At 34.6% G+C, this 72089-nt stretch overlaps 2 protein-coding genes across 2 annotated transcripts; both read right to left on the bottom strand.

Moving 5' to 3' along the window:
* Positions 1-31216: 31216 nt before the first annotated feature.
* Positions 31217-33853, bottom strand: LOC127251230 (putative late blight resistance protein homolog R1A-10). Its single transcript, XM_051274841.1, has one exon. It carries the CDS (start codon positions 33851-33853, stop codon positions 31217-31219), a length of 2637 nt encoding a protein of 878 aa, XP_051130798.1.
* A 27251-nt stretch (positions 33854-61104) lies between these two features.
* On the bottom strand, positions 61105-61971 carry LOC127251229 (uncharacterized). The gene has a single exon (XM_051274840.1). It carries the CDS (start codon positions 61969-61971, stop codon positions 61105-61107), a length of 867 nt encoding a protein of 288 aa, XP_051130797.1.
* Positions 61972-72089: the final 10118 nt, after the last annotated feature.

Genomic DNA, 72089 nt, shown 5'->3' with positions numbered 1-72089 from the left:
GCTATTTTAAAAAGCTAATTTACCAAATACCTAAATTAATTTTTTGACTGGTGAAACAGCTCACAGAGTTAAAAACTCTTGAAAAAGTTAGATAAAAAAGATATAAATATATATATATATATATAGATCGAATTGGGCCGCATAAATTTCAATCTCACTTATAAAACAAATATTAATTACGGGTGAAAATTGATTAGATAGGCTCGGTTGCTTGTTAGGACAACAATATTGGTTAAAATTTGTTAGATGAGATGTGTTGCTGGATTTAAAAATGTTATCGGGTTGCAGAGCGGGTCCTACGGCCGGGGGACAGGGGCGCCCGCCCAAGGCCCACCGGTAATATAGGCTCATTTTATCTATATTTGTAGTAAATATGTACATATATTGATATATGATTTTTATACATAGGAGCTATTTTAAATTTATAAAAGAAGTTTATGTTATAATTTATGCAGTAATTAAATATGTTGATGTATTTTTTCAACAATAAAAAAGTAAAATCCGAAAATAGAAAATTATCTTCGGATTTGATATATTTAGTGCCTGATATTAGAAATCTCTAAACACTGTAGGATACATAAATAAAATAGAAAAAATAAAATTACAGACTGAAAAAATAAAGTGGTGATCCCCAAAGGAAATTCTTTTGAATTTGATGTCGATTGAAGATGATTGAAGATAAAAAAATCCACACCCTTAAATAGTCCTTCAAGAAAACGTTTCAAAACCGTCGCCTAGTTGGTTACAGCAACCGCCCAACTAATTCCTCCTTTATTGACACGTGTCTTTAACCGTCTCGTCAAACGCTGCCACAAGTTCCAGAATTCAACTGGCTCGACCAACCTTTCCAGAGACTAACTGGTCGCTAGACCAAACAATTTATTGGTCGCCCCATCAAGCGACCAACATTTGATCTCTCCAGACAATTTAATGGTCGCCCCAACCAAGTGACTGAACTACTGTTCACTTAATTAGGCGACTAATTAACAGACTTTTGCTTGGTCCAAACTCCGTATTGGCCGACTCAACCGATGGCGGACTAACCGACTGCGAACCAACCGACTGAAAACCATCCCATTCGACTGCAGACCTTCCGACATGCCTATCCGACCGAGGACCAACCGACCTGCTTATCCGACTGCGGACCAACCGACTAGACCAACTGACCTGCTTATCCGACTGCGGACCAACCGACCGTGGACCAACCGACCTGAGTGCATATTTTTCTCCTTTTCCACCCAACTTCGTGTCTAACTTCTTTTAAGATCCTGCTATCCTTATTATTATTATTATTATTATTTGTGCGTAACAACTTTCCTCATCCGCAAAACTCCTAAACGTCATTTCTCATGATGTTTAGGAGTTAGCAGGTCGTCATCCAAGGCCACATCAGCCTCAGATCCGACCTCCATTTTTTGAGGCTATGCTGGACCCGACCTCCATTTATCGCGGAGTATTGCTGGCCTCCACGTTGGTTGATCTTGCACTACCATTTCTTCAGCATCTCCCCCTTGACAGAAGTCGTGGTCGTTTTCTCTAAAAAAAGATTCTAACCTCCCTGCCTTGGATGCTAAACTGGCCAGATCTTGAACGTCGTGGGCCGTTAAAGCCTCCCATAGTTGTGTATGCATATTTCGGACCACCAAATTGGTCATCTCGCTCTCCTCAATGATTGTCGGGCAACGTCCCTTCATTAATCGCATCCGCTCTATGAATCGGTAGGTGGTCTCCTCCGGCATTTGCCTGATCTCCAGAAGGTCTGTGAGTGAGACTGTTGGAAGAGGATTAAAGAACCTTGCATGAAAGGCCGCTTCCAAACTTTCCCAGGTTTGTATTTGTCCAGGTGGTAGATCAACAAACCACGAAAAAGTTGTTCTGGTAAGAGACAAACCAAATAGTTGCAGTTTATAAAAAGGGTTATTACCGACCTCTCCTAACTGTGCTGTGAACCGACCCACATGCTCTATAGTGAGGGATCCGTCTTCTCCGGAGAAAACATGAAAGTCTGGCGGTCGATAATTCCTCGGGAGAGGATAGTCATTGATGATTCTCTCTGGAAATGGCCTTTGATACGCCGGTCGGTTCACCGTTTGCGGGTTCATTCCGAAATGCACCCACAAAACTTGAGCGATATCCTCCGGATCTATCCTGGGTGGAATAGAATCTTCCCTAAAGAAGGCTGGCTCGGCTGGGATGGAATTATGAATCTGATCTCCCAATCTTTCTTCTCTAGGGATGGTTGGCTCGTCTGGGATGGGATTATGAGCCTGTCCCCCCAACCTCTCATTCGGCTGGGTATGATCAACCCTCGGTCCCAAAGGAACATTATCTGGAAAGTTAGAGGAGTCTTCCCCATATCTGTTCGGTTCTTGGAAATGTACTGTCAACGTATGTTGGCCCTGCAAACGTTGATCCTGGAAAAGTTGCCTGAAAGCGAGAAGGTGACAAGGCTGGAGGCCTGTTTGAATGTAGGGTGAATATGGAGAACGCCTGATCCAACATTATCTGCATTAGATTTTGTTGTTCACGCAACATGTTCTGCATAACCAAAGTTTGCTGATTGTTCAATTGTTGAACATAAGATAACCAATCTGTAGGTGGTTGGCGAATCTCCCCTGGATTTAGCATGACAAGTGGTGAAATATTTTCTCCCACCGATGCTGATGATGATTGAGGTTGTGAGCCTGCCATATTGATTTTTCTGATGATTCGGCCAGACCTCAGTCGTATGAAATTCTCTGTTTATGTAGGATCAACAATCTTGCATTTCTCCCACTGTGGTTGCCAATTTGTTGATGTATTTTTTCAACAATAAAAAATTAAAACCCGAAAATAGAAAATTATCTTCGAATTTGATATATTTAGTGCCTGAGATTAGGAATCTCTAAACACTGTAGGATACATAAATAAAATAGAAAAAATAAAATTACAGATTGGAAAAATAAAGTGGTGATCCTCAAAGGCCATTCTTTTGAATTTGATGTCGATTGAAGATGATTGAAGATAAAAAATCCACACCCTTAAATATTCCTTCAAGAAAACGTTTCAGAACTGTCGCCTAGTTGGTTACAGCAACCGCCCACAAATTCCTCCTTTATTGACACGTGTCTTTAACCGTCTCGCCAAACGCTGCCACCAGTTCCAGAACTCAACTGGCCCGACCGACCATTCCAGAAACTAACTGGTCGCTAGACCAAACAATTTATTGGTCGCCTCATCAAGCGACCAGCATCTGATCTCTCCAGACAATTTAATGGTCGCCCCAACCAAGCGACTGAACTACTGTTCACTTAATTAGGCGACTAATTAACAGACCTTTGCTTGGTCCAAACTCCGTATTGGCCGACTCAACCGATGGCAGACCAACCGACTGTGAACCAACCGACTGCAAACCATCCCATCCGACTGCAGACCTTCCGACCTGCCTATCTGACCGCGGACCTTTCGACTTGCCTATCCGACCGAGGATCAACCGACCTGTTTATCCGACTGCGGACCAACCGACCGTAGACCAACCGACCTGCTTATCCGACTGCGGACCAACCGACCGTAGACCAACCGACCTACTTATCCGACTGCGGACCAACCGACCGGACCAACCGACCGTGGACCAACCGACTTGAGTGCATATTTTTCTCGTTTTCCACCCGACTTCGTGTCTAACTTCCTTTAAGATCCTGCTATCCTTATTTTTATTATTATTATTATTTTTTGTGCGTAACAAAATAATTATTATTTATGAAACATAATTTTCAGGGGATGGTTAGGTCAGCATCATGCTGATATTCCAACTCAGCATAATGTACAAACAACACACATTATTATTACATACAACATATGTTGTATATAATAAAGATATGTGTTGTTTTTCTATAATAACAAGTGTGTTGTATAAGAGTATGTCATATGCTAAAATCAACTGTTGTGTGTGCGCTATATGAAACTATAATTTGTATTGTTAGTTCATGTGTTTTATTTGTATTATATTAACATATATAATATGTTGTATGTAATAATATTGTGTGTTGTCAGACAGCATGTGTTGTTGAGCTATAGTATGTGTTCTTTGTTCATGTGATATATTTGTATTATATTAATATATACAGTATTTTGTATGTAATAATAGTGCTGAATTTTTCAGCACTGTAGCCACTGCCTAATTTCCAATATTAACTATTAAAATTGTCAATTTTTAAGACTAATTATGGAAAGAAAGAGTAAAAAATAAGCCACTCGTGTCTATCAAATTTGCAATTGTTTTTTTTCAAAACAAAATATTTTAAACTATAATCAATTTACTTTTCCTTCAAAATTATTTTAGGATTTAATGGTTCGATCCCAAAAAATAGTATTCCAAATTCATAAATTATGGTAATACTTTATCTTTCCTTTTTATGTTATTCAATTTTTTTCTATTTGTTTTGTGCCAGACTGTCGTCGGCCCGCCTGGTAGGGACTCTTATTTTTGCTCTGCCTCCGGCCAGTCGAAAGTTAGAACTGTGACATTTAAGTTTGGATCTTAATATTAATGTCCTATAATTAATAAAAAATCATCCTAGAAAAACCGTGAAACTAACCAATTATGGATTGTATGGAAGCATTGAAAGAATATTTGTAGTTTGCTTAAGATATATGGTTATGCTTGCAAAAATATTTTAAATCACTTTAAAAATACTATTTTATAATTTTTGTTATATATATATACACACATATATAGGCTGCATTGGTGAATATATATTACTCATACTTGATTTCATCATAGATGACAAAAAGGCAAAATGGTTAATTTATTTGGAAGTATTGGATAAACTGATTCTAATAGATCACCAACTCCTCCGAGTGTATGCGAACGGAAATAAGTGAAACCACAGAAGGTTAGAACTGGAACAAAACTGTGGTTGTTCCGTGGTTATGACACAGGTGTGATTGTGATAAATACCCACATCTTGTGCGATTCTAATCCAGGAAATGTTCACTACAATGTAACGCCGGATTTACAAGGACTTTGAAACACCAAACGTTTACAGTTAACTAACCTCTCCAACCATTTTCCTTACATCTTGTTGGTGGACTCCTAATTGTAGCTAAATAAATAAACGATGTGTATCCTAAAAATTTAAGCTTTTAGGTGAGACAGTTATTTATATCATCCAACATTGTATCGAAGCCTTAATTAGATCTCAAGTTCAAGATCCACCGTCCTCCATTTATCATTATCTACGTTCCAAGCTCCATGAATGCTCAAGAACATCTTCATAACATGGAGAACAAGAGAGACTCACCATTGAGAGAGAACACAGACTTTCTCTCACTACCAATCAAAACAATCTCTCTCTCACAAACTCTATTACTGGTTTGTTTTTTTTTTTTTTGCCAAGTTTGGGGACAAGAATCAGACAATTAATGCACTTACAACATACTAACAAATATTTAACCATCAGAAACAAACAACCCGCAAAAGACAGTCGTTTTCATTTTAGTATTGCAGGTAAGTTTTGACTGACAGCAAAAGTTGACATTTGTATCTTATGTCAAAATAGAAAACAAGGTTGTATATTCTACCTAAAATAAATTGATAAAACTTGTTTTCTATTCAATCATTTTTGTAGTTACGTCACCAAGAACTAACATTTATTATATCTTTTGACTCAAGGTTATTAATGAATATGTAAATATTATATAAAACCATAGAGATATATACGAGAAAATTGCAAAAAGAAATATTCTCATATTGTCACTTTTATCTAGTATTTATCTCTTTATCAAAATATATTATACATATTCACAAAAATAGCTATCTATGTCAGTTGGCCGCATGCACGTGACGTTCACCCACGCGCGGTCACACGCGATCACGCGCAGCACAACCGCATGCGCGTGACGTTCACCCACGCGCGGTGACATACAACACGACTAAATGATAGAAATAGCGAATTTTACAAATATGTGAGATATTTTTTGCCAACATGCGAAATATTTTTTACAAATTTTTCTAGATATATATTATTATTAATAAAAAAGTATATATATATACTTTAATAAATACTGTTATATTATCCTTAATATTTTTACTACAGTCATATCTCTACTTTCATTAATTAATTAAATTATTTATACTTTTGATATTTTTATAATATATATAAAAATATGTTTTTTTTTTTCTTTTACACAGTTTTAAAGAGTAATAACATTTAATATATAAAAGTAGTTATATTTAATGAAACAGCATAAATACTTTTATGATCTATATTTTTTAAATAAAAATTATATTACTGTAATAGGGAAATATATTAAATTGTAAAATATTATTTGAGATATGAAATAAATATAGATATATATATATATATAAAAGCTGACAACCAAATATTACATTTCTCCTAAATACAGGAAGTAGCTAATTATTGAGTAGAGGAGATTAACGGCATGTTTGGCAATTAGTTGTTAGCTAATTCAATTAGCTAGTTTGACTAACTGATTCAATTTGTTGTTTGCATTAAAATGTTTGGCAAAACAACAGTTTGATATTAGTTGTTTACAGGTAAAATGATAATTAAGGACATTTTTATTTTTATTTTTTCTAATATATACAATTGTGTTATTTTGAGTTTAGAATGTTTAAAATTTTTTGTTATTAGTTTTTGAAAATTGTAAACGCGTTATAAAATACTATTTATTTTTATTATAGTTAGATTTAAAAATAATATATTTTTATTGAAAAATAAAAATAGTTTTTTCTATTGAAAATGATGTAAAATATAAAATAATAAATTTTTCGTATATATTTAATATGTTAATTATCAATTAATTCATTATATTTATAATTTTCAATAAATTTAATTTATTTTTAGTATAAAATTTATATAATGTAATTTTAATATAAAAATAAATTATTAATATTTATATTTTCTATTTTTTGTTTATTTTAATAAATTTATATTCATATATAAAAATTAATTATTATAAATTTATAAAAGTAAACCTATAGTATAATAAAACATTCTAATATAATTAATAAATAATCAAAATATATTTATTTGTGTAAAATACATAATTAATTTTTAAGGGCAAATAAGGAATAAAAAAATTTAAATTGAAAAAACTATTTCAAAACACTAGGTAGTTTAATTTTTCAGAAATTAGTTTTTTTTTTTTTTTTTCAAAAAAGCTATTCCAAAAATCTAATTTACCAAATATCTAAATTAGTTGTTTTACTGGCTAAAACCTATTCAAAAAGTTCTTTGCTAAACACCCTCTGAGTCAATGCACAAAATATAAATTGTAATCACGTTGCATTATTATTTGGATAAAAAGAAAAATATATATATATACATGGAATATGAAACTGAACTTCCTATATATTTATATTTACCTATATATAGTCTAAATAAGTCAAGAATTTTACAAATTTTTAAATAACTACAACAAAAATAGGGAGAGGATCGGGTGCTTAATGAAAAAATTCAGCACCCATGGATGTGTTTTTCATTCAGCACTCAATCCCTCCCCATAAAAATACTATGGATGTGTTTGACAATTAGTTGATACTGTTAGTTGTTAGCTGCTTCGACTTGCAGTTAGCTGTTAGGCTGGTTTGACTAGCTGATGAGATTAGCTGTTTGTATTAAAGTATTTGGTAAAATAACAGTTTGATTTTAGATGTTTATATGTAAAATGACAATTAAGGATATTTTATATTTTATTTTCAAAATATTTAGTTGAGTTTTTTCGGTGGGTAAACTTTTTAGAATTTTATTATTAATTTTAAAAATTAGAAATTTTTTATTATGATATTTATTTTTATTATTTTTAATATATTTTGTAAAGAATAAATCAAACTTATTGAAAAATATATATATTCTTAGAATAGTATGAATATAAAAGAACAAAAATCATTAGCATATGTATTTTTATTAGATTAATTTTTAATTAATATTTACATTAAATTTATAATTTTAAATAAATATATTTATTTTTAATAAAAATATTATATGTAATAAAAAAAATATTATATAAATGAATCAATAATATTTTTATATTATCTTTATTCTAAAAATTAGAAAAAAAATTATAAATAAGATAATTGACATATAAAAAAATAATTATTTTAAATTTATAAATATAAATTTATAAGTTATTAGAAAAAAAATATATCCAAATAATTAATAAATAGTGTAATAAAAAAAATTATACACTTTATGGGCAAATAAAGAATAAGAAAAATTAAAATAAAAAAGCTAATATATGGTGCTGGTATATATACAACTTTTTCAAAATTAGTTTTTTTGGATTCAATAAGCTAATTGAAAAACTAATTTACCAAACATGTTTACTGGTCAAACACCTAAAAACTCTTCGATAAATTAAAAGATCTTGAAAAATGTGTTTACCAAACACCCTCTATATATTTTCTAATATACTTTACTACCCATCTTCAAATTGAAGATACCGCATACATTAACGTAAGTTTGTGTGAACGGAATCTGAATCGAAAGTAGATATAATCGAAATCGAATATATTGAAGGTAAAACTTTATCTAAGGTCAAAATTAGACACAACAGACAAAGTTGGAATACTATAGATAGTAGACAAATAACAACAAATACAGGCAGAATGCCGAGACAAATAGCAGAAAAATACAAACAAAATGCAGAGTCAAAAACAAAAGGAATCGAGATAGAAATCAGACATATGACGAATTATTTTTTATTTTTATTTTTTTCAAAATGAATGTTGTGCTTAATAAACAAATTCAGCATGATTGAATTTAATCACCACCCTTAATCATTAAATTGTTTATTTGTCGAGTTGGTGTGGTGCTTGGCTGGCGACTGGCTGTGTATATATACAATAAGAAAAGGTAAAAGAGTATTCCTAAAAAAAATTGATTGTTCATCTCTTTATTACGAGTACCGATCGATATTAGTGATTTTATCGTGCGCATAATATTTCTTATAACATACGGACAGTGCAATGCTGATAAGAAAGTTGTCCGTAAGGAAAATCACTTCTTGATCACATCGTTATATAAGAAACAAGAACACTTAGGGTACTGAAGAAATGTCGAGAAGAAATTGTTTAGTATTCAACAAAACCTTGACATTTATCTTGAACGAAACGTTTTCCATGTAGTGCTCATAGCCTGCTTCGGCTGGCAACACTGCAACAAGATTCCAACTTCAGTTTGACAAGAAACGAGAGATTTATTAGCCATTTGACGATACATTCATTGCTAGCATAGCTATCACAATAGCAATGATTTGCCATAAAGAAATATGTTAAAAATTAGTGCAATCTTTGGGTTGGAATTTATTATTTATTCTTCTTAATTTTTTTCTTTTTTTTTTATTTTTTTATATAGAGTGTTGTTTATATAAATTAATATTTTTATTATTTAACTTTAGTTTGCTGATTAAATTTGGTTAGAGTCAGTTATTTTTTAGTTGCTATCAGTTATGAATATGTAATCGTTGTTTTATTTTCTTCCTGCATACGAGCAATACATAGTTTTTATTGCAAAAAGATTCTCTGCATCGTCTGCGCTATTTGTTTCAAAATATCATTTAAACTCACAGTAAGATCCAGAATGATCGGGCAGGATAATGATGAGCAGCTGAAGGTATCTTCCTGCGGCATTCATCCTTTGAAGCTGTGCATTCGATTCATGATGAATGTCAGCAGGGCTTTCTCGATCTTCCCCGGATCAGCTGAACGAGTAAGGACTAGAGGATTTGGATTGAAAACAAACAAACACAATACATTCGTTGAATTACAACTATCAAAGAGGAAAAATTAATCGATTTGACGAACAAACACCGCACAACACCATGCGCTTACTACAGCACATTCTGATTAGCTCATGGCAGAAACGTTTCACATCCAAATTCGAACGAGTAAATGATATACATGCGCAGATATCAACTCTAGCACCATTAACCATGTAAATACTGCCAATACAAGAATCGATTCGAAGAAATAAAAATTTACCTTATCGATCATATTCCACTGGCCAACACCCAGCTCCACCACCAGCGCTTGCTTCCCGGTTTCATGATATTTAATCTGCAAATCCACGATCCAGGTCAGGTGATGAGCAAAGAAATATATAAATGAATATTAGGTGAAAACTTTACCCTTGGGGGCGGCAAAACCCGAGCCTCTATAGTGGCGGGCTTGGTCTTTACTTCAATTCCGAATTGACTAGCAAGACTGTCAGCGGCATAATTGTTCTTCGTCACCATCTGCATATCAAACATAAAAGCATGGAAAAGAAGTTCAGAAAATTTTCAAGGAAAGAGTAATCAGTTTCATAAATCCTTGCCTCTTCAATAGTGGCCAGTCTTTCATTTGGCCGCTTACAAGTAGCCTTGAGCAATGCAGACACTTGCCTCATTCAACTTTTTAGAGTATCGTTGGCCCCCGACAATTTTGCAAATTTGTGCATCAACAATTCAGGTGGCAAAACCCGAGCCTCTATAGTGGTAAGCTCGGTCTTTACTTCAAGTCCCAGCAAGTAGGGGGCAGCAACCCTCCGGTTGTGGTGGTGGCCATGGATGGGGAGCGGGCAGTTTTGCCGTACATGATGATTCCTTTATCATGCAAACATATCTAATTATCATATCAATCTTTGTGTTTCGACTCAATTCTGAGCTCCGATTGACTGGTGAATTTATTGTGCTTATGATGCATATATTGAATCACATGTTTTCATAAGAGTATAATAATACATTCATGGATAATCAATACAAATTCCGAGAACCATAATACTTTCAAATTAAGAAATAAATTTCAATTTTGTAGAAATTTGTAGTTTGCATAGAATATGCTATATTGGCAACAATTTAAGTCTAAAATTATATTTCTTAAAAAGATATTGAACAACTTATATTTGTCATCACGTTTCATCCAAGAAAAAGAGATTATGCACGGTCACGGGTTCAAACTCTTGCTAAAACATTTTCGGAATGACATGGTAGCATTTGATGCAAAATGTAACGGAAGAGAAGATTACGATTCTTATCTTTTGTTCATATCTCAATTAGGGACCACACACATATAATTTAACTGTGTGTTTGTTTTGGGAATTGGATTTTAAATATATTATTCATTTTTTTTTTCTTCAAAAACATCAAATCAAACACCTATTTTTCAATTTTTATATTATATTAGAAATCAATTTTACATTCAAAATATCTCATCAATGTCTATTTATATCATATCATACAATTATTCAAATTCAAAATTTTTACTATTCAAATCCCAACTAAAAATTCAAACCCCAAACAAACACATTGCTAATCAAACTCATCACTAATTAGTCATTACTCCGAATTATAGTTTCTAATTACGTCTCCGCTAATTAGTTTTTATAAGAAATTACTAATTAGAATTAATTAATAATGAAATCCTTTACTAATTAGCCTTGATTGCTAATTATAATATAATTACTAATTAGCCTTAATTGCTAATTTACTAATTAGTCTTGATTGTTAATTATAATGTAATTATTAATTAGCTTAAATTACTAATTAAATCCCAATTAATTATTAATTAATTTACGGGAATTCTACACATATATTATAAAAAATTGTCACACTTACTTTACATAATTACGACTCCTAAAACAAACTTTTTTATCATGATAATTCAGTCCTCAATTAATATTACAACAATTATTTCAATCAATTTGCAAGTCCACATGTCTAAATGCATGTAAACACAAGACTTGAAAGTCCAAATCTTGACAATCTCCCACTTGAACAACTAAGTCAAGTGTTTACATAGTTTTAATGATTGTCAATATTTTTGTAAGAAGCAAATATGTGTACGCTAAAATATATTATCTAATCAAATCCAGTTCAGTAGTTTTCTCTTTATAGGGATAAAAGGAGTCGTCGCCGCATATAAAGCAACTAAGCTCACATCTATCACATGTATCAACATAACTAAACAAAATTGATTTAGTTTGAATGTGTAGCATGGAATTCACATTCTAAATATGATCTGTACATGTAATCCAACTGGTCTAAAATAAACTGGAGCTTAAAATTAATCAATGTGTAATAAAAGTACCAACATAATGATTTATTTGACAGAAATTATTTCATGATACAATATATAGGCGCACCACTTGTCTTTACAAATTTATGACATAAGAAAATCAATATCACCCATGTTATAAACATGTTCTTGAAAAGTTGATGGGGCCAATGCCTTAGCAAGTGGAACTGCAAGCATAGTTTTAGTACCTATTTGCTCAATACTCACCATCAAATTTTGAACACTTTCCTTAACAACAAGAAACTTTATGCCAATGTGCTTAGATTTAGAAGAGCTCATGTTGTTAGGATATAAAAATGTTGCTCTATTGTCACAAAATAACTTTAATGGTCTCTCTATGCCATTAACAATGCCCATTCCAACAACAAAATTTCGTAACCAAACTGCATGATTAGTTGCTTCATAACAAGCAACAAATTCAGCTTCCATAGTAGAAGAAGCAATTAAAGATTGCTAGGTACTCTTCCAAGAAATTGCCCCTCTAGCCAACATAAAAACATATCCGGATGTTGATTTACGACTGTCTTGGCATCCAGAAAAAAAATCTGAATTTGAATATACAATAATTTCTATTTTATCAAATTTGTTGTATGTGAGCATCAAATCTTTCGTTTTTTGCAAATATCATAAAACTTTTTTACTGCAATCCAATGATTTCTTCCTAGATTGCTTTGGTATATGCCCAACATTCCAACTATAAAAGCAAGATTAGGACGTGCACATACTTGTGCATACATCAAGCTCCCTACAACCGAAGCATAAGGGATGTTCTTCATAAGCTTGGAATCTATGTCTGCTTGAGGACATTGTTAGAGACTGATTTTTTCTTCTTTAGATACAGGTGTGTCATGTGACCTGCAATTTTGCATGCCAAATCGCTGCAACACTTTCTCAATCTATCATTTTTGTGGTATTCCAAGAGTTCCTTGTGAACGATCACGAAGAATTTGAATTCCTAACACAAAAGATGTTTCTCCAAAATCTTTCATCTCATAAGATTCTGAATGTAATTTATTGGTCTCTTTAAGAAGTTGTAAATAACTGCTGGCGAGTAAAATATCATCAACATGAAGTATAAGGAATATGAATCTTCTCCCACTGAATTTATGGTACTACAATCTTCAGTAGCATTTACCTCAAATCCAAATGAGATAATTACTTTATTAAACTTTATGTACCATTGACGAGAAGCTTGTTTTAGGCCATAAATGGATTTTTTTAGTTTGCAAACTATTTGATCATCATTTTCATGAGTTAAACTCATTGGCTGCACCATATAGGTATTCTCGTCTAAATCTCTATTAAGAAAAGCAGTTTTTTTTCATCCATTTGATGTAACTCAAGGTAGAAATGTGCTACAAGTGACATAATCGCTCTAAAAGAGTCCTTCAATAAAATCGGAGAGAAAGTCTCTTTATAGTCGATTCCTTCCTTATGAGTGAATCCTTTAGCGAAAAGTCAGACCTTATATCTCTCATTACTGCATTGTGAATCTCTTTTGGTTTGAAAAACCGATTTGCAACCAATTGGTTTCACATCTTTAGTTAATTGAACAAGGTCCCAAAAATTGTTATCTTTCATTGATTGATTTTCTTTACCCATTGTTTCAATCCATTTTTGAGAATTTTTGCTTGCAATTGCTTCCTGAAAAGTGATTGGGTCACATTCTAATGAATCAATATGATATTCATGTTATTGAAAGTAAACCATATAATCACTTGAAATCGCACTCTTATTTTCTCTCTTGGATCTTCTTACAAGCAATAACACTTGATCCACTTGAGGGTATGAGTTTCTTCAACTTGTTGATCAGGTATGTATTGATATATGCCATGATGATCAAGTGTTTGATGATCTATTTGGGTGGAAGATCCAGATGTATTATATTCATCACTCTGAATGAATTGTTGTCGAAAAAATATATATGGAATGACTACTTGACGAGGCCATCTCAAGTAAGGCAATGCAAATACCTCAACTACCCCTGGGACCAATAACTCGGAGCAAAGCACGAAAATTTCAAGATCAAGTTTCAGTCTTGGTAACTCAATTGGACGAAGAATAAATTCAAAACACAGGCATGTAGGCCTTTTTCACCCTTGCTGATTTTAATCCATCCGAGTCGAGATCAAGGCGGACTTCCGGAAGGTGTATTTTTGTTGGCCCCCATTAGAGGATTCCAATCAATCATTTATTTAATGCTACTTGAATTTCCTATGTGACTGGTGGAAATTTCAAGAATAATTAAATATTGTTAAATTTTCAAGAAAACATAAATGGTGGTGGATTTCAAAGACGGAATAAATAAGGGTGGATTTTTTAGGTGACATCAATTGGAGAAGATTCCCAAGATGACATCAATGAGAGTGGATTTTCAAGATGACAGAAATGAGAGTGTAGTTCCAAGATGTGAATGCATTGAATCTAGCATATTTCCTAGGTTGATTGCATTAATTTGTTTCACCTATTTCCTAGATTGAATGCAATAGTTTTTAACTTTTGCATTTATTTTCCCTTCTCTATAAAAGGGAAAATTTTTATCTGATTTGGGATCATCTTTCTTTTGAATATACTTGAAAATTAGTTTTTTTTGTTAAACTAAGTGTTTGAGAGTGATTCCTTGCACTTTGGTTTATCCATCAAATTGGATCTTTGGTTAAGTCCACAGGTTCGTTGATTCCAAATTTTGTAGGAGTTTAGTTTATTTATTTAAGTTGTCTTTGTTTCGACTTAGTGTGTCTAAGACAAGTTACTTAGGTTCCTAAGCAAGCAAGATACTTCGATATTGCGCTTCTCTATCAAGTCTTTGAGTAGGTGTTTGTTATTTTTCTGTGTAAGTCCCTTTATTTGTAATCCTTTTCCTTCTCAAAAATTAAAAACCCCAAAAATATATCTATATTTTCCTTTAATCGAATATCCATTTCGGCTGGGTATAAAAACATGAAACACCCATCGGTTCTACGTCATGTGGTATCACAAATATATTATGCAAGTTTCTTAACTTGAATCTTTATTTGTTTGCAAAAAAAATATTATTGAATTTCAAAAGTTGGTACCAATCAAATGACAATACTAAGTCATCCGGGTAGAAACGAGTTAACCTTTCTTTCCATCCCCTATTTTTCTATTTCAAGAACTCTCTTTCCCTGTTTTCGACCTTCTTTAAATACATCTTTACTCCTTGTGAAATCTGGTTGCGACACTGTGGATTAATACTAACGCGTTTGATTTGGCTAAAGTGTAAGACGGAGAGGTTTGTTACAAGTGGAGTGATACATGAGGGTCGTGAACGATTTTTGTTTTTTAAACAAGATATACATATATCTACTATAATTTTTTATAGCAAGTGCAGACAACAGCCCTCGCGGATTTGATCCTAAGTTTCTGATGCACACCTTGCTAAGGGAGATGTGCAATATGCACCATGCATCTCTTGAGACGATCAACAATCGGCTGGATCAAATTGAACTTAGCCAAAACCAGTGAGGCACTCCTACTCATGTAGGAGAACATGATCCCAAAGTACTACCGGCAAGGAACAATCACCTACCACGGAGGAATGGTAGCCATTTACCACCTCATGAGGATGAATGTTAGGATGAAGAAGAGTACGAGGATGACCATCCTAGAAATTGGAATTTTCGGGAGCAGCGGAGACAAGAGGATGATACCTTGTGATCTATCAAATTCCAAATTCCTCCATTCTATAGGAAATCTGATCCGAAGGCATTTATGGAATGGGAACGAAAGATTGAACTTGTCTTTGATGACCGTTGTCCGAGTTGTGTAAACTACGGCTTGCGGTAATGGAGTTTTCAAACTATGCACCAACATGGTGGGACCAACTGAGCCAATCCAGAAAACGAAATAGAGAGCCAGCCGTACACACATGGACTGAATTGAAGAGGTTCATGCTCAAACGATTTGTGCCATTATATTATCATCGAGATCTATTGTGTAGGCTTCAAAGCCTTACTCAAGGATCTCGGACTGTGGAAGATTATCACAAATAGATGGAAATGCTCTTAATGCAGGCGGATAAGCAAGAAGATCCGGAGAGCACCATGAGCAAATTTCTCAATGGATTACACAAGGAAATTATCGATGAAGTTGATAGGCATCCTTGTCTTGACTTGGAAGAAATGGTACATTTGGCCATTAAGGTGGAGCAGAAACTACGGAGGAAAAAAAAAATTAGGAGCTCTATCCAGAAGAACTCCAGCTCACCCACCTACCCGAAGAAGAATAAAGATAAGAAACCTCTTGCACCACGACATGACAAAGGCAAGGCAATCATGGGAGCTGACATGGCCAAAGCGAGTGGTTCAAAACAACCCTAATCTCAAGGTAACCGAAGTGGTGATGTTTTTTGTTTTAATGTCAAGGTCGAGGACATATTTCTAGCCAATGTCCGAACAAGCGAACGATGATTCTAAATGCAAGTGGGGAATACAAATCAGATTCGGATGAGAATAATGAGGATGTTGGAAATGAATGTGAAGAAGAGGCCGACTATGATCATGAAGGTGGTTTAACCTTGGTCACATTGAGGGCATTGAGTGCGTTGCCTAAGGAGATAAACAACGACGAACAACGGGACAACATTTTCCATTGTAGATGCAAGATAGCTAACAAGGTTTGTAGCATGATCATAAATGGAGGAAGTTGTGGCAATATGGTAAGTGATCTTGTGGTTTGGAAATTAGGGCTGAAAACTGAAGCCCACCCAAAGCCATATAAGCTTCAATGGTTTAATAATTGTGGTGAGGTTAAGGTTACGAAACAGATATGTGTTGATTTCAACATCAAGGACTACAAGGACCAAGTATTGTCTGATGTGGTCCCTATGTAAGCATGTCATATCTTTCTTAGGAGACCATGGTAATTTGACAAAAGGACAATGCATGATGAACACCTAAATCGGTACACATTTGGTCATGATGGCAAGAAGATTACACTCAAAACCATTGAGTCCCAATGAAGTGACTGTCAACCAAAAGTACTTGTACTAACAATTTGTTGAGGAAGTTAAACCGAGAAGAGTGAAGAAAGAGTTGTTGAAACGAGTTAAAATACTTTGAGTGCTCAAAATCTGAGTGAGAAAGATAAACCTACGATTTTGAGAGGAAAGAAAAAGAGCAAAAAGGAAAAATGAGAGCATACACCTCCAAATTTGTTCTTGACTTTGAGAGAAGTTGTGCATTTGAACGGTAGTGAGACTAACTTCTTTATTCTAATATGCAAACCAAACTATCTATCTGTGCAGGATATGAGCAAGTTTCCCCTAAGCTTTGCTACCCTCCTTGAAGAATACCAAGATGTGTTCCCCAAGGATGTTACCGGTGGTTTACCTCCAATTCGAGACATTGAGCATCAAATCAATTTTATTTCCGGAGCTTCAATTCCAAACTGTCCAGCTTATCGTGCCAATCCGAAAGAGGACACGGAGATTAGGAAGCAAGTTAAAGAGTTGTTAAGCAAGGGGTGGGTTCGGGAGAGCATTAACCCATGTGTCATTCTGGTTTTGCTTCTACCCAAGAAGAATGCAACATGGTGGATGTGTGTCAATTGCCGAGCCGTCAACACCATTACGGTAAAGTATCGACACCCTATACCTCACTTGGATGATATGTTAACGAATTAAATGGTTATAATATTTTTAACAAGATTAACTTAAAGAGTGGATACCATCAAATTCACATGAAAGAAGGAGATAAATGTAAAACGGCATTCAAGACAACTTTTGGTCTCTATGAATGGCTCGTTATGCCATATGCTTTAACAAATGTCCCAAGTCCATTTATGCGGCTAATGAACCATCTGCTTCAAAATTTCATTGGCAAATTCGTGGTAGTTTATTTTGATGATATTTTAATTTACAGTAAATCATTTGATGAACATACCAAGCATGAGCAAGCTGTTTTAAGCGTGTTGCGTGATGAGAAATTGTATGCTAATCCGAAAAAATGCGACATTTGTGTCGACAAGTGAAATTTTCTTGGTTTTATTGTAGGCAAAGAAGGAGTGAGTGTGGATAAAGCAAATATCAAAGCCATCCAAGAATGGCTGATTCCTACTACCATTCGAGATGTACGAATCTTCCATGGGCTTGCAAGTTTTTATAGGGGTTTCATACGAGACTTCAGTACCATTGCAGCATCTCTCACAACAATCACTAAGAAGAATGACAAGTTCGATTGGGGAGTAGAGCAACAACAAGCTTTTGATTCACTGAAGTATAAACTTACACATGCACCCGTACTTGCACTTCCTGATTTTTCTAAGGTTTTTGAGATTGATTGTGATGCATATGGTGTAGGGATTAGAGTTGTCCTGTCCCGAGAACAACATCCGGTGGCCTATTTCAACGAAAAGCTACACGGGCTGCATTAAACTACTCAACTTATGACAAGGGGTTGTATTCCTTGGTTTGACCCTTTCAAACTTGGCAGCAATATCTTCGGCCCCGAGAATTTGTGGTGCATACCGACCACGAGTCACTAAAGCACATCAAATCCCAAGCGAAGTTGAGTGCACGGCATGTACGCTGGGTTGCCTTCATTGACACCTTCCCGTACATTGTCAAGTACAAGAAAGGTAAGAAGAATGTGGTCGTCGACGCTCTATCTCGAAGGTACGCACTTGTTACATTACTTGAATCCAAATTGATGGGTTTTTCTCATGTGAAAGAGCTTTACTAATTTGATTCTAATTTTTGTGACATTTATACTTCGTGTGCTAAGCATGATCATGACAAGTATCATTTACATGATGGTTATTTGTTGTATGAGAATCGTTTATGCATTCTTCGATGCTCACTTAGGAATCTTCTTGTGCTTAAAACACATTCTAGGGGTTTGATCGGTCATTTAGGCAGGTCCAAGACTTTGAACATGTTGCAAGAACATTTTTATTAGCCATACATGAAATCTAATGTTGAACAATTTATAAATGCATTGTGTGTAAAACAACCAAGTCCACCGTCCAACCCTATGGGTTGTATACTCCTCTACCCATACCCGTATCACCTTATATTGACATTTCTCTGACTTTGTTTTGGGATTGCCTAGGAATCGGAAAGGAAAATATTCAATATTTGTTGTTGTTGATAGGTTTTCAAAAATGGCGCACTTCATTTCATGTACAAAAACCACTGATGCCACACATATTGCTAACTTATTTTTTAGAGATGTTTGCAAAATTGCATGGTGTGCCGAGGATAGTTGTTTCTGATCGGGACACAAGATTTTTAAGTCATTTTTGGAAAATATTATGGGCAAAATTGGGCACTAAATTGTTAATCTCTACTTCACACCACCACGTATGGTCAAACTGAATATGTGAATAGGACTTTAGGGAGTTTACTGCGTACCTTAGTCCGTGAGAATATGAAATCTTGGGAAGAATGTTTGCCTCAAGGAGAATTTGCTTATAATCGAACTATTCATAGGGCTACTAATTGTTCCCCTTATGAAATTTTTTATGGGTTTAATCCATTGACTCCTTTGGATATTTTTCCATTGCCATGCAATGAGCATAAACGTCTCGATGGCAAGAAAAAAACTGAATTTGTGTAGCAATTACATAGCCGAGTGAAGGAAAATCTACAACGGGCTGCTCACACTTATGTGAAATATGCAAACAAAGTCCAGAAGAAGGTTGTGTTCCAACCTGGCGATTGGGTTTGGCTATATTTGTGTAAGGAGAGATTTCCAGAACAAAGAAAGTCCAAACTAACACCACGAGGAGATGGTCCATTTAGAGTACTTGAGCGTATCAATGATAATTCTTACCGCATTGAGTTACTTGGTGAGTATCAAGTTCATGGAACATTCAATGTTATTGATCTATCTCTTTTTTATACAGGAGACGAACATCTCATCATAGAGGACTCAAATCTTAAAGAGGGAGGAAATGACGAGGCCGTCTCAAGCAAGGCAATGCAAATACCTCAACTACCCCAGGGACCAATAACTCGGAGCAAAGCACGAAAATTTCAAGATTAAGTTTCAGCCTTGGCAATTATATAGGATGAAAAAAATAAATTCAAAACGCAGGCATGGAGGCCTCTTTCGTCCGTGCTGATTTTAATCTACCTGAGTTGAGATCAAGGCAAACTTCCGGAAGGTGCATTGTTGTTGGTCCCACTAGAGGAGTCCAATCAATGATTTATTTAATGCTACTTGAATTTCCTATGTGACTAGTGGAAATTTCAAGAAGAATTAAATATTGTTGAATTTTCAAAAAAACATAATGGTGGTGGATTTCTATGACGACAAAAATAAAGGTGAATTTTTAAAGTGACATCAATGAGAGTGGAATTCCAAGATGTGAATGCGTTGAATCTAGCATGTTTCCTAGGTTGATTGCATTAGTTTGTTTCACCTGTTTCCCAGATTGAATGTAATAGTTTCCAACTTTGCATTTATTTTCCCTTGCCTATAAAAGGGAAAAATTATATGTAATTTGGGATCATCTTTCTTTTGAATATATTCCAACATTAGTTCTTTCCTTAAACTAAGTGTTTGAGAGTGATTCCTTGCACTTTGGTTTATCCATCAAATCGGGTCTTTAGTTAAGTCCATAGGTTCATTGCTTCCAACCTTCGTAGGGGTTTAGCATATGCATTCGAGTTGTCTTTGTTTCGACTTAGTGGGTCTAAGAAAATTTACTTAGGTTCCTAAGCAAGCAAGATAATTTGATACTGTGATTCTCTATCTAGTCTTTCAGTAGGTGTTTTCTGTTTTTCTATAAGTCCATTTATCTGTAATCGTTTTCCTTCTCAAAAATTCAAAACCCTAAAAAAAATATCTATATTTTTCTTTAATCGAATATCCATTTTGGATGGGCATAAAAATGTGAACCACCCTCTTGGTTCTAGTCACTACTTGGGCATTCTCTTTAGCCATAGTAATACTATGGTCACTCATGTTTGAATTTTTTTTAAAAGAAAATATATTTGTATTATTATCTTTCACCCCAAACTCAACATCCTCAATAAATAGAGCAGTATTTGTCTAAAAAATTATTTTGTCTTTAGGATCATAAAACTTATAACCCCGAGATCTTTCAGAATACCCCACAAAATAGCTACTAATGGTTCTAGTATCCAACTTTTTCTCTTGAGGCTTAAAAGGCCAAACTTCAGTTGGACAACCCCAAACTCGCAAATGTTTCATAACAGGGTTTTACCCTGTCCATGATTCATAAAGAGTTATATTAACCACTTTAGTCATAACTCGATTCAGAATGTAAACTGCAGTTTTCAAAGCATTGCCTTTGATATCATGCTCCTGACCATATCTTTTTTAATCATATTACATCTTTCAACTACGCCTTTCATACTAGGACAACCCGGCATAGTATATTGAGGAACGATTCCACACTCTTTTAGATAAAGTGCAAAAAGGCCAAGGCATTGTTCTCCAGATCCGTCATTTCTCCCATACTATTCACCACCATGATCGGATCTTACATCCTTAACGGTATTTCCAATTTGATTTTCAACTTCGACCTTGAAAGATTCAAACATGTCTAATGCTTATGACTTCTCATGCATCAAGTAAGGTAACCATAACAAAAGAAGTCATCTATAAATGTGATAAAATATCGATGACCATTCTAGGTAGCATTAAAAAATGGTCCACAAATATCGGTATGAATCAGTTTTAAGACTTTATCAACTTTATATGTTTGTGTCCTTTTCTTGTTTGTAGTTTTTACCTTTAATACACACAACACAAATATTATAGTCTATTGTATCAAGTGTTTCAAGAATTTCTATAGACACAAGTCTGTCAATTCTCGACTTTGAGATATGACCTAAACACTTGTGCACATATAAGAAATCTCTATTGGTAACTTTCTTTTGGTTCCTTTAGTTTCTTTAGGTTTATTAGATATTAATGCACCAACTCCAACCAATATAGAATTAAAATAAAGACTACAAGTTTTATTTCCAAATGAACAAATATAGTCTGTCTTGTCCAAAGTACACGAATAAAAAAATGACTTTTTGTAGCGGTAAAAAATCGGTAACGAAAACCTAATTTTTGTGCAAAATAGCCTTTTGTGTCGACTCTGTTGCGGATTTTGACCGCTACGAAAAATCGCGGTACAAAAAGTCTATGTTGCAACAAATTCCATAACAAATAAGTGGCGGTCAACCCTCAAAATAAGCACGTGTTTATTGTATTTGTTGCGTTTTTTGTACGTAACGAAATCATCGATCATATTTTTGGAACAACATATGTCCATAACAAAAAATTCGTAACAAAAGTTAAATCCTGTCAGAGAACTATTTGTTATGACATATTTTTGAAACAAAAAATAGGGTACAAATACGGAATCTTGTCAGAAAACTTTTTGTTGCAATCTTCGTCTGTAACAAAAAATTGCGTTACAAAGGTAGTGTCATGTCAGAGTATTGTTTGCTACGAAATTTTTCCGCAACGAAAAATTCGGTACAAATGTAATGCAAACGTAAAACACTTTTTGTACCGGCCATTGTCCGTAATGAAAAATCCGCTACAAAAGGTGTCCATGTCTCAAATAAGGATTTTGTCTCCACGAATAAAATCCAATTGTTAAATTTTTTATTGATCAATTTGGATCACAAATAATTTAAAACATAATATTATCATAATTAATCTGAAATCCTTGTTCATATCTGCACAATGACATCAATCCAACAACATTCATATTCGTGTCATAAATAGAATACTAGACGTTAACAGTACTTTAAAACATCTTCAAAAATTACCATGCCATACACCATAACAACCAACTAACAACTTGCTAACACTTGATCCCCAAATCCAAAAGTAATACGTGAATAGATAAATATGGTATCAAACTGTAGTACAATCCTAAGGTCGACTAACAAATACAATTATGAATGACCAAGTTCATCGAGTGCAAAATAACAGATGAAGCAATCAGAGGCGGTCAACCAACTGCAATGTGTTTCCAATGATATATAAGAATTATATCAGCAACTAAAGTAAATAATTCCCAAAAGAACAAACATTTTAAAAAAAATTGTACAAACTTGTAAGTCCACTTGATGTTTTCTATGTCGAGTACTCATCGAGCATTTCACTCCGGAATTAGATGGGAGAATAAGTACGGTCTCCGGGACTGTAACAGCGGTAACAAATGTCTTGACAATGGTTAGGGTATCACCTATTTAAAAAGGTAAAACCAAAGCTAATATTAGAAAATATGATATCTCTAAACAACATGAAATAATATAATAAAATATATAAATATATCAAGAAAATGTTAGTAATAGAAACTTTACAATAAAATAAAGTTATCCTTCAGTTTGATCTATGGACACTATCTTAAATATGAATATAGCAATGTCTACAACTGAAAGCACTAGTCAAGAAGTCTGACCACCAAACATTAGGAAGATAAACCACACAATACTAAACTACGAAACAACTCTCCCAACACCGATAAACCAACATTTATAAACCACCACAATCTTATGATGTTAATTTTCTCCCTCTCTTGAGTCTTTTGTGTTTTCTACTAAGCCAAACAATAGGTTTATCAAAATTTAAACTAAAGTAGCCAGGAGCAAAAGTTATTATACTAGTAAACTATCACCACTATTAAGTTACGCCAAATAATAAAATAAATATCCATGAACAGCCCTATACTAATATAAATAAAAACAAGACTAATCTATCTAGCAAAATAATTAATCATTGAGCACTTACCGTAATATAATTTAAACAAACAACAACAACAAAGATAATCAATATTGCAGTAACAAAAATTGCAAGTTAACAATTAATGGCAACATGCTAATATAGACTAACTTGAGGCAATTAACAATATAGTAGTTACATAATTACGACTATTTTAATAAATATAATCAAGTAGACAACCTCCAGCAATAATATGTACTGAACCAGCCTGCAGCTAAAACTGCTCTATCTTTCTCTTTTCTTCGTCATCTTTTTCCCACTTAATTAAAGAGTTTAAATCATTGTCAAGCTGACGAGATATAAGGTGGAACCCATTAAAGTTATTTATTTTCTACATTCCTCAACTCATGTTTAATTTTCAAAGATGACAGATTGTGCAACATCAATTTCAAATGTCTGTAAACACACTTATTAAAAGAAGACAGGTAGCTCACTATTAGTTATTATAAAATGTCCTTCAATTTAATTATACCAAAATCAAGATCAACTGATATTTTGTAGTATAGACAATATCAATGTTTGTAAGAGCAAAAAGAACAACACACCAACATACATCTACTCTGATTCAATAGAACTTCTCTGAAAAACATACAAGACATTCAAGTGGCAAACAAATAAGTACTTCCAAAATCAACACTACTCTAAAAACAACATTTTGGCACTGAAGAAACCGCGCCAAAATGGTGTCAAATATAGTTAATTGGCACGGTTCTTGGCGTTGTAACATTCCGTTACAAAATTCTAGTTACTATGCAATAAGTGACGGGGATTAGTACCAATAGAAAGCTGTAGCGCCAAAAATGGCGCCAACATAAAATAAGAAAAAAACTTTGGTGCCGAAATCAGCACCTACCTTTATTTTTATTTTTATTTTGGCACTGAAATCTGCGCCATTAAAAGATTTAAAAATAAAACTTTGGCGCCGAAATCAACACCAATATAGAATATAGAACTAGAATCTTGGCGCTGAATTCGGCGCCAAGTATAATAAAAAAATAAATAATTAAATAAATGAATCATAATATATAATATCTACCATTTTGAGAAGAACTCACTCTTTGCATGAATTATGTTGCAATATAAATTGAAGCAATGAAAAAACCTATTGAGATGAGAGCTGGTCTTGTCGGAATACAAAAAACACTTGACATTGAGTTTAAGTAGTTTGGTAAAATTAAAATTGGCTGCATTAGCTTCAATGCCATAATCTGGAGGACAAAAAAAAAATTGTAATGTAAAACTTCTTTTACCATCCTCAAGTGCTCCATTTTGCATCCCAATGCCAATCTTGCTGAAGACCCAACAAAAAATATGGTAATATTTGACATTCAAGGTGCATGAAAAGATATGCAAAGATGAAAAAATAATGTACGTATATGTACAAGGATCCATGTGCCAACAAGAATTTCAGCACCTGCTGCAAGAGATTTCACAATAGTCCATCCGTACCCATTCTCACAAGCTACACCTACAATAGTTGCTCTATTAATTCCTTATACCCAGATCAATACACAATGTTAATGAACTCTAACATAATCAAATTTTAAGACAACTAAGCATTGAGCAGAAAGCCACAATCTTACTAATGAAAATACATTGAAGTGTAAAATGAACAAGTCATCCAACAAAACACCAGTTATCAAGATTTTGAGTAAGAGATGACAATTTAGAAAGTAAAATACCTTCTCAAAGTGATCCACAATGTCCTAGTTGTCTTCAAAATACTTTTTGATGTCAAAGATTTGGAGATTTTGGACGTGTGGTCGGTATCTGTACCAATTAAATTTCGTGTAGTTCATTTAATGCAACTGTAAAGTGGAAATAGTATAATGATGTATACTCAAACAATAGCCTGGTATTAATACATGTATAGTATATGCTTATGATTTTGCATGGAAATAGCAATCCATATATGCAGTGAACAATCACCCATATATGTATTTATATTCAAATTACCTACAAAAAAATTCTATGTTTTAACATTGTTTCGATTCCTTTCCTAACATAAATATTCAACTCTAAAGGGGGTAAGATTATTTTCATTCATCTTCTTTGAAAAGCAACTACGACCATTACGCCGTATAATAGGCCAATGCCATCAGGGCATTATCAAGAATATAGTCATGATCGATACTAAATGCATAATCTGCAGTAATGCAATTAAAAACCACATCACATATGTCACAAAAGTGATCAACAAGTTGCCTTTCAATGAGTTTATGAACTATTAACCAATAGACACACTAATGCAAAATTCATATTTAACGATGCCAACAAGAACATATTTTCCAAAGCATTTGTATTTCATAGACTTCCATTTCATATGATTGGGGAACTATAAATTTCTCACAAATGGAAAAACTCCTAGATTGATTGCAATGTTAGATGTTGACATAACGAAAAAAGGTAGCATGTAGTGACTGCAATTCTATTGGCATGTAGATCTTTCATTTTTGCATTATAATGAAATAATTACCTTTGAATCCTAATTTGTGTTTAGGGAAGAGTTGCATAATCAAAGTTAATTTTTATATGAAAAGATCGAATGATACATTGCTTAGTTCTTAAAAGTATGAGCAATATGAAAGGGGGCAACTAACAAGAAGTAATATATCATTCCAAGGGAATTAAGCCGAAAATTTCATATTTAAAACAAAAACTTCACTGCACCAAGGGAAAATAGAAATCTCATCAATGGTTAAGAAAGTTTAGATATTATTAAGCATCTCAAGAGATGAATGAAAATGGTTGATGAATTGAATTTTGCCAATTGAAATTTACCAACAGTCCGCGGCAGTGAGAAATTTATCAAGTTGAAAACAATTCAAGCAATAATAAATGTGTGTTTGGTGTTGTTCCCTCTGAAGAATATAAGAGCAAATGATCAATATATCTATATAGGTATTGCCACGCTTCCAAAGTAAATTTGGAAATGTATGGGAAGTACTGTAATGTACTATTGCTTATAAACACAAGAGCAGCCGCAAGGAGGACACGAATACAAGTAAAACTGGAAAGAGTTCAGTGATAAATTCAAGCAAATAAAGAAAAGATTATTATACCTTTTAAAGATCTGGAAAAACGTGGCTATGGATGTACCTACCGGCGGGTGTTATTTCCGAAGAGATTCCGGCGGCCTTGACAGTGCTACCTTCGGGCGGAACCGTAAAGGTCCTCTTCCGGCGGCGGAATCCGGATTCCATCTTTGAGAGAGAGGCTGCAACTTCGAAAGAGAAAGGAAGAGGGAAGGAGAAAAAGAAATCCAAAAAAAAAAAGAAAGCGAGAAAAGAGAGAATGAAGAAAAAGGGTGAAGGACGGCGGGTAGGACTCGTATGTTTTGTCGAGGCGCAGACTTTTGAATTATTTTTTTTTAAAATTTTAAAATACAATAATAATTGTTTTTTTATTTTAATTTATAAATATAATAGTATTAGCCTTGTTATGGTTTGAACTTTACAAAATATTTTTTTAATTTTAAAATAATTTTATGTAGATTTTTTAAATGTTAATTATAATATTAATTTTTTGTTACGGTTTAAATTACGAAACAAATATATATATGACAATACTTCGTCTCTATATCTAATTGTTACGGATATATTACCGAAATAAAAAATTTTATTTTAAAATTTTAAAATAATTATATATATTCTTTTATATATAATTATAATATTTATTTAATTTTTTGTTACGATTTAAATTGCGTAACAAATATATATATGACGATATCTCGTGCCAAATGTTATTGTTACAGATAAATTACCGAAACAAATACATAAAAAGTTTGACCAATAATAGAAACTTTTTGTCCCGACAAATTTCGTAAGAAAAGCTTCTTTTTGTGACGGAGTTTTTTTTACGGACAATATACCGCTACAAAAAGCCAATTTTTTGGTAGTGGTAGAAATAGAAATTAAGTTCCGCTGAAAAGACTATACAATGAAAGTCTTATTTAATTTTAAATAGAAACCAGTGCATAATAAAAATATAAAAGTGTCAATGCCTTCATCTTCCACCGGATCTTCAGTTCCCATATAGATGTATTTCTCTTCCTCTTTAGGCCTTTGGCAATTCAGGCAATCCTGAATAGATGTACTTATACGAGTTGTAGTACCCGTATCCAACCACCAAGTACAACTTTGTACAAAAACTAAAATGCATTCCGTATTAACAAAAGAATAAGACATACATTTCTTCACGCGCCAAACAGCATACTTAGGGCAGTCCTTTTTTCACATGAGACGTGTCTTTGAAAAAGAAACATTTGATCACTTCCATTCCTTTTTTAGGAGCTTTAGTTTCCTGTTGGTCTGATACTGTAGAGTCCTTCCACTTTCTCTTCTTTATTCCAGATAAAGAGGGTGTGTTCGAGTGAGAACTTTCAATATTTTCAGTTTAAGTCTTTATTCCTCTTGAACCAAATGTGAGATGAGTTTATTCAATCCCCATTTCTCCTTTTGGATTGTAACTCACCTCAAATTGGCTAAACTTATTAGGAAGAGAAATCAACACCAAATGAACTAGAAAATCCTCAGGTAGTTCAATTTTAAGTGCCCTCAATTTTCCAGCAAGATTGAACATATCCATAATGTGTTCTCTAACATTTCCATTACCTTAGTACTTCATAGTAACAAGTTTTCGCATTGCTGCACTTGTTTATGCCTTATCACTTTGAGCAAAACGCTCTTCAAGGCTTTCCAAAAATCCTTTAGCAGTGATTTCCTCTCGGCGAGTCTCCAAAAAGGCCTCAGGTACCGAATTCCTCACGATCATCAAGCTTACCCGGTTAGATCTATACCACCTTTCATATGCCCTTAGATCCTTTTAAGTACTTTGTTCAGTTAGCGTTGGAGGACAGGTAATCGTCAATGTTGAATCTAGATCCATGCATCGTAACACCATTGTTACTTTATTTTTCCACGATTTAAAGTTGGTGCAATTTAGCATAGGTATGTTATTGATAGAAACAGAAACAGAATTTGCATTGAGCATTTCGGCTGTATCAACAAAAAAAAAATTCTATAAGAATATGAAATAGATATTAAATTAATTAAATGAATGATAGAAGTCTATCAAATATTAACCGTGTGACATGAAAATTAATCTTTGGATTAAGCAATTCATTCACAAGTTATCAATATATTATACTAAATAATTTCATACCAAATATAGTCATGCACTCAGATTTCCTTTGGGCCAACTGAGTACCCGATACTAATTTTATTAATGTTGTGTCTATTGTTTAACAAAAGTCTTCCTTTGGAACGACTAATTGTCAATAAAATAACAATACACGCATAAAAATTAAAAAAAAAAAGAACCTTAGTAATAATAGTTTGGGACTCATGAGAGATGAGTGTTAGGTTGATACATATTGTGTAGGTTGTTAGAATAAATGTCAGAAATCCCTAGACTAGTTGTCTGGGATATGAGATCAAACATATTGTTAACATAATTGATAGTGATTTCTTATTGTGAACGGAAGTTTCACAGGCGTAGATCCGATTGAGATCAAATTGGATAACAATATTGTGTATGCTAGTTTAATTGGTGTTTGATATTTAAATTTATATTAAAAATATCCCCAATTACCTTTATACTTCTATCACTTTTTCAATAAAATATTCATTTCTCTTAACTTTCGTACCAGACCCAATAACCTAAATTCTCTAAATTTGCATGAAAGAGGGAGTAGTATATATTAATAAATTAATAATATTAATAATTTTTATTTTGTTTTTATTTAAACAACTAGGGGCAGACACCACTAGAAAATTACATAATCAATTTTAAACAATTCGCATAGGTAATTGTTAAGTTGAATTAGGCATTTCTAGTTCGTAAGACAGTTTGACATGGATTAGAATCATCTCCATGAATCAAACTCGAAAAGGAAATATCTAATATATTCGGGAAACCTACAAATGACGAATCAAAAGAAAAATAGGATAAATCGAATTCCAGAAGCAATTACTCCTTCGAACAAACACTTTTGAGAATCCACGGACTGTCCGAGGCTGCCGATGCATCTTCCGTCTCTCACGCAATTGCATCCGAGGCTCAAATAATCATTTTGCCCTCTCGGAGGATGAAATCATTTCAACTATAATGAATCTCTTTAAAGCTAGGGTAAACCCTCTCTAAGTTGTTCTCATATCTAAGTTGTGTGTCTATCAAGAAAATAAACAAGGTTATATACTAAGTGATAAATTAATCTAAGTCATGCATCTTAAGTGACAAGTTAATCTAAACCACACATTTTGATTAAGATCAAAGGATCACGACATCCAAGCAAGCAAGTAACTTCGACCGAGTCCGGGTTGCAATCGGTCCATTTATGGTCGGGTTCGTGTGATCCGGAGCCGTGTCGTCACAGTTAGGCTAGTAAATTTTTTGTGGCATCACTAGGGTTCTAATCTAATTAGGGAAGCAGTTGACAGACGTACCTAGACCGTCGAGAAATTAAGGAAGAGTTGGTCATTAGGCTCGTGTCGGTAACTAGAACTAATTTATTTAGAAGCCAATTAAATTAAATATTTATCAATGATCAAGTTCAAAATCCAAGTAGTCAATTTTATTCCTAAATTGGAAGCCTATTTTTATTGAATTTATCTTTTAGTCGTAGATTTTTAGTTTGTTATTTTTTATTTTTATTTCCATCTTCCAAACCCCCTTTTATTATATGTATATATTAAACAATCGAAAAAAAAAAAAATTATTCCCTTAGGAGACGACTCTACTTCACCTATACTACGTTATTTTTATCGTGAAAGTAGGTTTATTTTATTTAAATTTTAGTATAACAAACGACTCTCAATGAGTAAAATGAATGACTAAGCAATTAATAAACAATTATTCTCAAACGCTAAGATATACATAGTTTCTTCAAAAATCAGTCTTTTTGGGCCAATAAATAATTTTAAAAAACTAATAACACTTAAAGTTACTTATGTTTCAAACTTTTAATTTTTTTTTTGGCCAATAAATTATTTTTTTAAAAAAAAATTAGTTTCCAAACATTAAATTAATTTTTTTATTAATAAATAAATAAAAATTGTTAAATACGCTAAAACTTTCTAAAACGATATTTCCTAAACACTCTCTAAAATTAAATGGTGATTTGAGCTTACAATTTTTATGTAGCTGTAGCAAGCACATCAGCCTGATGAACTATGAGAACCACTCAAATTTGACAAAATTGCAATCAAACAGAAAAACTTAGGATTGAAAACAAGTTATGATAGATAAACAGTGAAAATATTAATCAAACATGTTGGTAGCTTGAATATGATGTAAAAGCTCGCCACAACACGCAGGCAAGACTCTAGTACTATATTAAGTGATGTAAATGACCTGCCACATTTAGAAACTTAAATTGTTAAAATATACATCATTTATTTATTTCTTTTATCTACAAACAGAATCCACCTACAGAATGCTAAGCCTTTTCCTTGTCGCCCCACGAAGAATGGATAATAACTTGAAGATGGTGGCACCCGAATTTCCGGCGGTGATTTTCCATTATGTGTGTAGCCGATTCGGCAAGAGAGGGCCGTCCATCTTCCACCTCTATCATCTCTAGCGATTCCATGTCCCCAAAGCACAGAGGAATCTCATGCAATTTGTAACAGTGTCTGATGATCAGGCGCTTAAGTCTTGGGAAATGGCTGTGTTCCGAAATCCACACCTCGAGATTCATGTCATCAAGCAGCAGAGACTCTAGCCGGCGAAACCCCCCGTCACATGGCTCCCAAACGGACCAGCCGTGGAAGGCGTTGCATCGAAGTTTTAGTACATACAGAAATGGCAGTTTTCCGATGGCTGCTATGGACTTCCATGGCAGTTTGCAGCCGCTCAATGTTAGCTTTCGAACGTATTGAGGGAAGTCGGGAACTTCTGAAACAACTCGAGAGTTGAGACCCGAAACAACGCATTTGAACGATGAAAGGTAACGCAGCCTCCTGTCAACATTTCCGAGGAATTGGAAGGTTTCTTCTTTGCCTGGCGCCAACTCAATTCGAACTCCTAACTTTCTTACCTTACGGATTCTTGCAAGAACTCCATCGGTGCAGCTGCAGCTGGTCACACCCAATACAGACAAAAGGTGTTCGAGGGTGGCGCTGTTAGTACAAGACTCAGGCAAGTCGAATCCCCTGCATCGGAGGTGCCTCAGCTGCTTCAAATCCCACGTCGAGACAGGAAGATATACGGCACCGTACGGGTGTTTGATTGTGAAATGTCGACGAATGATGAGGTCTTCGAGATTCCGTAGTCGGGATATGGAATTTGGGAGCTCGCCATCGTATGTGACGGCTAGGTACTTCAAGCAAACGAGCTCTAGTATTTGACAGGGGAATGTGTAGAAACGAATCGTGAGCGCATTTACAACCTCCAACCTCCCGAAGTTTAAGTGTATCCGCAAAGGATACGAATGATAGAGCCCTAAACAGAGCAGCGAACGCACGAATGCGATCGACTCCATAGTGCTGCGCACTTCCTTAATCGCGAGCATAACATTGTTGTGAATACACAACCGTCGATGATGATTTGTGCCACGAGGAAAGCTATACGCGTATTTTTTTAAGACATGGCAAAACTTCTCCTTCTCGGCTATACTAATGCAAAGATTGCGAAACACAACATGTATTCGACACGCTTTAGTTTTACCCAAAGTCAAGCTTTTCTTTTGAGCTAAAACGACGCTTTGCGAAATAAGTTTATCCAACCATAGCTCGGAGGTTTCTTCGACGGATAGCTCCTCTTGTGGCCATCTGTTCGGTGTTACCAATCCCTCGACAGTCCATAATCTAAGAAGTTCGGAGGTAAAGATCTTGTAACTTTGCGGGAACACTCCCGTGTAGAGAAAGCATGATTTTAGATACCGGAACAACATGCCGTAACTCAAAGAGAGGGACTTTGAGATAGGCGAGTCGCTATCAATGCCTATCCCGAGTGGATTTTCGTCCTCGGCGACTTTCTTCCATATTTCTACGGCTCTCTCATTACGGCACAAGAGCTTACCGACCAAAACGATCGCCAAAGGAAGTCCTTCGCAGTTCTTGGCAATGTCCCTCCCGACCTTCTCAAGTTCGAAAGAGCACGACTCTCTCGGATCCTGCCCGAATACCATTCTACGGAGTAGACGCCAACTATCTTCGTCGTCTAGAAATCCTTTCTTAAGAACAGGGGCGCCGCGATTGACTCTACTTGTCACCACAATCCGACTTCGGGTGAAATTTTTTGGGAAGCATTCTTCGAGCGGGAAGAGAACACTACTGTGCCAAACATCATCCAACACAATTAGGTACCTTCGCTGCTCTAGAAATCTACAAACGTGTGATTGTAATTCACGATCCGATAACTTGCTGTGCACTTGTAGATCAACTACGAGGTTGTTCGAAACAGCCATTAGAAGTTCTTGCAGACTGAATTTCGGACCAACTGTGACCATGACTCGTGTGTCGAAATGGGATACGATGGATGGACGGGTATAAGCTTGTTGGACCAGAGTCGTCTTACCAATGCCAGCCATGCCTGCGACTGTAATAACCTGGAGCTCATCAGGTCCTCCCGTTAGCCAATTCGTTAGTTGTCGGAGCTCATCCTTCAACCCCACAAGCTCGCCGCTCTCGACACGAGGGTAACAGATTGTCGATGAAGTTTCGGCTAAATAGTTCCAGGCCTGCTCGATTTCTTTTGACGTTGTTGGTAACTCCGAGCGGATCTTTTCGGAAAAGGAAGAGAGTTCTTCGCCCAAATCGAACAGTTGTCGGAAGAAGAAGGGATTATCATCATCATCGTCGTCGTCTTTAGGGTTTTCTTGAGATTGGAGATCTGAAGCTCTGCGGGATTCGACCAGATCTGCGATTTTGTTTGCTGCGTCTTCAATTTGCTGCTCCAAAGGATCGAACCTTAGCTCCCTCCCCCGCATCGAAGCTCGACTCTCTGTAACTGATTCCAAGTGTTGAAGTCTGTAGTGGATGAAACTCATTTTTTCCCAATAAAATCTGCGTCGGGATGATTCGAAAAGAAGGTTTAGTTTGTGCTTCGCTGAAAGAACAGCAGCCAAAGCCATGGTAATATCATGTGTCTAATCCGATCCTTCCTTTGTCTGCCTTTCTTTTGGTTGACCCTCTCTCCTCCCCGCTTCTTCCTTTCTATTCCAATTCTTCAAATTAGTGCTTTCCCTCGTGTAACGTGCGTATAAATAAAATAAATCCTATCAAAATAAGAGGATTAATTAAAATTTTAAAAACGTTAATGCAGAAGAACCTTGGAGTTAAGTTTTATGGCTCTCTCTCTCTCCTCCTTATACAGAAGAGAGAAGATATATATATATATAATACTCTATCTATTAAGAAGATATATATATATATATAATACTCTATCTATTGTGCAATTATGCTTTCATTTGACAAAACAGGTTTTAATGTAAAAATATATTATTTTTTTATTTTTTTTGAATTTTTCAATATACAAAGCACATGGAAAAATTGGCTTCTTTCAATACAATATAAAATATTGATAAAAAATAAATATAATATTTAATTTTTTTAATTATATTAAACATGTTTAAAACTTTATATATCTAAGGAAAAAAAAAAGAGTAAAATCTGTTGTTCTACAATGACAACAAAAAATTGGACTTAATTTATTATTTTTAAACAACATAGAAACCTATATTAATGCAAAATATTTCCCCCCAAAATGTAAAAAAATCAAAAGTCAAAAACAGTCAAAAATATATTTTAAGAGTGTGTTTGTTTGAAGGTTTGGATTTTGATTTAGGATTTGAACAGTAAAAATTTTGAATTAAAATAGTTGTATAATGTGATATTTTAAATGTAAAATTAATTCTTAGAATAATATAGAAAATAAAAAATAAGTATTTGATGTGATATTTTAAAAAAAATAAAAAATTGAATAAATAATGAATTTTTGGCAAAATCCCTCAAACTTTTCACTCCAAAAATTATCATCTAATTCATTTCTCAAATATATAGATTAATCCCTCGAATAAATTCCCCAAAATACAATAAAATTAAGAGTCAAATCCAATGGAGAGAGACCATATTAATGGCCCTCAAATCCTTCCAACAAAAATCACAATAAATAGAAACGAAAAAAAAAAAATTAATTATCATTGTTATTCCATGAGCGAAACCAAAAATCAGTTTAAATAAAAAATTTTGGGCACAAAAACAAACCAATTTGTGGTGAATAATAAGAGTCGAATCCCCCAGTAGAAAACAACAATGAATCCGGCGAACCCACCGCCGTCTTGGCCTTCTCCATTACCTTCTTGCCATTTTCGGTATCAATGAGGTGAGAGTTGTCCAAATCATCGATTTTTTCTCTCTTTCAAAAAAGACGTTAAATCGGAATTTTCACCCATAAAATCAATGAACAAGTGCGAGAGAAGATTCCGGAAAGAAAGACAACTAGGGAACATCTTGAAACTGGCCGGAAAAATCATGAACAACGGTGATGAGATGAAACCCTAAATCACGATGGAGATGAATCGGGGTGATTGAGTGATAAAGATAAATGAAAAGTGAGTGGTGGGTCGGGTGATTGAATAATTGGGTGGATAGCTTAATTGGGTGGGTAGGGTTATATCTAATTTTTGGTTATTAATTTATAAAATAGCAAAAATTAGTACCGGTCCCAATCAAAACTATTTTTTTTTTATTTATTTATCAGAATTAGTTTCACACAAAAAATAAAACATCATTCTTCGTTCCACCTTTAAAATTGCAACGGATTGTGCTGATGTAGCTATAAAAAAAAACCGAGGCATCATCTAATTGGGTCAAATACAGCCGTTTACAGAGTCATATAAATATTTATTTTTTTGTTGAAACGCGGGCGTATTTTATTCAGCACACCGTGTTTTGAATGTTCCTCTCAAAAGCTGTCTTTTTCCTCAAAGTTAAAGGGGGGAAAGCCTTTGCAACGGAGCAGAACTAACAATTACTCTAAAAAAATTTAAGTATTAGAGCAAAGGGAGTTGAAGATATATTATCCAGTTGAAGAATGAAGAGAATAAAAACACTGGTGGAGTCGCCAGAGTTCGGATAGCGTAGGCTTGAGACTGTCGAAGGCTGGAAGTCTCAGCAGAGAACGATGTTGTCATTGTCGGCGATTCGTCGGGCGGAGTGGTGGACAGGCGACTGTGATGCTGGCGGCTAAGAACGGTTTTTTTAGCCGGTGTTAGTTTAATTAATTAATTAATCATATTTGAATTTTGATTATTTTTGAACTATCTTATATAATTAAACTAACCTAAAATTGTGGCCCACTTTTCTCCCATTAAGTCTATCACATTCAAAATATACGTGAGAAGTGGCAGAAAAATCGTGATTGACGGTTTTTCTTTTTTATTATAAATACTCTCACATATGGGTTACTAAACCTACTCTCAGAAAAATCAGAATACACCGTCGCTATTTGAGAGCCAGGGTTTGGCAACATCATCCTAAGGTTCTAGAATCTGGCAACATCTTCACATGGTTCCAAAGTTTGGCAACATCCTCTCAAGGATTTCAAAGTTTGGCAACACTATCTTCCCACGGTTCCAATCTACCGTTTGCTTGAAGAAAAGAATATCGAGAATAACTTTAATTTTTAGCAATGGCTGGAAGTTTGTTTAAATTTAGCTTCCGCTAACATATTTTATTATATGTTTATTTTCCAACATTCGGTATCAGAGCAATTTTTACCTCTGCCTTGCTTTGAATTTTCTTCTCGTCAAATTCTTGATCAAGATTCGCTTCAATTTCTTATTTGGAAATATTTTGATTTTTTTTTTATTTTCAACAATTGCTTGGCGATATTTTCTTGATCAAGATCCGATCCTGCGATTTGAGAAGTTTTCATTCTGTTTTTTAGAAAAATTTTGAATTTTATTTTGAAATTAATTTATGCAAAATATTAAATTTTTGAATTTTCTTTGCGTTTTGATGGAGTGTTCAGATTCTTCTGTAATATCTTCTGTATACTTCGTATCTGTGTTAATTTGTATGCGCAATTAATTACCTTGAGGAAGTGGTTCCGTGTTGAATTATTGAGGTATTTTATTAGATTAATTGATGTTTAATCGATCCAACTCAATCTCAGCAAGGTTGAACTATTTATTTATTTTTCGGATCGATCTGTTCTGGAAATGTTGGTGGCGAATCCTTTTTATTATTTGAAATGATTGTTTCATCAAATTTAATTAAGTGAAAGATTCAATTGAATTCGTTATTGCCACTATGCGATTTATATATATTTATGTATGATAATGTATATGTCGGCAACCACATTAATTCGCTTGCAATTAATATATGCATGTATGATTATTGCGAGATGATGTATGTATGATTGGTGTATGTATAATGGATGGCGGTTGAATGAAGATCAGGGATTTTTGAATTATTCAACGTGCAGTTACGGAAAATCTAAGCGCTGTCTACATGGACATATTTATGCGTATGTATGTTCATATATAATCATGTGCTAATGGATTCCTTAATATATATATACTTAATCAATTAATAGCACTCACCGTGCATTACTTTATGCAAGAATTTTGGGTTCATATCAATTTGTGCATTTTTTAAGTCAAACGTACAATCAATTAATTAGGTGGGATATTTATTTAATCATTTATTTGAGTCGAGATTGACATTGAATTTATACATAAGCATCCGGTTGGATGATTGCATAATTTATTCATTAATGTGTTTGCTAATGTATGTGCAATTAGATTTAATACATGCACAATCTATTTATTTATACATGGCTGATTTTGTGAATATCAGAATTGTAGATTCATTATGATCTGTTTGAAAGTCCAATTAAATTTGGGATGTAGCATGTGTTTTCTGACATTATGCATTTATGAAAATTCGCCAATAAATATTAATTATATTAAATTTATAGTCTCTTTTAGTGGCAATTTTTTGCCTGTGTGATTCCGCTGCATTTAGTATTTTTTTTTTTGGACTATTTGATTATTTTGATGAGTCCATAAATTAATTGTTGTTGTTATAGCTTTCATATGTATTGGACATACATAGTTTATTTTAAGGTGAATTTAATTAGCAATAAAGGGTATAATATATTTTATGAATTGGTTGAAACAGTAATGCTGCCACAGCAGTTTCTGCTGTGTAGATCGGTTTATTTTATATGTTAGAAGATTGTATATGTAATTTATAAAGCTGCTGATTAACCCAAAGGCAAGTCAGCAATTAAGTAGTTACATACATGTTTAATGACATTGAATGTGGTGATGATAATTTGGTTATTTGTGTGTGAACAATAGTTTTGTCCACAGATAGAGTATTGTTCGACACACTATTTTATTGTCAACTTTCAATTATCAAAACAAATTTATCACTGGCGAGTTAGTAATTTGTCCAAAGACAATTGCTGATGTTGCTTGATAACTTGTAATAAGATTGCTAATTTATTTTATAAATTCACATACAAAGCACTCAGTAGCTTATTTACATGTGTACTTCAGATTATGTTCATCATGTTTGTGATTTATTTTAAATTTTATTTAATTGGGGAATAGCCACGGCATCCTCGATTAATTAAACATTTATTCATGATTTATTTGAAATCACATTAATAGACATCGATTGTAATTATCATGTACAATGTGATGAGATCTACCAACAGGAGTCTTGTTATATTTATATGAGTAATTAGGATAAAATATCGAATTTTATTTCTTAATCTACCCACAGGAGTTAAGAAAAGGAACACAATTTGATAGTTTTATTGTTAAGTTTTTGTTTGAATCTAATTGAGTAAAACTTTAGCCCACATGCAAGTTTCATGTCTCCAAATTTATGTTTTAACATGTTTACATTAGTAGAACATGTAATTTACTTGTCTCGTTTATTGATGAGCATGTATTTTTAATTTTGGAGCGTTTAATCCTATAAATTCCTCTGACGTTAAGTGTGATGTCCCCGAATTGACTGGTGATAATTACGAAATTTGGAAGAATGGATCCTCCTTCATTTAGGTTGGATGGACATTGATTATGTCAGTCATTCAGTTCTCCACCATGAAATTCACGGGTGTGAGGGGTGTACGCGAGCACATAATGCGGATGCGGGACATTATCCTACAACACACATAAAGATAAATGGTCCATCAATGAGTTGATGACCATGTGTGTTCAAGTGGATGAAAGACTATTAATGGAGGAATGTGAGAAAATTTAGTCTGTAAGCTTAATAAATCCATATATGGATTGAAGCAAGCCTCCCCAATGGTATTTGAAATTTCATGATATTATCTCTTCATTCGGTTTTGAAGAAAACGTCATAGATCACCATATATACCAGAAGGTTAGTGGAAGTCGTATTTGCTTCCTTGAGTTGTACGTGGATGATATTTTGCTTGCAACTAATGATAAAGGGATGTCATATGAGGTACCTTCAAGGTACGAAGGATTTCATGCTCATGTATAGACAAACTGATGTCTTGGAAGTGATTGGCTACTCCGATTCGGACTACGCTGGCTGCATTGACACTCGGAAATCCACATCGGGTTATGTGTTCATGTTGGCTGGTGGAGCTATCTCTTGGAGAAGTGCAAAGCAGTCTATCACTGCTACTTTCACTATGGAGGCTGAGTTTGTTTCATGTTTCGGGCTAGCTCGCATGGTGTATGGTTGAAGAGTTTCATATATGAGCTTAGAGTCGTTGACTCTATTTCTAGACCGATCAAGTTGTACTGTGACAACTCTGCTGCGGTGTTTATGGCTAAAAACAATAAGAGTGAGAGTCGAAGTAAACACATCGACATCAAGAATGTAACCTTAAGATAACGTGTCAAGGAAAATAAAGTGGTGATTGAACACGTTAGTGCAAAGTTGATGCTTGCTGATCTCTTGACTAAAGGCATGCCACTAAAGAATTTGAGGGATCATGTAGCAAGTATGAGACTTGATTCTACAATGTAGTTTATTTGCACACATTGTTATTTAAGACTCTTATTCAGTTTGATGTTTTCTCGCTTTATTGTGAACATATTTGTTTATTATTGAGAAAACTCGCTTATGTTTAACCCTGAATAAATATATGATTTATTCATTAAGTTGTGAATTTAGTTTGAGATGCTTGACATATCGTGATACATGGAAGGTAACATTCGTTTATAGAAGACCTACCGCAATGATTCGTATGTAAAGTTTCTCGTTATGTTGTGATAGTTTGAGTGGGCCAAGTGGGAGAATGTTAGTTTAATTAATTAATTAATCATATTTGAATTTTGATTATTTTTGAATTATCTTATATAATTAAACTAACCTAAAATTGTGGCCCATTTTTCTTCCATTAAGTCTATCACATTCAAAATATACGTGAGAAGTGGCAGAAAAATCGTGATGGACGGTTTCTCTTTTTTATTATAAATACTCTTACATACGGGTTACTAAACCTACTCTCAGAAAAATCAGAATACACCGTCGCTATTTGAGAGCCAGGGTTTGGCAACATCATCCTAGGGTTCCAGGATCTGGCAACATCTTCACATGGTTCCAAAGTTTGGCAACATCCTCCCAAGGATTCCAAAGTTTGGCAACACCATCTTCCCACGGTTCCAATCTACCGTTTGCTTGAAGAAGAGAATATCGAGAATAACTTTAATTTTTAGCAATGGCTGGAGGTTTGTTTAAATTTAGCTTCCGCTAACATATTTCATTATATGTTTATTTTCCAACAGCCGGTTCGTCGGATGGAGGTTGGTCGGACTGGTGGATAGGCGACTGCGATGCTGGCAGCGGAGGATGACGTCATCGCAGGCGATGGTCAGCGGTTTGTCAGGTGGAGGCTAGCCGGAGCAATGGACAGGCGACTGCGACGCTAGAGGCGGAGAACAATGTAGTCGTCGCCGGCGGAGGCTGGTCGGAGCGGTGGGCAGGCGACAACAATGTTGGTGGTGGAGAACGACGTTGTTGTCGCCAGCGATGGTCAGCGATTCGTGGGGCGGAAGCTGGTCGGAGTGGTGGGTAGGCGACGGCGATGGAGAAGCGGTGCTTGCGATTCGTGAGAAAGGGAGTATGGACAAACACACAAACACAGGTTATATATATTTATATTGGGAATTGGATGTCTGCTGGCAGTTTTTCCTGTAATATTTTCTTTTAAAAGAAGACGAGGATAAAAATGATGCTTAACAACCACCTAAAAACACAGGATATTGAACATTCAAAACACAGGTGTGCTGAATAAAACAAGCCCGTATTTCAACACAAAAATAAATATTTATATCACGGTCGTGTTCGATCTGAATCAGATGACACCTCAACTTTTGTTACGGTCACGTCAGCACAATCTATTGAAATTTTAAAAGTATGATAATAAATAATGATTTTTTTGGTAATTGACTAATTTTGATAAATATTTTTTAATGCCACTAAAAAAAATGATGATTGAGACCAATATTAATTTTTGCTCTTTATAAAATCTATTTTAGGATTTGTAACTAGTGGTGTTTAATGAGTGGCATTTTTGTAAATATATAAAAATATTGGGGATAAAAATTAAGAAGGGTTGGTTTAATTTTTCACTAAATTAGGTATTAGAACATTTTTGGACGACAGCAAAAAAATGAAAAGCGAGAACATAATTGAATGAATGAAAGAGTAGTTTATTTATATTTTGGTATTTAACAAAATATTTGTTTAATAAATTAAAAATATGACACAATGGAAAGAAAAACATTGAAGAACATAAATATATACTCTCTCAGTCCCGACGATAATGAAGCATTTTGTTTAAGTAGGAAATTTTAGATAGTATAGATTAGTTATTTAGATAGTGGAGTTTAGTTATTTAATGATTAAAAAATTTAAAATATATTTTTAAATATTTTTAACATTATATCTTAATCAAATTGATAAGCGACGGGCTACATTTACAATATTTACAAGGGTCTTAAATGAATTAGTCAAGTGAATATGAGTTATTGAGCATAATCAAATATTTGTGAAGGCAGTGAAGTTGTAGACCTTAGAATCACATTTTCATAATTATTTATACTCTTTTTACTGGTGAATTAATAGGTCGAACACAGGGATTTTAAGTCGTGAAAGTCAAATAAAAAAATTCCTACTAAGTTAAGCGCAAGCATTTAAAGCAAAGAAATCAAGCAGCTTGCTTGCAAGCGGGCCAAAATCAGCAATTAATAGAATTAAAATTAAAGCAGTTGAAATGAGCGGAAGAGAAATGATAAGGTGAAGATGGTGCGCGAGCGATGAGTGCAGGGAAAGTGTTGATGAGCGGGTGCGAATGAATGTGTAGTGGGTGAGTTAAATATATATGACTTATGTTGGGCGTTTGATGAGTGATAGGGAAGATGGTAAGTGGGCGAGAATATATAAACGGTGAGGAGGATGCAGGTTGTGTGTGATTTGTGTGTTCCTTAATGGCTAGATTGTCATAGAGGAAATGAGTGAGCGGTGCAGTGGATAAGCGAAATATATACTTATAATATGAAATGACAAAAGTAATAAGTGTAATCATGTTTGACGGATTAATACGAAATTCTAATTTGCTGGTACTTGACCTTAAGGAATTTACAATAAGACTTCAATAATGCCCAAAATTAGAACATTATAAGCAAGAAATGCTACTATCACTAGACATTTCTATAACCTAATAGACAAGCATCTATGCCCCTTTAATCATTCTAAGATCTGTCTCATTAATGACTTTACCCTTTTGTGACCTCTTTTTAATCAGAATCGAATTCGGCGCAGCAGCTAAGCAGATCGACAAGGTTCCCACGTACTTCACTACATTGAATTGCCTAAATTCTGTTAATGAATACGATGCAAATTCAGGTGTAACTACTCGATTTGTCTATGTTCTTCCGCAATGAATCAAGATTTCGAACTTAAACATTCAAACAGAAATATGGGAATTTGAATGAAGATCAATATGAAGAAATCATGATATTTCATACTATTGAAAGCAGTTAAGATTTACAGTAATAAATCACTAATAAAGCAGTAAATTAAAGTTGTAATCTATTCTAGAAAGCAGTAAAGTGAGTGGCTAGAGGAAGAGAAGGACTCGACTCCCCTGGCCATTCCTAACTAAAGAATCCCCTTACAGTTTTGGAGTTCTTTGAAAGCACAAAAGAATCCGTAGAGAAAGTATATACACTTGTCTGTCATTTACAATTGAATTTTAACCCTATTTATAGATTTCAGAACAGACAGTTGAGCAGCAGTTGAAACCGCTGGGCAATTAGGCTGTTGATAGCAGTTAATCTGTTGGAGAAGTTGTACTGGCCATAACTTCCAAGTTGATTGCTTCGCTTGCTTCGGAATGCATGAGTGCAGATCTTTCTCGCTTGCCTGGTTTGTTTGGAGGGCAACAACACAGCTCAAGCGGTGCTGATATCGCTGGCTGACAATGGAATGACATGACTGCTTAGAAATGAACACTTAGCCAAATTTTGGTGCTGGTCCAGTCTCGCTTGATTAGCGGTTGATGTGGTCGCTGGCGCTAGCACAAGCGGTAAGAGCACCGCTTGTTTCTTCAGAAGCGCCTTCGCTTGACTTCTACACATAGTTTTTCTGGGCCAAAAATATCGCATAAAAAAGATAAAAATATTAATAATCTCAACAAATAGGTTATAGATCATGCCAAGTGAAACAATGTAATAAAGTATGTCATAAATTAAATATTGTGATGATTTTTACATAAAAATTCAAGTAATACACTGTTTTGTCAAGCGGAAAATTTGTTATTATTTGGAGTTATAAAAAATATATACAATATGGATATCATTTTGTAAAATATAAAATTTTATATAATATAATTATTTATTTATTTATTTATCATTATCATAAATTGATGTTAAAAATAAATTGAGAGTTTTAAAGGTAAATAAAAATATTTGTTAATTGATGAGTGATATAAGTAAAAAGTTTGAGTGGATCCTAAGGTTAGAAATTTAATTAAAATAATTTATATTTGTTAAGTGTGTTTAAAATTGATAAATTTACTAAAATTATAAATAAATCATCTTTTAAGGGACGAAAAAAGAAAGGATCATATGTTACGTAAGGAAATGAGTATTTTGCATAGCAAATGTTCTAAATACAACTTTCAATCTAATTTTTCAGTGTACTGTGCTCGTGAACAATAAAAATGAGTGAAATTCAAGTTATCCAATGGGCTGAATCGGACGAATCGAGCCCATTCCAAATTGGCACAAGATCTAAATTAATTTAAAAACAATTACAGCTCTTGGTCAGGTCTGAATCATTAGATGAATCTCAAACCTAATATTTTAGAACCGGACTCGGTCCGACTCAGTCAGAGATCGATCCAAACGGTTTAATACAACAAAAAAGTTAAAAATATTACTTCCTCCGTCCCAAATACCCTGCGACATTTTATTTTTGGTATGTTCCAAACACTCTGCGATATTTTATTTTTGGTATGTCCCAAACACCCTGCAACATTTCCAAAATAGGAAATAACTAATTATACTTAATCTCTACCCCACACTTTATCCTCTCACATCATCCAAATAAAAAAATAAAATATATATTTATTTCTCCATCACATCACCTAATTTTTAAATTATCCTACTTAATACTACCCACCTAAAAATCTGCCAAAAGCAAATATTGCACCATATTTGGGACGGAGGGAGTATTAGATATTAATAAATATACAATAAATGACTATAAATATATAAATACATTAATTAATTAGTATTAAATGTATTAATACGTAGAATAAAAATAAACAATAAATATACCTTGATTGAATTGGCCTGGACTGGTTTGAATTATACGAACATATTACAATCTGGGCCATATATTTTTAATAGTCCGGTTTCGGCTGGCCTGGCATACTAAAAAAAGTTCAAAGCGGATTTGGATTGAATATGTCAGAATCAAATGATTCCGTCCGTCGGGGCCACTTGAATAATGATTTCGTATTTTATATATGGATATATATATATATATAAATATCTTTTATTTATTAAATGACAAATTAGGTCAATAGAATACAAAATATTAATAAATCTTGTGTGCAAAACTATGGAAGTGTAAGTAAAATATAAATTTATAACATCTCGGTCATAAGTCTATTAATCATGCCAACTCATGATGATGATAATAGTAATAATAAGGAAATAAATCAAAATTAGTTTTATTAAAATCGAAATTCATCACTTTTGAATTTAATATAAAAAAGTTATGAATTTAAATTTCATTATAAACAATTTTAATCAATTTCTATCCCTACTAACAGAAAACACTAACTAGTAACTGAAAACACTTATCTTTACAAAGTGATATCCAACATGGATCGAACAGGGCCGTGGTCGTGTTCTAAATGTACAAGGCCTTGCAAAATTCTATTTCTGGTTGATTGATTCAGAAGGCAGAGACTGAGAGAGATATACTAGTATTATAATTTGATTTTATTTTAATATATGCATGAATGATAGTGTTTGAACCCAATCTGTACGTACCTTCCAAGGGATCATCTGCAACGCCGCCCTCGCCGGAATCAATCTCACATCTCCAGTGAGCTTACACTGCCTTCTATTTCTGAAATTAAGTTGCTCGAAACGCTCGTATTAGGTAGGGTTCAACACACTGCAAGGCCGAGTTACAAACGATTTGAATAACTGTTTTTCGCTCAAGTACTTAAATTTGGCCTTTCAGGAGCAATTCCTTCTCCGGAGAGTTCCCGACTATATCCTCTGTTGCCGGAGTGGTGTCCCTCCACACGAAGAACAGCGGATTCCCGTGGATTTTTTCCTGGAATTCTCTCGAGAATATGTCCGATCTTCAAGCGTTGAGCTTAGGCGACAATCCATTTCTCTCCGGTCGCCATTTCCAACAGCAATTCTGAATCTGACGAAGATACCTGACCAATTTGCAGCATTGATGGGACAATTCCAGAAAAATTTGGAAATTGACTGACCTGGTTAACCTATAGCTGGCTGATCATTTTCTTATCGGCGAAATTCCGACGGGGATTACCAAACTTTACAGTATATGGAAGATGGAGCTCTACTCCAACAATTTGACCAAAGAATTGCCACAGGGATTCGGGAATTTGATCAATCTCGAGTTTTTTTATGCTTCCAACAACAATCTCCGCGAAAACCTCTCAGAAATCCGATTCTTAAACAAGCTGCAGAGCCTGCAGCTCTACAAGAACGACTTCTCCGGTGAATTCCTTGGCGAGCTCGGTAACATCAAGCAGCCCATGAATTTGTCTCTTTAACTTAATAATATGACAGGGCTGCTGCCGGAAACTCTAGGTTCCTAGTTGAAATTCAAGTTCATAGACGTGTCGGATGAAATCATTGAAATCTTTGGCGATGAATCTTTATGACAATGTCCAGTCCCAGATAGATGAGGAAATGAAAAATCCCCCCTCCACGTTGGATCTCACTATGTAAATATCAGTGTTTTCGTTTACAAATCAGTGTTTCTCGTTAGTTTTTAACGAGTGGGATCAAAATGGATTAAAATTATTTATAATAGGATTTAAATTGATAAGTTTTTTATATTAAAACCAAAATTGATGATTTTTTTTATTTTAATAGGACTAATTTTGATTTTTCCCTAATAATAATAACAATAATGTAATGTGAAAAAATAATGATCCGGACAAGAAGATTGATACCTTTTCTTTTTGTATGCACTTTTTAATAATGTAATATTTAGATTACAAGTTATTATTGATATCATTTTACATTAAAATCAATCAAACTAATATTTTATCATCTTAACTGCAAGTGCCTAATCAAACTCTGAGAATTGAACATTGATTAAATATTATATCAAAAGTGCATGCAGGTCCAAAATATGAAATAATGTGATTAAATGATTTCAACTCAGCACCGTAACCCTTCTCATATAATATGATATACGGTGGAATACAATATATATGTATAAGGATGATGGGTGATTTTGCAAATATATATATATAGCTAATACGTATGTGTAGTAAGTAGTATGTATGCATATATATATATATATATTCATGGAGCAGAAAGTGAGGTTGAGTGGAGTATTATTAGATTAATGCGTCTGTTGTCGTTTTGTGTATGAATATGTACATATATAGTATGAATAGTAAAGTAATAGAGATAGAGAGATAAAATCGAGTGAGAAAATTATAGTTCCTTGTCATTGATATACAATAGTCTATTTATAGCCTATTTAAAGGAATAGAGAGAGAGAACGAATGAGAAAATTGTAATTCCTTGTTATTGATGTAAAAGAGTCTATTTATAGCCTATTTAAAGGAACAGAGAGATAGAATTAAGTGAGAAAATTGTAATTCCTTGTCATTGATGTACAATAGTCTATTTATAGGCAAATGAAATGATGATATTGAAACACGTGTAAAAGAAAGGATGATATGTATCCAGCAAATATATGTGTGTACACTATATATAACACTCCCATTAGATGCATTTATACAAAGAATTTGCCTCGGTAAAATCTTACTAGGAAAAAATTCTGTGGAAAAAGATTCTAGTGAAAGAAAAAAGAGTACACTATTTTAGTATTGATTTGATCCTCCTGATTTTGATTTTACTTGAGACTTTTAAGCTAATGTATTTTAATTCATTTCACAAATTTATTGAATATCGATATCGGTAGAGCCTTGGTTAATAAGTCTGTAAAATTATCAGATGATCGTATTTGTTGCACATCAATTTTACCTTTCCTTTGGAAGTCTAGAATAAAGAAATTTTTTTGTGAAATATGTTTTGTTTTATCTCTTTTGATATATTCATCCTTTAGTTGTGCAATGTAAGTTGCATTATCTTCATATATAGTTGTTGGGGGATTTTTATTTTAAGATATTAAACCTACAATTCTTTAGAATATGATGGGTTATTGACCTCAACCAAACACATTCTCGAATGGCTTCATGAATAGCCAATACTTCGTCATGATTTGGTGATGCATTTGGTGGATCTCTAGGAGATCACAATATCAACATATGTAAATATATAGTTGGTTTGCGATTTTGCTCTATGCGGGTTAGACAAATACTCAGCATCGGCGTAGCCTAGTAATATTCATGTCGAAAATTATTTGGACAAAATAGATCAAGATTATTTGTCCATTGGAGATAGCGCAAAATATGCTTAAGCACATTCTAGTATCATTTAGTAGGAGATGACTAAAATCTAGTCAGTAAATTTACTGCAAATGCAATGTCTGGCATTGTGCTATTTACTAAGTACATGAGTGCATCTATTGCAGTGAGGTATGATACTTCCAAACCAAGTATCTCTCATCATCTTCTTTTGGTCTAATGGCTCATTCATAAGATCAAGTGACCCGATGATCATTGGGGTACTCAATAAATGTGCTTTTATCCATATAAAATTGCTTTAATAGCTTTTTGGTATAAACGGTTTGATGGATGAATATTCATTATCCACGTATTGAAATTCTAGACTAAGGCAGAAAATTTGTCTTTCAAAATTTTTTTATCTCAAATTCTTTTTAAGATATTTTATAGCTGATCGGAGCTCTTCGGGAGTTCCAATAATATTGAGATCAATAACTTATACTACAATGTTCACAACTTTTGACCCATTTTTTCTTATAAAAACACATAGATATATTGGGTCGATAGTATAAACTTCCTTGGTTAGACACTCAGTGAAACAGTTATACCACATATATCATGACCGTTTAAGTCCATACAAGATTTTTGTACTTTGGTGGAATAACATTCATTGGGATTTGATTTGCATGCTCAGACATATCATATCCTTTAGGGATTTTCACATAATATTATTCTTCAAAAAGCCATACAAGTATACACTAACTACATCCATAAGGCGCATATCAAGTTTTTCATGCATTGCTAGGCTTACGAGGTATCTTAATGTAATATCATACATAACTGAAGAATATGTTTCATCATAATTAATCTCAGATCTTTGTAACAATTTTTGAGCTACAAGTCTCGCATAAATCAGACAATTTTATTGTGTTTATTTTTTATTCTCATAAATACCCATTTGCACTCAACTGACTTAACAATTATTGCGTGAAACCCCCTTATGTTAATGTAAAGTATGCACGAAACACACTCCTTATCCAAAACAGATGTTTGATTCTAAATAAAGACATAAATTATGCAAGTTTTATACAAATAAAAAATGCAAAATATAATAAATAAATTTTTTAATAAAATAAATAAATAAATAATTGATCAATCATTTATTTTTATATATATTTTTTAAATCAGATAAAAATTTGTCTCCAAAAACTATAAAATGAAGGATTGATCAATTATTTATTTATTTATTTATTTTATTCGAAAAAATTATTCAAGATGTTTTACGTTTTTTACTTGTATAAAAATTATGTAATATAGGTCTTTATTTATAACCAAACATTATTTTTGGACAATGAGGGTGTTCATGCAAATTTTACAATAACACAAGGGAGTTTAACGCAATAAATAAAAAACAGAATATTTTGTGCATTTTTACTAAAAACACAAGAAAATGTTATATAATTTACCCTAACATTAATTATATTTTATAATTTATCTATATAAATATAGGACAATAAATGCATTATCATGAAATCATTGAAATCTTTGGCAGTGAATCTTCATGACAATGTCCAGTCCCAGATAGACGAGGAATCCAAATAACCCCCCTCCACGTTGGATCTTATTATGTAAAGATCAGAATTTTCCTTTACAAATCAGTGTTTTTCGTTAATTTTTAACGGGTGGGATCAAAATAGATTAAAATTGTTTATAATAGGATTTAAATTAATATATTTTTTATATTGAGATCAAAATTGATGATTTTTTTTTATCTCAATAGGACTAATTTTAATTTTTCCCTAATAATAATAATAATAATAATAATAATAATAATAATAATAATAATAATAATAATGTAATGTTAAAATATAATGATCAGACAAGAAGATTGATACCTTTTCTTTTTGTATGGATTTTTGAATAATGTAACATTTAGATTACAAGTTATTATTGATAAAATTTTACATAAAAAACAATCAAAATAATATTTTATCATCTTAATTGCAAGTGCCTAATCGAACTCTAAGAATTGAACATTGATTAAATATTCTATCAAAAGTGCATGCAGGTCGAAAATATGATATTAAGTGGTTAAATAATTTCAACTCAGCACCGTAACCCTTCCCATATAATATGATATATGGTCGAATACAATATATACGTATAAGTATGCTGGATGAGTTTGCAAATACATATATATATACCTAATACGTATGTGGATGTTGGATATTCAATCGGTCCCAAAGAGGTCCAACGCCTTCGAGTTTTATGCACAGCGGAAAATATAAAACCGTGGGTGGTCGACACAACTTTGAACGCGTGGTTGCCTTGTGGTTTTAATAACAGTGTGTGTTCGTGCACAAATCGATGGGTGAGTGAGTGCAAAGAAGAAAAACACACAGCAGGTTTGTTTACCCAGTTCGGTTTTCCAACCTACGTCTGGGGGGATTCCAATCCAGGAGTCTTAGCTAAACCAAACACTTGGTTTACACCATATAAGACACCAAACCGAACTACCCAACCTATCTTCTACCCAAGCTCCATTTAGTTTATACAAACTCTCATGGACTGGTTGTTACTGCGCCGTAACGACACCAGCAGACCTGCGGCCAAACTAATAATAAGGTTGTTTATCGGATGAATGACTCACTCGGCTTCAGCTCCAAGAAATCCTTATTTTCGTCTTCAAACCTCCATTGAAGAACCTCTCAACACTTACTCAAGATGGAGAGAATACACTCACAAGTGTTCTAATTGTTGTGTGTGAGATACACAAACACAAATATACAAACAAAATATATAAATACTACACAAAGGACAAAGTTGACTATGACAACTTTTGGGACAGTATGTTCGAAGCTATTTAATGCCATGTAGGAGGTATAAAACACTCCACAGTCACGTCTGCATCTCTTCCATATAGGACAAACCATTTTGTCCCTCAGTATTTAAAATCTGATGGTCAAACCTGTTTCCTGTCAGATCTGTGTTATTGGGTAGCTACAACAATGTGTCAATGTTTGTTCATTGCCAAAAATAGCAAAAAGATGGTTTTGGCTTTTTGCTTATTCCAACATTCTCCCCCTTTTAGGCAATGAAGCAAAGCATACAAAATAGCAAACATACACACCATACGCACACATACATAATCCACTCACAATTATTACAAGCCATCAATTCGAGAAGCCACATACGGCATTGACATCCAAACGTTGTTGTAACATCCAACGAATATCAGCAGATCACACAACACGATAGGAATTAAACATAGTGAGCAAAGGAAAATACTAGCATCCAAGCACTCCCCCTTAACTGCACACGCTCCCCCTGGCTTGCTGCATCTTCTCCTTCTTGCATTGCAGCAGACGCCAAAAAAGAGGGATCAAGGGTCGGCTTCCTCATCATCATGCACTTTTTCCCCAACAACATATAATCTCAAGTAGAGGGACAACAACAATGATTTATTTTCTTTTAAGTCATTTCAATTTTTTTTTTTGTCTATCGCATTTTTTTTATTGAAAACAAAGCAATAATTTCAAATAAAGTAACGGGATAGAATTCTTCACCTTCAAGTTGAGCCATACGGATATAATCTACGACACAAGTTGGTTCCTTGTTGATCATATCGTGAATGAATAACATGTCTTTTTGCTCAATCAAGTTGTGGTTGATGACCACCATTGCATCTTGGAGTTTCTTGAACAATATTGCATCCCATTAATTTCTGATTTCTTTTGAGTCTCCACTCCATTATGAATTTAATACGTTACTTGAGCTCTTCAGAAGGCCAATGAACCTTTCTTCCAGCCATCAGATCCTTTTCCAACTTAAAACAATGAGATTCAACATGACCAAATCGATAGCAGTACATGCAGTTACTCCGCTGTTGTGACATCGGATTGACATGTCTGTTCCTTATAAGATTTCGGTTCTGCCTCTACTTTCTGTTTTGCTTAGGACTTTCAGTCACCTTATGCTTTGAGAGTTTCTCTGGGATTTTCACATTAGTAAGAAAACCTCCGTTAGAAAATGTAGTGGGTTTCGGTACCATTGATTCTTGATAACCAATTCCTTTATGATCTCTGAATGGCTTTATGATCGACAACACTTTATCAACCTTGTCCTTTTCTTTTTCTGAACCTCTGATTTTCTTCTTTCAGCTTGCCATTCTCCACTTTCAACTGTTCGATTTCCTTTTGAAGACTTTCACAACTCTCGAACATTTTTTTCGTTCGTTTTTTCAGCTTTCTCAACTCGAGCTTCCAATCGATAAACTGTGTTGATCAACTTCTTATTTTCTGCAACACATATCTTTTGTTCAGCAACAACCTCTTCATAAGCTTCCATCAGCTCATAAATATCCATTTCAACAGTTTTGTTGCTATCACCACAATCATTTTTGGAACATTCTTCAAAACATGCATTCTCATGGATTTTGCTTGATTCACCATTTATTACTATAAATGCAACAACTTCTTCATCATTAGAAATAGAAGTACCTTCACCATCATCACTCTATGTAGCTTGAAATGCATGCTTTTCTTTCTTTTTGAATGTTGCACATTCCACTTTCTTTTTTAAAGAAATAGAGAGATAGAATCAAGTGAGAAAAATGTAATTCCTTGTCATTGATGTACAATAGCCTATTTATAGGCAAATGAAATGATGACATCGAAACATGTGAAAAAAAAGGATGATCCAAAAAACACATATGTGTACACTATATATAACACTTCCATTTGATGCATTTATACAAATAATTGCCTGGGTAAAATCTTACCAGGAAAAAATTCTGTGGGAAAAAATTCTAGTGAAAGAAAAAAAAGTACATTATTCTTGTATTGATTTGCTCCTCCTGATTTGAATTTTACTTGAGACTTTTAAGCTAACGTATTTCAATTCCTTTCACAAATTTGTTGAATATCGATATCGGTAGAGCCTTGCTTAATAAATCCATAAAATTGTCAAATGATCATATTTGTTGCACATCAATTTCACAATTCCTTTGAAAGTCTTGAATAAAGAAATTTTTTTTTGTGAAATATGTTTTATTTGATCTCCTTTGATATATCCATCCTTTAATTGTGCAATGTAAGCTGCATTTTCTTCATATATAGTTGTTGGAGGATTTTTATTTTAAGATATTAACCTACAATTATTTCAAATATGATGGGTTATTGACCTCAACCAAATACATTCTCGAATGGCTTCGTGAATAGCCAATACTTTGGCATGGTGTGGTGATGCGTTTAGTGGATCTCTAGGAGATCAAAATATTAACATATGTAAATATATAGCTGGTTTGCGATTTTGCATTATGCGGGTCAGACAAATACTTAGCATCGGTGTAGCCTAATAATTCATGTCGAGAATTATTTGGATAAAATAGGTCATGATCATTTGTCTTGGAGATAGTGCAAAATATGCTTAATCACATTCCAATATCATTTAGTAGGAGATGATTAAAATCTAGTTAGTAAATTTACTGCAAATGCAATAGATGGCCTTGTGCTATTTGCTAAGTATATTAGAGCATTTATTATAGTGAGATATGGTACTTTTAGACCAAGTTTTATTACAGTGAGATATGGTACTTCTAGACCAAGTATCTCTTCATCATCTTCTTTTAGTCTAAATGGCTTCTTCATAGGATCAAGTAACCTGACGATCATTTGGGTACTCAATGAATGTGCTTTTATCCATATAAAATCACTTAAATACCTTTTTGGTATAAACGGTTTGATGGATGAATATTTCATTATCCACTTATTGAAATTGTAGACGAAGACAGAACTTTATCTTTCAAAATTTTTTTATCTCAAATTCTTTTTTATTTTATAGCTGATCGGAGCTCTTCGGGAGTTTCAGTAATATTGAGATCAACAACTTATACTGCAATGTTAAAAAATTTTGACCTATTTTTTCTTATAAAAACACATAGACATATTGGGTTGTTTGTATAACCTTCTTTGGTTAAACCATTAGTGAGACTATTATACCACATGTGTCATAACTGTTTAAGTTCAAACAAGATTTTTGTACTTTGATGGAATAAATATTCTTTGGGATTTGATTTGCATGCTCAGGCATATCAAATCCTTTAGGGATTTTTACATAAATATTATTTTTTAAAAAGCCATACAAGTAAGCACTGACTACATTCATAAGGCGCATGTCAAGTTTTTCATGCATTGGTAGGCTTACGAGGTATCTTAATGTGATATCATGCATAGCTGAAAAATATGTTTCATCATAATCAATCTCAGATCTTTGTAACAATCTTTGAGCTACAAGTCTCTCTTATATTAGACAATTTCATTGTCTTTATTTTTTATTATCATAAATACCCATTTGTACTCAACTGGCTTAACAGCTATTGGTGTTCTAATGATAGGTCCAAAGATATTTCTTTTTTTCTATTGAGACTAATTCAGACTGGGTCAAATCTTCTTATTTTGGGAAATTGTTTCTTATTTTGGCAAATCGTCATTCTCTATTATATTAAGTGTCACATTATATACAAATGTGCTATCAATGATAGTTTACTTCCGGTTTCAACTTTTCTTTGTAGTGGTGAAATTAATTAAATTTTCAATAATTTTATTCTCTTCTAAAGTAGGCTATTCAGGAATTTCCTCTTCAATGATTTGGTTTTTTGTCACTACAAGTTGTTTGGAAGATTGAATCTTAATGAATAATTTTCTTTCGAGGATTTTTATCCTCGGAAACCAAAGGTCTGCCACACTTCAGGCGTGCAGAAGATTCATTGACACTCTTCATTTTTCTTATGGGAAATTCATTTTTGCCGATGCACATGCCGCAGAAATATATGACTTGGTGACTCTGCTAAAGTCATTAAATGCATCCGATAATTGATTTGCAATTTGTTGCAAGTGTACAATTCTTTGTACTTCTAATTCATACAACTGTGAACGAGAATCCAGAAAATTCTACTATACAAAAAATTCCTTCTTTAGTTGATTATATTATCCCTTTAATGTCTGAAAATTTGTTTCGTCAAAATGATAGTCTGCGAATCCCATAATAAATAGATCACCAGTTAGTGGTTTGAGGTATTTATTTATCGACAGTGATTCGTACCCAACATAAATTCTCAAACAACGTTGGGGGTCCATTTTAGTACGTTGAGGTGGTGTAATCATCACGTGAACTACGTATCCGAAAATCCTCAGGTGAAAAATCATTGGGCTATTCTCCAAATACTAATTTTGTTGGGGAGTATTTCGGATAATTTATCGGTCTAACTCGTACAAGTGTTGTTGCATGTATTGCATGTCCCAAGTAGAAAATGAAAGCTTGGATTTCATCAATAATAGTTTGGAAATTAATTGCAGCCTTTTGATAAAGAGTTATGCTAGACTATTTTGGGGGTAAACATAAGGAACGATATGTTCAACATTTATTCTTAAAGTCTACAATAATCGTCAAGTGCTTATGATGTATATTTACTAGCATTATCGAGAGAAATTTTCTTTATTAGATAATCAGAAAATTGTGCTCGCAATTTAATTATTTGTGCAAGTAACCTTGTGAACGCTAAATTCCACGTTGATAGCAAGCATACGTGTGACCATCTCGTCGATACATCAATTAGCACCATGAAATATTTACATGGTTCACATAGTGGATCTACAGGTCAACAATATCACCCCGGATTCTTTCCAAAAATAATGGAGATTCAGTTCCAGCATTGAATGGTGACGGTTTGATTATCAATTTGCTTTGTGAACATGCATTACAACGTGAATTTATTGGAATTCAAGGTCTTTCAATCATTCAATGAATGGACAATGAAGTTTTCGATTATTCGCCTCCTTATAATATTTTTAGGATGTCCGATGGAATCGTGCCAAATCAAAATTTCATTTAATTGCATATACTTTAGGTCTACTGCATATATTTCAACAGCTCATATTTTGACATAGTACAAGCCAGAGAACAATGATGGAAATTTTGCGATTGCACACTTATTTCCTTTGATGATTTTTTGCAATAACCAAATATTTATCATTTGTCTAATCCGTTGTTTCAATGTAATATCCGTTTATATGAATATTAGTAAAAATCAATAAATTTCTTCGATTTTAACTCAAGAATAGTGTATTTTATATTTCGGATTTGATTCCTTCAGGGAAACAAATAAGGGACCTTCGGAGCCTTCATGGTGCTAAAGAAAATCTCCTTTTAATAGCATATTTGTGAGGGAAAAAAAATTCTCTATCAAGTTACTGTCATTATAATCACTTGACGTATTATGGATACTCAAGAAAGTATTTTATATTCAGAGATTGTTTTAAAGTTTTGCAACCTTAAATTTTGTCATTTGCTGCGAACTTTTGCAACACAATCAACTTTAGGTGATCAAATATTTATTTTAATTTATTCCACAAGTCAAGGTGATTCTTGACCATGAGATATTCCAATTTTAGTTCTTCATCAATATAATGTCGGAATAATATTTATTGCCTGAATTTAGCTTTAATCAGTGGCATAACAACCTTTAATTATTATTTATTTAATCTTTATTTTTTGTTATCAGAGCAAAAACATGAATTTCAAATGTGTTTATGCATTCATGACCATAATGGGTAATTATTGCCAAAAATGACTAGTGATAAATTTTTATTAAAATATTAATATACCTACCTTTCTTACCTTTCAAAATATAGTGCGGTGAGTTACTCGTGCTGATAACAACGTATATATTATTATAGGGGTAGCCAATAAATATATTAATTACATCTACCGCTAATTACTACTTCCTTTGCCCCAGTTAAAGTGTTAACGCTACTGTAGACATGAGAATATAGGTAAAATATAATTAATAAGTAATTAAAAATTGTATTAGTAAAAATAATTATTATATAATAAAAATAATTATAAAATAAGATTAAGATAACTAAATAGTTTAATTAAGATTAAGAAATTTATAAATTATAAAATTTAAAATATGATTAAAGTTGATAATCATATTTCTATAAAAAAAAAGAAACAAATTATGTGGAACAGACGAATATAGGAAACGTGAACATTTTATATGAGATGAAAAAAGTATTTTGTATATATATAATATGATATATATGGTCAGATACAATATATGTATGTGTATCAGTATGTATGTATATATATATTCATAAGTGGAGTATTATTAGATTAATGTGTGTATTCGTTCTTTTGTGTATGAATATATATGATGTGCAATAACTTATTTATAGACAAATGAAGTATAAATGAAATGATGACATGCATTCAACAAACACATATTGGTACACTACGTGTACATTATTTATAACATTTTAAATTTTGTTATCTCCTAGCAATTTATAAGAACATTTAAATTATTGTTATTCCAAAAAAAGATTAGGTCAAAAATTGAAGCCATCTTTAGATTTCAATTTATTTTGAGAAAAGAAAATTCCAATTTTTTTGACCCATTAGTCGAGTCCAATGGTCATGAATTTCTGACTCAAGCTGAAGCCCAGCCCGAAGGAAAATATATATATACGTTGTATTTGGTCAAGATCTGACCCGTCTAGCGATGATCCGACCCGCGGCCCAATTTCCCCCAATCAGATCCCAACCGTCCATTACAGTGATATTTATATTGTTGCCTCTCTCATTTGCTGCGCAGTTATTGATATTCTTTCTCAAAGGGTTTTCTGTCGCGATCATTCTTCCTCTTCTCTGGTGTATCTCCGACGTGTGTTTTCCTGTGATATTCACTCCGATTTAGTTAGGCCTTTGTTCTGCGGGACATTGGGAAGTGTTTGACGAGGTTTATACGGTCCGATTAATCCAAACCATGTTGTTCTATTTCGAGGTGTTGATGTATTTTTTCAACAATAAAAAGTAAAATCCGAAAATAGGAAATTATCTTCGAATTTGATATAATTAGTGCCTGAGATTAGGAATCTCTAAACACTGTATGATACATAAATAAAATAGAAAAAATAAAACTAAAGACTGGAAAATAAAGTGGTGATCCCCAAAAACAATTCTCTTGAATTTGATGTTGATTGAAGATACCTTGTCCGAACAGACCCGAATCTTTAAATAACCCCTTAAAGAAATGGTTTGAACCGCCATCTGGTCGGTTACAGCAACCGCTGTCAACCGTCCACTAGGTTCTCCTCTGTTGACACGTGTGTTAACCGACTCACTAACTGCTCTCACTAGTTACAGCGCTCAACTGACTTGTTTAACCGCCCGACTTGCCTGACTCCTCTTCACCCAGCCTTATCACATCCGACCTCCGCACCTGACTGGATCACATCTTACCTCAGTTCCCGACCTTATCATGCTCTATCTCCTTGTCCGACCTTATAACGTCCGACCTCACTGCCCGACGTTATCACGCCCGACCTCCGAGCCCGACCTACTCACATCTGACTTTAGCGTCCGACCTTTGTGCCTGACCTTACCGTGTCCAATCTTAACACCCGACCTGATCACGTCCGACCTCCGTGCCCGATCTGATCACGCCCGACCTTTGTGCCCGACCTTACCGCGTCCGATCTCAACACCCGACCTAATCACGTCCGACCTCCGTGCCCGACCTGATCACGCCCGAACTTAGTGCCCGACCTTACCGCGTCCGATCTCAACACCCGACCTAATCACGTCCGACCTCCGTGCCCGACCTGATCACGTCTGACCTTAGTGCCCGACCTTATCACGTCCGACCTTTGTGCCCGACCTTACCGCGTCCGATCTCAACACCCGACCTAATCACGCCCAACCTCAGTGCCCGACCTTATTACACCTGGGCTCTGCATCTGACCTTATCATACCTGAGCTCCATGTTCGACCTTATTACCCCTGGGTTCCGCAACCGACCTTATCGTACCTGAGCTCCGTGTTCGACCTTATTACACCTGCGTTCCGCACCCGACCTTATCGTACCTGAGCTCCATGTCTAACCTGATTACCCCTGATTTCCGCACCCGACCTTATCGTACCTGAGCTCCGTGTCCGACCTTATTACACTTGGGTCCTGCACCCGACCTTATCGTACTTGAGCTCCGTGTCCGACCTTATGACACCCGATCTCTGTCTTCTCCCGAGGAAGCTTTTTCCCTAATCAACATTTATATTTGGGATTTTTGAAAGCCCATTCAACTCAAATAAACCTTAACTTGATTTAGTAGGCCTATTCTCAAAAACCCTACCCATCGCTTTTTTGTGCTCAACAACTTGCCTCATCCCGCCTAACTCCTAAAAGTCACTCCTTGAACTGCGTGAGACGTGACATTTAGGGGTTTGCAAAACAGTGTGATCATTACACTGCTTCGCGTCAAATCAAGGGGTTTATGTAAAACCCTTCCTTCACCCTCTCAAATTCACGCATTCAGAGCTCTGAAATTCTTCTCTTTTTCTCCATCCAACTGCCTCCTCTGAAACCTTCTTCCTCTCTGTCTTCTTCACCTCTTCGCAAATGGCTAACCAATACGTCCCCGCTCTTCCTTTCGATGGGGCTGACCCCTCAGTGCCTTCTGTGGCTTCGAGGGTTCTAACCCCTACCATACGCCCTTACTGCACCACCACCAAAGATGTTGATCGTATGAGATCCGTTATCTCTCAGGTTTCTCCAATCATCGTTAACGATACTGCATTCAAGCCATAACGTCTTCTGGACAGTATCAGGACTCACCTCACTGATCCAAAAGACGCCTACCGTAAATAGTACGCGCGGCTTCTCCCCCACTTTGAAGAACAATGGAAAAAACAATGCATTGACAAGGCCATACTCTTTTCAATGCAGCCTCTTTATCTTCACGACAAAGCTTTACTAGCGATGAGAGCCTTTTGGCATTCCCAGATGGGCGTATTCTTCCTCCATGCTGGTCCTATCGGCCCGACCCTGATAGACGTGGCCGTCATTGCGCATTTGCCAATTGTAGGCGATGACCCTGTTCTAACTTCTTTTGAGGGTTAAGGGCCTTCACCCAACCATGCTGGTTGGGCCCTGGCCAAGCTCCCTAAAAAAGAGAGAGGCTGGACTAATTTTTTTAACAAATATCAGGGTAAGGAAGGCACCTCTGTTTCCGAACTGGAGCAGTGCTCCTGTAGTCGGTCGCTCGAGCTTTTCCTTTTGGGTGACGACTCCTTCTTCTCCTTCCCTTTATCTACTCGCTTTCCATGCCGAGCCGCATACCTGCGCTTAGCATTACGAATTTGTGTGTGATTCATACCTGGAAATCGGGGATCTATGTCTATTGGCAGAGGCTTTCTGTTTCGGCTCCATTTGTCATGGACTGGCTGTGGTTTGCGTGTTGGTCGGTCTCATACCACAGCTTTATCCTTCAACTACACTTCGAAGGACCCATCTTCTTTATCCTATTTCTCCGCCACTCTAGTTTCGCAAACTTTGAACTTGTTTTCCTGATCGTGTTCCCGCTCTTTGGGCTTACGCTCCTTTCGCTTGGTATTTTCCTCACCATCACTTTGCGTATCTTGTAAAGAACGCAGGGAGATCACAGCAGTAGTCACTTTTGGGAATGAGTAGTGTTCCACTCCCATTGTTACATACTTGAATCTCCTTGCTCTGATAGCCTTCTGCATTTCCTTTCGGAAATGCGTACATTGATTAGTGTAATGCATAAAAGAATTATGCCACTTACAGTATGGCCTCCCTTTTATCTCTTCTTTCGTTGCTAAACGCTGCCCTTTAGGAATGCGAATTTGCCCGTCTGCTAGTAGAATATCGAAAATTTCATCTGCTTTAGACGCATCAAAGGTCGGTTGTTTCTTCTCTTCTGTCCCCGGAAGAAGCTTTAGTTTGGAACACACATACGGCTTGCCGCTCACAAGTTCAGCTGTCATTTCTTCAATGATGTTTCCCTGCTCATCATCTGGCGCATACATTTTTGTATCAACACTGGCCATCTGTTGAACCCTGTTCCGTCGGAAATTATGATCTTTTTCTCAAAAAAAAAGATTCTAGCCTTCCTGCTTTGGAAGCCAGGCTGGCCAGATCCTGAATATCGTGGGCTGTCAATGCATCCCGCAGTCTGTGTACATATTCCTGACCACTAAATTAGTCATCTCGCTTTCTTCAATGATTGTCGGGCACCGACCCTTCATTAAACGTATCTGCTCTATAAATTGATAAGCAGTCTCTTCTGGCATCTGCCGGATCTCTAAGAGATCTGCGAGCGAGACTGTTGGGAGCGGATTAAAGAATCTTGCATGGAATGCGGCCTCCAGACCTTTTCAAGTTTGAAACTGTCCTGTTGGTAAATTAGCGAACCATGAAAAAGCGGTTCTTGTGAGCGATAATCCAAACAACTGTAATTTGTAAAACGAATTATTGCCCACTTCCCCCAATTGAGCCGTGAAGCGTCCCACATGCTCAATGGTTGATGCTCCATCTTCTCCTGAAAACGAGTGAAAGTCGGGTGGTCTGTAATTCCTCGGAAGGGGGTGCTCATTGATGACTCTTTCTGAGAATGGCCTCTGATAGGCTGGTCTATTGACCGTCTGAGGATTCATTCCAAAATGCACTCTCAAGACTTGAGCAATGTCTTCCGGATCTACCCTGGGTGGAACAGGGTCAAATACAGGAATAGAATTGTGAGCCTGTCCTCCCAATCTTTGTTCTCTGGGGTCGGTTGGTTCGACCCTAACACCCAGTGGAACATTATTTGGGTATGTGAGAGGAGTCTTTCCCCTGTCAACCCTAGTGGCAGTAGCACTTGGAAAAGTGCTATCCACGTAAGAGGGCCCCGCAAAATTTGCCTGTAATCTGGATGGTGATGACTCTGGCGGTGTCTGGGTGGGTTGCAGAGTAACCCTTGATAATGTCTGATTTAGCATATTTTGCATAAGGTTTTGTTGCTCCCGCAACATTTGTTGCTCCCGCAACATGTTTTGCAAAGTCTGATTATGCTGATTGTTCAATTGTTGAATATAGGACACCCAGTCAGCAGGTGCTTGAAATGTTTCCCCTGCATTTGGCATGATAGGTGGTGAAACAGTTTCTCCCACTGGTGCTGAAGATGCATGAGGCTGTGACCCTGCCATATGGATCCTTTCGATGATTCGGCCGAACCTCAATCTTATGAAGTTCTCTGTTGACATAGGATCAGAAATCTTGTCTTTCTCCCACTGTGGTCTCCAAATTGTTAATGTATTTTTTCAACAATAAAAAGTAAAATCCGAAAATAGGAAATTATCTTCGAATTTGATATAATTAGTGCCTGAGATTAGTAATCTCTAAACACTGTAGGATACATAAATAAAATAGAAAAAAAATAAAACGAAAGACTGGAAAATAAAATGGTGATCCCCAAAAGCAATTCTCTTGAATTTGATGTTGATTAAAGATACCTTGTCCGAACAGACCCGAATCTTTAAATAACTTCTTAAAGAAACAGTTTGAACTGCCATCCGGTTGGTTACAGCAACCGCTGTCAACCGCCCACCAGGTTCTCCTTTGTTGACACGTGTGTTAACTGACTCACTAACCGCTCTCACCAATTACAGCGCTCAACTGACTTGTTTAACCGCCCGACTTGCCTGACTCCTCTTCACCCAGCCTTATCACATCCGACCTCCGCACCTGACCGGATCACATCTGACCTCAGTTCTCGACCTTATCATGCCCTATTTTCTTGTCCGACCTTATCACGTCTGACCTTACTGCCCTACCTTATCACGCCCGACCTCCGAGCCCGACCTACTCACATCCGACTTCAGCGTCCGACCTTGTGTCTGACCTTACCGTGTTCGATCTTAACACCCGACCTGATCACGTCCGACCTCCGTGCCCGATCTGATCACGCCCGACCTTTGTGCCCGACCTTACCGCGTCCAATCTCAACACTCGACCTAATCATGTCCGACCTCTGTGCCCGACCTGATCACGCCCGACCTTAGTGCCCGACCTTACCGCGTCCGATCTCAACACCCGACCTAATCACGTCCGACCTCCGTGCCCGATCTAATCACGCCCGACGTTAATGTCCGACCTTATCACGTCCGACCTTTGTACCTGACCTTACCGCGTCCGATTCAACACCCGACCTAATCACGCCCGACCTCAGTGCCCGACCTTATTACACCTGGGCTCCGCATCCAACCTTATCATACCTGAGCTCCATGTCCGACCTTATTACCCCTGGGTTCCGTACCCGACCTTATCGTACCTGAGCTCCGTGTCCGACCTTATTACACCTGGGTTCCGCACCCGACCTTATCGTACCTGAGCTCCATGTCCGACCTTATTACCCCTGAGTTCCGCACCCGACCTTATCGTACCTGACCTCCGTGTCCGACCTTATTACACTGGGTCCCGCACCCGACCTTATCGTACCTGAGCTCCGTGTCCGACCTTATGACACCCGATCTTTGCCTTCTCCCGAGGAAGCTTTTTCCCTAATCAACATTTATATTTCGGTTTTTTGAAAGCCCATTAAACTCGAATAAACCTTAACCTAATTTAGTAGGCTCATTCTCAAAAACCCTACCCATCGTTTTTTTTGTGCTCAACACGAGGGTTTGGATTTCTTCTTTTTGGGTAGGAGATAAGCTCAACAAGTGTCCGTTGGCCGTCGCCGGAGCAGCTCTTCCTTCCTATCGGTTTCTTTGTTCGATAAAGTTAACCGATTTTAAATTTGAGCCACATTAGTGTGTTGTTTGTGATCCATTTTTGTTACGCTTTGTTTGTGCTCTTTAATAAAGCTCTTTTTGTTTCTTTCAAACTTGTTTTTCATTTTAGTATTTCCGATCCTAAAACTAACAATAGTTACAGAGCTACTAGGTTTTTTTTTTTAATAAAAAACGCAAGTTCTTGGGTGTTCCTTCGTTGTTTTGCAAAAGAATTGATGTGCTTTGTTATTTCTAAATCAGACCTTGAAAGATTTTTTTTTTTCTTCTTTGAAAGTTATTGTTTCTGGATTTGCCTCAGATTATAATTTTTGTTCTATTTTTTGTTTTGTCAGTGAACAATTTTTTTTTTAAAAAAAAAATTCTGCAGCAAACAGTTTTTTTTTTATTAAACTTGTTATACATTAGTTCTATCCAGTTCTAGAAATAGGTTTTTTAAAATCTGTTACGAACATATTTTTGTTTTAAATAATCTGTTATGTTCTTTTTTAAAAAAAAAAGAAAAAGTGTGTTTTAGAAAGCGAAGGAATTATTTGAAAGAAAAAAAAAAGGAACAAATATTTGTATTCTGTATTAAACTAACATTTGTTGTGATTTTTTCAGAGCACAGCTTAGACAGGCCTTAAAGAATCGGCACTGGCGTGTAAACTCATTGGTAGTTCACATAAGGTTTTTCATAATTTTTGAAAACCCTATTGGTAAAAGGCTTAACCCTTTCATTTATGTGATATCTGTGTTTTTATGTGAATTTGAAACCCTGTGTGGTTTAGTCACTGCTGATTGCAGTTTTAGGAATCTTAATTGATATTTTGATTATGTGATTTACTTTATTACAATAGTGGGTTGCTGACTGTAGCCATAGGTTGATTGTTGTGTGAATATCCCTATTTCTGACTTGTTTGTTGTGCTTTTAAATACTTTTGGGAAAAATATTTGTTCTTGTGTTTTTTTTGCAATGATTATTGTGTGTGATATTGCTTGTTCATTTTTTGTTGCTTGTTGCGTTAATTGTTCTTGGGTGTTAAGATTTTGAAAAAAAAAAATTTGTCTGTTTGTATTTTTCTGTGTTTTTCCAAAATCTAAATATTTTTTAAATAAAATTTGTCTTTTCAAAACGTCTCAAAATCATCTTCTAAGTTTGATTCACTTTGATGGAAAAACAGAATTTTCTATATGAAAAATGAAAGGTTTTTTGATTACTCAAAAAGTTTTTAAGACAATTGATGGAAATTATGCTGCAACTGTTTATAATGAATGCAAAGCAGGAATAGATGAGCAAGCACATTCCTTTATAATTATCAATCTTGTTGATTCTATGATTAGAAAAGTTGGAATGGTTAAAACTGCAAAAGATTTGTGGGAAAGATTAGACCAATTATATACTGAAACTTCTTTGCCAAGTAAATTGTATTTGTTGGAAAAAAATTTCAGCTTTAAACTTGATTTGCAAAAGAGCATTGATTAAAATTTAGACATTTTTCATAAATTAATACAAGACATAAAGTTGACTGGGATACTACTATTGATATCTACAATCCTATTGTTTTGTTAAATGCTATACCCAATTCTTATTTAGACATAAAATCTGCTATTAGATATGGTAAAGACTATATAACTTTGGATGTTTTAATAAATGGTTTGAAAAGTAAAGAATTGGATTTAGCTATTAATAATAGTCATAAGTTTTCATCCGGTGAAGTCATGTATACTAGAGGTAGATCTCCTCATAAGAAAGGTAATGCAAATCAAAAGAGTAGTAATAAGAATTTCCAAAACAATAATAATAATAAAAGGAAGAAAATTTATAGAGGTAAGTCTAGGTCTAAGTCTAAAAACCATGAAAGAAAGTGTTTTGGTTGTGAAGAAGTTTGACATTATGTGAAACAATGTACTAAAATAGTTGGGTCTAGTAACAAACAACAACATGTTAATTACACTTCTGATTTTCAGAATTTTGGTGATGTGTATATGGTAAAATCTAATTGTTGTAATGTGAATTTGGTGTGTATGAATGAGTGGTTAATTGATTCAGCTTTTACTTATCACATGACACCCTTAAGAAAAAAATTTTCAAACTACAAGACACTAAATAATTGTATGGTTTTTATGGAAAATGATAAAATTTGTAGAGTTGAAGGTGTTGGCACTGTTCGTCTTAAATTTGAAACCGGTTTTGTGTTAGTTTAAAAAAATGTGAGACATGTGTCCAATTTGTGCAATAATTTGTTGTCTTGTGTGGGTTTAGAGGATATAGGGTTGGAAGGCAAATGGGGAAATGATTTTATGAAAATTTTAAAAGGTTCTTTAGTTGTTTTCAAAGCTGAAAGAATAAAATAACTTGTATGTCACTAAGGTGGAGCTTGTTATAAATTTTGATTTTTCAAATAAAGTGTGTGATGATAAAATTGAATTATGGGATAAAAGACTTGGGCATATAAGTGCTAGAGGTTTAGAAGCTTTACACAAAAATGGTTATTTTAGAAAAGATAAAATTTCTCCTTTACGTTTTTGTGGTGAATGTGTGTATAGAAAACAACATAGAGTTCAATTTCCTAATGGTTCAGTTCCTAAATTGATTAAATCATCTCATATATTGGAATATATACATGGTGATGTGTGGGGCCCTTCTAGTGAGCCCACATATGGTGGTAGTAGGTGTTTTCTTTCTATTATTGATAAATTTTCAAGAAAAGTTTGGGTATTTTTTATGAAGAACAAATATGATGTTTTCAAAATATTCAAATAATGGAAAGTTTTGATTGAAAATCAAACCGGGAAGAAACTTAAGTTTTTAAGGACTGATAATGGCCTTGAATTTTGTAATCAATGGTCAGATTCTTTGTATCTTGAGCATGGTATTATTAGGCACAAAACAGTCCCTTACACACCCTAACAAAATTGGGTGGCTGAAAGGATTAATATAACTCTTTTAAAAAGAGTTAGAAGCATGTTGGCTTCCTCGGGTTTGCCTAAAATGTTTTAGGGAGAGGATGTTATAACAGCAGCCTATTTAGTGAATAGGACCCCATCGATTCCCTTGAATGGGAATTGTCTTGAATCTGTGTGGTTAGAAAAACCTATTGATTTGTCAAATTTAAGGGTGTTTGGTTGTGCTGCGTTTGCTCATATTCTAACTGATAAATTAGAACCTAGGGCAGAGAAATGTGTTTTTCTTGGTTATCCAGAATGTGTTAAAGGCTATAGGTTATAGATTAAAAAGAGTCCTGATTTTAAAATAAATGTAAGTCGTGATGTTACATTTAATGAGCTTGAAATGTCTTGTTTGACGAATGTGTTACCTGTTTCAACTTTTAAATTGATAGTATTCAAAATAAGGTGGAGTTTGATGGTTTTTCATTGAATAATGGTGAAAATGACAATTCTGAAAATTCTGAAAATTTTAAAACAAATTTAAATCAATCTGAAGTAGGTTTTCAATCTAAAAATGTGGGTTCCTGTTCTGATCCTTTTGTGTTTGATAACTAATGTGCTGATTTTCAACAAAAAAATGTGTGTGATCCTTTAAGTGATAATTTGAGTCAAAGTATTTCAAATAGACCCAAAAGAACTATTAAACAACCTGTTAGATTTAATGATTTTGATTTGACTTCATATACTTTTAGTGTGTTTGATACACTTGATAGTAATGAACCAAAGTCATATAGAGAAACAATCAATTCAAAATATAAAAATGAGTGGACTAAAGCAATGAATGATGAAATAAAGTCCTTACATGATAATAACACTTGGATTTTGGTTAACAAACCTGAAAGTTGTTCATTGGTGGATTGTAAATGGGTTTTTTAAGTGAAAAAAGAGGAAAATAACATTAGATTTAAAGTTAGACTAGTAGCTAAAGGTTTTACCCAAAAAGAGGGTATTGATTATAATGAAATTTTTTCTCCGGTTGTGAAGTTTTCTACTGTTCGTGTCATGCTTGCTTTAGTTGCTCATTTTAATTGGAATCTAAAACAACTATATGTTAAAACTATTTTTTTACATGGTGATTTAGATGAAAAGATTTATATGAAATAGCCCGATGATTTTATAGAGAAAAATAAACCTGATTTTGTGTGTTTGTTAAAGAAATCTCTTTATGGCCTAAAACAATCACCTAGACAATGGAATTTAAAGTTTGATAATTGTATGAAATCTTTAAATTTTAATAGAAGTCAATTTGATCATTGTTTGTACTTTAAATCAGTAAATGATAAACTTGTTTTCTTGCTGATTTATGTTGATGATATGCTCTTAATCAGTTCTGATGTGACTGTTATTAATCAAATTAATAAATGTTTGAGTGATCAATTTGATATGAAATTTTTAGGTGATGCAAAAGTTATTTTAGGCATGCACATAGAGAGAAATAGAGAAAAATCTGTTTTGTTTTTAAATCAATCATCTTATGTGAAAAAGGCGATTAAGTGGTTTAATATGACTGATTCCAAATCTGTTAGTGTGCCATTAGCTTCACATTTTTCTTTAAGTAAAAGTCAGTCACCTAAAACACAAGCTAATTTAGAATACATAAAAAATGTGCCATATTCAAATGCAATAGGTTCGGTTATGTACCTTATGGTTAGTACTAGGCCTGATATTGCTTATGCCGTAAGCTGTTTAAGTCGATTTATGTACAATCCCGGTGTGGAATATTGATGTGCTTTGAAGTGGCTTTTGAAATATTTGTGTGGCACAATGAATTTGGGTTTGAAATATTCTAAATATTCTAAATATAGTAGAAAATCGACTACTTCTTATGTTTTTACTTTGTGTGGATCTGTTATTAGTTGGAAATTAAAATTACAACACATTGTTGCATTATCTACGACTGAATCTGAATATATATTGCTATTACTGAAGCCTTGAAAGAGGCATTGTGGTTAAAGGGGCTGCTATCTGAAATTGGTGTGTTAGCGGGTGATGTTGTAGTGTATTCGGATAGTCAATCGGGCATTCAACTTTGCAAGAATCCTGTTTTTCATGATCGAACAAAACATATAGATGTTAGGTTTCATTTTATTCATGATATAGTTGGTAAAGGTCTCGTAAAGTTGGAGAAGATTCCTTCGGAATTCAATCCGGCTGATATGGGTACCAAATCGTTGTCTGTTTTTAAATTTGAGTCATGTTTAAATATTTTGAACTTTTATACTTTTGATTAGTTTTTCAAATTCTATTTTTAAACGTGTACTTACAGTATGGTTGAGTAATAGGTGTGGCTGTGATGATCTTTATCCATGTGAATCTCGACCAAAAAGGAGGAGAAATGTTGTATTTTGGCCAAGATCTGACCCGTCTGATGATGACCCGACCCGTGGCCCAATTTCCCCTAATCAGATCCCAACCGTCCATCCTAGGTTTCTAATCCTAGTTGTCCGTTGCAGTGATATATATATTGCTGCCTCTATCATTTGCAGCGCAGTTACTAATATTCTTTCTCTCTCAAAAAGGGTTCTCTGTCGCGATCGTTCTTCCTCTTCTCTGGTGTATCTCCGACGTGTGTTTTCTGGTGATATTCACTCCAATTTAGTTAGGCCTTTGTTTTGTGGGACATTGGGAAGTGTTTGGCGAGGTTTATACGGTCTGAATCATCCAAACCGTGTTGTTCTATTTCGAGGGTTTGGATTTCTTCTTTTTGGGTAGGAAATAGGCTCGCCGGGTGTCCGTTGGCCGTCACCGGAGCAGCTCTTCCTTCCTATCGGTTTCTTTGTTCGATAAAGTTAACCGATTTTAAATCTGAGCAACATTAGTGTGTTGTTATTGTTCCATTTGTGTTACGCTTTTTTGTGTTCTTTAATAAAATTCTTTTTGTTTCTTTCAAACTTGTTTTTCGTTTTAGTATTTTCGATCTTAAAACTAACTGACACGGCTCCGGATCACCCGAATCCAAACTTAGACGGACCGATTACAATCCGAACCCGGTTGAAGCTACTTGTTTGCTTGGAGGTTGTGATCCTTTGATCTTAATCAAAATGTGTGATTTAGATTAGCTTGCCACTTAAGATGTGTGGCTTAGATTAATTTGTCATTTAGTATATATAACTTTGTTTATTTTCTTGATGCACACATAACTTAGATGAGAACATTTGAGAGAGGGTTTACCTAGCTTTGGAGAGATTCCTTAGAGTTGGAGTGATTTCATCCGCCGAGAGGGCAATTCGATTGTTGAGCTTCGGATGCAATTGCGTGAGAGACGGAAGATGCATCGGCAGCCTCGGACAGTCCGTGGATTCTCGAAAGTACTTGCTCAAGAGGAGTGATTGCTTTTGGAATTCAACTTATCCTATTTCTATTTCGATTTTCGATTCAGCATTTGTAAGTTCCCGAATACATATTAGATACTTGTCTTCGAGTTTGATTCATGGAGATGATCCTAATCCATGTCATAAATTGGTATCAGAGCGGTTGTTGATTTGATCATAAGATTTCGTAGCAATCTTGTTCACAACATGTTCGATAATATGTCTCTATGTCCTGTTTGATCAAATTTGTGTTAGAACATTGGTTTAGTTAATGTTATTTAGAGATAGTTCATAGTTTTTGGAAATAGTCATTTCGTCGTTGCAAAAATTCCCTCTCTAGTGGAAATAATAACTAGTTCCAATCCATTGTTAGTTGCCAAACATGAGTTATGTTTTTGAATTTGTTTCTCAAGAAACACAAGTAGTAGTGATTTTTGGCCGGAACTAACAAACTTTGTTCGTAGTTTTCTAAGTGTTCTTAGAAGTTGATTGAGTAATATGGTTGGTTTTGAGGCTAAACACATCAAATGATCATGGAATTGAGTGAATTAAGGGATTAGAAGTGTGTTTTTGTGAGTTTTGTCGGTAAATCGTATTTTGGCCGTAACTTTTGCATACGAACTCCGATTTACTATTGTGAGAAGGTTTCGGAATCGGCATCGAGTCCTCTATACAGTGAGCACCACTCTGTTGTGCTGTGATCTAAACATCTTCAAAAAACACCTGGACGACAGTTTTTGGTCAGTCTGAAAATCTTGGGTCCAACATTCTGTTTTCTATTTTGAGCAATCGAATTGTTCGATTTACTGCTCTCAATTGGCTGGGAATTATTAAGTGATTCTTTTCTTTACTGTTAGATAAATCCTTGAAGTTGATTTTAAGTTTTGGAATCGTGAGATTTGGTTTTGAATAGCTCTCTGAAATAGCGTTTGAATTTGATTATAGTGCACTACATCATGTTTTTTAGGAGTGTGGCAAAAGTGCAATAAAGAGCCAAGATGGTAATATAAATTAGAAAAAGGCGCACTCTAAACATTAAGTAAAATCCTAGAGCACAAAAAAAAAAAACAAAGGAAAACAAAAAAAAAAAAAAAAAATTGAGCAGCACACTTTCTCTTCTTGTTATAGTGCATTGTTGATCATTTGGATAATCTTACTTGAGAGTCACTAAACCAGTTTTGAGGAAGTAGTTCTCTCCTTCTGTGGGGGTTCTTTTGAGTTAGGAGAGATTGTCATGATCAAATGATGTGCTAGGGATTTCGATTCGAGCTTGTTGCTTAATTGTGGAATAAGAACTTGTGTCAAACTTTCTTTACATTCTGCGATTATAGTTTGGCGTCGAATCCTCTAGTTTGTTTCCTAGTTGATGCGTCTTTTTTTTGTTCGACATTACTTCTCCTTGAGTATTGCATTTGAAGGAATTCCGACGTACTGTTTGAGGTATTTGCAAAACGCTTCTTTTGTTTTGATTGTGGTTGCTTTTGATTTTCCTTTATGAGAGTTGTGAGAGAGAGTGAGAGCACTTACCTTTCGATATACATATATATAGTTTGTCTTTGTTTGTAGGATGGCCACTTTTGAACAATTGAAGGAGCTGTTGGAATCGAGTATGCAACAATTAGAGGCCAAAATGGAAAAAACTTTATCCATGCAACAAAGGGCAACTTGGGATCATGTAGCGTACGCCGTGAATAAGAAAATAGAGGACCTCAATCACAGGTTGACATCTTTGGAGACGGCACGGACTGAGGTTCCTTCTGGAGTAGTTGATATTCGGGGTAGATATGATGCAGCTGAGGCTTCTCGTCATCGTGATATGAGTCCTTCAATGAGGTCAGACGCACACAATAGTCGTAACTCAGAGCACTCATTCTATGAACGAGACCGAACTTATCATCGACGTGGTGAAGTGGATGACGATCTTTCTACCATTAGGATTACCCTTCCCACCTTTGGAGGATTAAGAGGGGCAGAGGAATTTTTGGATTGGACAACGAAGTGCGATATGGCATTTGACTTCCATAATTACTCGGATGGCAAGAAATTCCGAATGGCGATTTGTAAATTCAGGGATTATGCTTTGACTTTGTGGGAGAAGGAGAGACGTTATAGAGAACAGCATCAATGAAATCCGATTGATACTTGGCCCCGGTTGAAGGAAATCATAAGGAGGTGTTTTGTGCCACAAAGTTATGAACGAGATATGAATATCAAGTTGCAGTTCTTGGTGCAAGGTTCGAAATCAGTAGAGGAATATTTTTAAGGAATTGGAGATTTTGATGATGCGGCTGGATATTGATGAGAGCGAGTCATTGACAAAAGCTCAGTTCATTAAGAGTTTGAGGCGTG

The sequence above is a fragment of the Andrographis paniculata genome, unplaced genomic scaffold (genome assembly GCF_009805555.1).
Source record: "Andrographis paniculata isolate CXL003 unplaced genomic scaffold, ASM980555v1 Contig43END, whole genome shotgun sequence".
Lineage (NCBI taxonomy): Eukaryota > Viridiplantae > Streptophyta > Magnoliopsida > Lamiales > Acanthaceae > Andrographis > Andrographis paniculata.
The sequence above is the reverse complement of the archived record's forward strand: the minus strand, read 5'-3'. Positions and strand labels throughout refer to the sequence as shown.

What these genes read in the sequence shown, in the direction of transcription:
- LOC127251229 (XM_051274840.1), bottom strand. Translation starts at nt 61,971, where the DNA reads ATGTCAACAGAGAACTTCATAAGATTGAGGTTCGGCCGAATCATCGAA.
- LOC127251230 (XM_051274841.1), bottom strand. Translation starts at nt 33,853, where the DNA reads ATGGCTTTGGCTGCTGTTCTTTCAGCGAAGCACAAACTAAACCTTCTT.